Consider the following 72,089-nt stretch of genomic DNA (forward strand, 5'->3'; position numbering starts at 1 on the left):
GTTATTTGTTTAAAATATTTATATATATTTTTTTAGGTTTTAATTTTATTTATTGTAAGAGAGCTAATAATATACTTAGAGTTTGATGATGAAAGAATTTCAAAAATAAATGAGATGTTATAACTCGGTTTAAAAGTTATCTGTTGGTGAGACCCATGGCCCGTTTATTATTTTTTTTACTATAAAGTTGTTTATAATTACAATAATATCTTTTTTTAAAAAGTTATATATTAATTTTTAGTATATCCCTATTTTATAAGATTTTTATATCAAACATTTGGTGAGATTAATTTTTAGTTTAATGAGATGTTATATCCCATTTAAGGGCTATCTGGGATTGGTAAGACCCATACTTGTGAATTTTGATCAAATGCATAGAAATCCATCATTTACAAATAAAACAATCTGATGGTTTGAGAAAATAGAGGGAACTTTTAAAGATTTTGTTTATTTATTTTACTTCTAACCACAACTATTAAGTTAGTTGACGAAGGTGCTGTTTGTTTTTGCAGACATAAACTGTCTGCAAGCTGATTTCATCTGTTTTCATGTCTGCAACTGAAGATGTGGTCTGAAGATCTGCAAGCTGAAAATATAAGACTGTTTGTTTTTATAAGCTGATACTGTCTGCATAATTGTCAAACTTATCTCACAAGATAGAAGTCATTTATTCAAGTTACATAGAAAATATAATAATAAAATTGTGGCGGCGGACGGTGGGTAGTGGCGATGGATAGTGGTGGTGGACAGTGGGTGGTGGTAATGGACGGTTTTGGTGGGTGGTGGACGGTGGTAGTTGACGGTGATGGCGTCCGACAGTGGGTGGTGGTGGTGATGAACGGTTGTGGTGGGTGGTGGACGGTGGTGATTGGTGGTGGCTGTGATGGATGGTGGTGGTGGTGGTGGTGGCGGACGATGGGTAGTGGTGGTGGATGCTGGTAGTGGCGGCGGACGGTGGGTAGTGGCGGTGGATGGTGGTGGACGGTGGCAGTGGGGGATGGTGGTGGTGGCGTACGGTGGGTGGTGGTGGCGGACGGTGGTGGGAGGAGTGGATGAGAGGTTGGCTTCAAAGGGATAAGAGTATGATTTTTTTGCGAAGATGTTTTAAGCAAGATTTATTTGCTTTTCTTTTAAGATGAAAGAAGATAACTTAAGATCTGTTTTAAGAAAAAAAACAAACAGTCTTCAAGGGTAATGTCTGCGCGCGTGCAGACATTAGCTCCCTTGAAGATGTTTGAAGAAAAAACAAACACCCCCGAAGAGTCAACAACAGCAGAAGATTGCTATTGACCACATTTGAATGTCAATGCTAGAGAGTTTTTGAGTTTTGAAACTTTTTCAAATGGTGCTATTAAACAAACACATTCAATACCTATATATACTAACAAATGAGGGATAAAGGTGTCATTTGGGCAAGAAAAATGCTATAGACAGCTATATTACTATTTTTAGAAAATAAAAAGGCTTGTTATTTAAACCGGATCCAACCCGAATTTAACGGCTAGGATTCCAGATTTAACCGGTTTAGAGCATTCTCAGCCCGTTTCCTATCCTATATCCATATATATCATATAATTATACTAAAAAAACTGTATTTTACCTCATGTTTAATTAAATAATATTTTTTTATACCTTTATCATCTTATTTTCTCTCTTTCACTTACAAATTTAACTTTGAAAATATTAAAAAAATTATACATCTACAGTGAAACCCCAAATTTAACTTTCCCATATAAATTTACTCTCTCTTTTACTCACAACCACTCATAACCATATTACATATTTACAAATTCATTTTACATAATTTTAAAAAACGGATTAAGAATGCTCTTACAAATCGGTTTCGGATCATGTGGCAATTTTTTTCATCTCTACTTAACATTTTTAAGATTTTATTTTCTATGGCCTATAGGCTTTAGGCGTCTACTAGGAACATGAACCCTAGCCCAAAAATACTAGGAACATGAACCCTAGCCCAAAAACCTAATGTGTGTGCCGTGTGGGATTTGATTATTATTTTTTTAATTTTCTAAATTGAAAATGTCAATGTGAGGACGTGACGAAAATTTTCTAACGTCTTCCCCGACATTGCAGGATTTTGACTTCATGTGCAAGTCAAAATATTTGAAATCTTAAAAACTTAAAATTATTAAATTTAGCGTTAACAATCTTATCTTACCATACTAATAAAAGAAAATGTTAGAAGCATATGTGTCAAGCCTATATTTTTTCTAATTCTTAATCTCTCATCTCATTCATTCTAGCTATCCACGGGTCATGGGTCAAAACTCTTTAGTCATTTGGGTTATAGGATAGTATGGATTTTATTCATTATTAATTTAAATGTCATTTTCATACGTGAGTTTTAACCAACTACGCAACTTTAGTACTTTTTTTAAATTTCTTGCAAATCAATACATGCCATTTCCAAAATATGCAATTTTAGTACTTTCGTTAACCACGTTTGTTTTTTCCATTATATCAGGGATAAAATAGTAATTTTTTCATTTCTCATTTACTTAACCCTGTGGTAAAAAATAAATGAGTTGAACTATTTTTTTAACAAAAATAAATGAACCGAACAACTTTTTTTAACAAAAGTAAATGATCTGAATCAGTTTTTTAACAAAAATAAACGGATCAAACTACTTTTTTAACAAAAATAAACAAACCGAAACACATTTTTTAACAAAAATAAACGAACCAAACTACTTTAAAGAAAAACAAACAAATTGAACCACTTTTTTTAACAAAAATAAATGAACCCAACCACTTTTTTTAGCAAAAATAAATGAACCGAGACATTTTTTTTAAAGAAAAAGATAAACAAACTGAATTACCATTAAGTTCATATTTTCCATCATGTATAGTACAGGGGTGAAACATGGAAAAGATGCATTTCATAAGTCGTAAACTGTAAAAAAATATAATTCATAAGTTTTACTTTGTACATTAAATTAAGGGAAAATCCCATATAATAGTAACAAACTTTTAAAAGTGTGATAATTAGGTCACTGATGCATATTTTTCCCAAATTGGGTTACTAAATCTTCAAATCAAGTCTCACCGATTTTTTTATGCGTTAAGAAAGAAATTGAGGATAAGATGTGGGGGTCGGAATTTGCAATATATGTAGTTAAATTTAAAAACTTTTAAAAACGTTAATTATATTAAAATTTAAAAATAAAAAATAAAATTCACGTCGCCACTTAATGTCAACTTCAAAAAAAGATAAAAGGATTTCCTATGCGAAACAAAAAAAGAAAAAGACTAAAAAAATATGTTAAAACATTTAATTTAATCAAACATGAAAGTTGAGTGACTTAATTAAAATACTTTTTAAAGTTGAGTGACCTAATTGTAACACTTTTGAAAGTTGGTTACTATTTTATGAAGTTACCCCTTAAATTAATTCATAAGTATTTTGAGAATCACAATTGAAATAACAAATCTAATTTATTTTTATCATTTAACAAATTCTGTGTAATACACAAGTTCAAAAACTACTAGTAAGTTATAAGAAAATGAGGCTGGGTGGTGTACATCAATTGCATGGATGTGAATTATGTAAATAGCTCGAAATAGCATGGGCTACGTAAGGGTTTAAATTTAAATTAAAAAATTAAGGAGTTGTACCATTCGTACACAGCTTGCATTGGGTATTTAAAAAACAAGGTTTATAACCCCGCGCGTGGGTTATTTGTTGTTTACCTAAGCTTCAACATTGTCATAGATGCAGCTTTTATTAGCGATTTTCATTAGTCAACTACTAACTATATGATTTTCATTAGTTTACTTAAGAAATTTCATCAGTCATATACAAACGGCTCACATGTATCGATGTAGTTTAAATTTGCAGCACCATTAGATTGTTAAAGAGTATGAAATGGTAAACTGCATATGCTTATGTACAATTTAAATTCTAAATGTTACAGTTGACTTTTTAAAGTCCGTCAACCAATATGCATTTTAGGTAGGTTAGTAGCTTCATAGTTTGTAAGCACTTTGCAGCACAATCATCATTTTATAAAGACAGGTGCACTACTTGCATCATTTGACTTTAAAAAGTAAGCTGCACAACTTAAAACTAAATTGCACAAAATTTCTAGAATTTCTAAAATAGTGTACTCAAAATGGCTAAAATAATTCTCAAGTATTTAGTGATGGTAAATAAAAGTGCACCATTTCATAGCCATATCAATTTGCACAACTTGTGGTTTTCTACTACTGCCAATAATGAGGATTATACAACTTAGACATAGTAACGCACAACTTAATCAAAAATAAATTGGAAAAAAATCGCTATGCGGGTTTTTTTTTTTTTTTTTTTTTTGTGTATAGGTAAGGATCAAATCTTCGTTACGGTTGCAATGTACGCCGCCATTCCAAATAACAAAGCGTCAATGTTTCGTGTAAACAACTGATACGAAAACCGCTGCCACCACACCATTTAAAGCAATAGTAGGTCAAGCACGTTGTGTATTACCAAGCAAAACCAAATGGCATATTTACCATAAAAGCAAATTTTTTTAGTTTCTTGATCCAACTTTGAAACATATGTATAACAGAGTTGATAATTTTCATTCATATAAAATCAACTGAAGTTACAACCAAATATATAAAATATCAAAACACAAAATATACTCTACAAATATTACCATCTAAATTAGGAGGTAAATAAAGTCCAAAATACGTATTATGTGGAAGCAGTGAATATATGAGTCATAATTAAGCCAATCATTTATACTCCCTCGCAAATTGGAGCGTGTAAATCACGAACACCTAACTTGGCAAGAAGATGTTGCAATTGTTGAGAACCGAGGGCCTTGGTGAATAAGTCAGCTATTTGGTGTTTGTGTCAACTACTCTTGGTTGAATGTCTTTTGAATCTACTTGTTCGCGAACGAAAAAACAATCCATTTCGACATGTTTTGTGCGTTCATGGTAAACCGGATTATTGGCAATATGTCTCGTGGCTTGGTTGTCACAAAAGAGCGGGGTTGGTTGATCTTGTGGTAAGCCAAGTTCTTTCAAGAGCCAACGAAACCACAAAACCTCACTAACTGTCGTCGCCATAGCACGGTATTCTGCCTCCTCCGAGGAACGAGACACAACCGATTGCTTTTTAGATTTCCATGAGATAGGGCTCCCCCAAATAGGAGCAAGTAACCAGCTCTTGATCTTCTCGAGTAGGGATATCCAAGCCAATCTAAGTCACTATATGCAGTGAGGGTGGTTCCACCGTCCTTTGGCAACAAAATTCCTTGTCCCGGGGTCATTTTTAAGTACCTTTGGACTCTTGTGGCTGCCTCCATGTGACTTTGGTGTGGGTCGGAGACAAATTGGCTTAGTATTTTTACTGAGTAAACGTTATCCGGCCGCGCTGCATGCAAATAAAGTAACCTTCTTACGAGGTGCCTATATTGACTGGCATCCACTCGAGCCCCTTCATCATCTTTTCCAAATTTTAGATTTTGTTCCATGGGAAAAGCACTAGGACGAGACCCTATAACACCACAATTCTTTAGGATGTCAAGAGTGTATTTCCGTTGGCTAAGGACTAATCCCTCCTTTGTTCGAGCCACCTCAATGTCTAGGAAATATTTCAAGTTCCCTAGATCTTTAATGCTAAACTTCTTGTTGAGGTAGCCTTTTGTGGCATGAATTTTTGAGGGGTTACCACCAACAATGATGACATCGTCAACGCGCAACGAATGAGCTTCCTTCTTTGCATATGAAAAGAGAATGATCCGCCTTTGATTGTTTGAAATTGAGTATCAAGAGAGCCGAAGTGAATTTTTGGTACCAATTTCGGGAGGCTTGTTTCAATCCATATAACGACATTCTTAACCGGCAAACTTTGTTGTCTTTTCCTTTATCGAATCCTTCGGGAATTTTCATGTAGACTTCTTCATAAAGGTCTCCATGTAAAATGGTGATGTTGACATCTAGTTGATGAATGATCCATTCCTTCTTTGCGGCGATGGCAAGAAGAGTCCGAACTGTAACAAGTTTGGCGACCGGAGCAAACATATTATAAAAATCGACTCCTTCCAATTGAGTGAATCCTTTTGCAACAAGCCTTGCCTTGTATCTATCAAACTCACCATTGGGTTTATATTTTATTTTATAGACCCACTTTGATTCTATAGCTCGTTTCCCTTTCGATAATTCTTCAAGTGTCCATGTTCCATTTTTCCTCCAAGGCTTGTATTTCATTCTCCATTGCTTTCCTCCAATGTTCGTCCTGCACAGCTTGTTTGAAAATTTTTGGCTCATCTTTCGAACTGATCGCCGCTAAAAAATCTTTATGAGTTTTAGTAAATTTTTTATAAGAAATATAGTTGGCTATAGGGTATACCGTACTTGACGAGGGAGTTTGATTGGACGTGGATAAAACTTGATCAAGGAATGGTGGTAGATCAACGATGAAATCATCAAATCTTTTGGGTCGACTTCTGGTTCTTTGTTGTTTGAGTGGTTCACTATTTTCATTAATAATGCCATTATTTGTTTCATTTCTTTGGATCTCGGTTTCAGCAACTGCCTCATCACCTTGAGATCCATTGTTATTAATAGGTTTGGAATGGACCTCATGGTTAGGAACATAACATTCATGTTGTCACTCAGTTTGGGCTTTAGTGGTTGTAGGCCCATTGTTGACCATTGATTGAGCTTAAGTGTTGATGTTTATCATTTCATCAACATTTGATTCAATAGTTTGGTCTACTATTTGAGGGGTGTTATCAACATTCTCATAATACCATGGGGAAAAACTAAAAAGTTTTCATTTTCTTGCTTATCGATGGGTTGAGCGTTGTCATAAGGAAATAAGTTTTCAACGAATTGAACATCTCTTGACAATACAACTTTGTTATGTTCCATGCAATAAACTTTGTACCCCTTTGTTCCCGGTGGGTAACCCAAAAACACCCCAGGCCTCCCCCTTGGTTTGAATTTGTCCCCCTTTGTGTCGGTATTTCTGTAATAAGCCAAGCACCCAAAAACTCTCATATGCTCATATTCTAGTTTTCGGCCAAAAATAATTTCAAACGGTGTTTTGTTGTCAATGGTTTTTGAGGGAAGGTGATTAATTATGTAGGCGACTATCATAACACACTCGCCCCAGAACCTTTTTGGCAAATTTGCTTCAAATCGAAGGGCTTGTCAGTTTCGAGAAGGTGCCTATGCTTGCGCTCAACAACACTATTTTGTTGAGGTGTGTGTGGGCAAGTAGTTTCAAGAATAATGCCATGTTCTGTAACATCCAACTTTTGTTAAATAAATAACAGAAAGTTTTGTTAATAGTGTGTGTCGTTAAAGTAGTCTTGTGTTAAGTGTTTGGGAAGTAGGAATTGGGAATGGGTGGTGGGACCCATGAAACCCCCTCTATATATAACCCAACCACTACTTCCTTTTCTTTTCCTTTCTCATCCAAACACACAAACACACACACACTCAAGAAACACACACATACTTTCTCTCTAGCACTCGGATTTAAAATCCAAGCTAAAGAAGGGAAGAATCTCCTGTGTAGACATCATCAAACAACAAGAATCACGTCCAGATCTGCGTATTGTCCGGATCTGAACTCGAACCCGAAGCAAAAGGTAGGTTTTGGTTTAAATGGTTAAGTTTTATGGTTAGAATTGTCATGCAAACAGATATAATGATAGATCGGGTTGTAAAATGTAAGAAAAAAAATAAACTTGGTAAGTTATAACCTCTCGGGTGCACTTTGTGATAAAAAAATGGTGTTTAGACTTTGAGAGATGGGTTCGGGATTAGGTGCATGGGGTCAGAATGTGTCAAAAGTTGGGAAAGAGTAAAAATCAGGTCCTGAGGAAGAGCCACGAAGTAAAATGGCTTAAAAATGGTAAAAGTGAAGAAAGGCAGGCATTTCGCTTCGCTTAGCCATGCGAAGCGAAACATTTTTCATGCGAAGCGAAACGCTTCCATGCGAAGCGAAATTCTTCCATGCGAAATTTTATAAAATTCATTTTCTGATGAATTTTTGTTAAAGGACTGTTAATGAAAATAAATTTTTTCCGAGCTGACCTGGCAGCTCAACCCCAGCCAGGGGCGCTGCCCCTTGGACCTTGCTAGGGGCTGCCGCCCCTAGACCCCGTTACCAGGGGCGCTGCCCCCGGACCCCCGTTAGTTGAGGGTGTCATTGACCTAGATATAAGAAGTAGTAGTAATTGATATTTGACACTCGTAATGCATTATACAGTTAGCCGTGCACAGCTAAAGAAGGGCATAACTATTAACGGCGAGAGAAACCGACTCAGGTGAGTTTCTAGCCCCTTTATCCGTTATGTTTTTGGGACTGTGTGCATACTCCTTTGTGATAAGTTGTTAATACACTTAACTTAAATGGTAAGTGTATGATATGTGTATGTTATATGTACGACTAAGTATTGAATGTTATTATGGAATGTTTATACGAATGAATATGTACATATACGTATATCCATGACCGGAAGATATGTAAAGTATTGAATGAAAATGAATGTATGATCGAGTGACGTGACATGTATGGTTATTGGGACAAAGGGACCAGACCCTGATAATATATGAGACAGAAGGGACCAGACCCTGATAATATCTGAGACAGAAGGGACCAGACCCTGATAATATCTGAGACAGAAGGGACCAGACCCTAATAATATCTGTGATAGTAGAGATAGAATAGCCTATGGTAAGCCATAAGGCCTTATGAAAGAAAGTATGTAAGCGCGTGTGCATGTATATAAAGTTTGTATGAAAGAAGTAAGAGTAAGTAAGGTATGAATACGTATCTTCGGATGCATATGGGTAAGGATATGAATGTATTGTATGTTAATTGATTAACTAGAACTCATTCAGCGTAGCTGACTTTTAGTATGCACGCAGGCAAATAGGTTGAGGCAGCTGGACTTAAGGAGGGACACAGGGCATGGACTGAAGAGATTGGCATCCATGATGAAGTGTTATAACTATTTTAATTAATTACTTATAAAAAGACAATTGTATGTTAAGACAAGAATGAATGTTTTGTAATGTGATGTTTGAAGTTTTTAATTATTCCGCGAAGTTTTCAATTAACTCTGATTTTAGAATTGTGTTTATGAGTAAATCCAACACCAAAGTGGGGTTACCGGGAACTGGGCCTTACATGTTCATTATAAAAATCTTGCATTCGATTTGAGACAAATTCCCCACCGTCGTCACAGCGAATTCTTTTAATCAATTTACCAAATTGTGTCCTTACCATTTAAAAAAAATAAATTATATGGTTTGAAGCTTCAAACTTATGTTTTAGGAGAAAAACCCATACGGTACGACTATAATCGTCCACGATAGTTAAAAAATAACTTGTCCTAAATAGTGAAGGTGATCTATACCTTCCCCATATGTCACAATGTACCAATTCTAAACATTCTTGGGTATTTATGGAACTAATAGGAAAGGGTAGACGCGTGTGCTTGGCCTTTGCACACGAGTCGCAATCCATTGTTTTAAAGGAAACGGAGTTGACAAAATTAAAATGAGAAAGCTTGCCACTAGAAGTATGACCTAGGCTTTTGTGCCATACATCCACCATTGACATCATAGCCTTTCTTTTGTTCTCCACTATCTCATTCCGATATAGCCCGCTCTTGCATTTACCCACTCCAATCAATTCTCTCATATGCAATTCTTGCATCAAACAAAATTCTGGATAAAAGGTTATTGAATTTTGAAGGTCTCTTGATAAACGGCTAACGGACAAGAGATTGCATTTAAATCTTGGAACATATAAAACCCTTTTAATAGGAATTCCATTTGGCAGTCAACAATTCCTCTACCCTCTATGGGTATCTTCTTGCCATTTGGTATCATAACTGGGTATTCATATTTAGAAACCACTTTACTTTCTATCCATTCGACTTGATGTGTTATGTGTTCGGTACAACCCAAATCAATAACCCATTCATTATCTTGGTTTACCTTTCCCGCCATGTTGGCAAGATGGTACAGAAGTGCATGGTATTGTTCCATATTTAAACCTAGAATGGGATTTGCACTTGGTTCGGGCTCGACATAAGCAGTCTTAGGCGTGGCTTTGCTTACCTTCCCGGGCCACCAATCAGGGTACCCGATCCTTTTAAAACATCCGTCTTGGTTGTGCCCATCTCTTCCACAGAAATCACAATATTCCTGTTTCTCACTTTGGTTTACTTTCATAGTTTTGTGGTATGGTTTGCTATTTAAATAGCTGGAAGGGTCGTCTAATTTTGGAGTGTTGGCTTGAAAAGCTGCAGCCTCTGTGTTATTCATGGTTGGCGACTGGTAGAAAATTTTACGGTTTATCGAGCAGTATAGAAACTTGCTCTGATACCATATCCAAGTTGCTAATTTTCATTAATACAAAATCAATTGAAGTTAGAACCAAATATATAAAATATCAAAACACAAAATATACTCCACAAATATTGCCATCTAAATTAGGAGGTAAATAAAGACCAATGCGTGTGATGTGGAAGCAGTGAATATATGAGCCATATTAAGCCAATCATTTATAATGTAGATAGTCATCACCACCTCATGTCTAGTAGCAACTAATTTAGGGTTTGTGTTGGGAGCTTTTTTAGTAGGCAAAAACTCCAAGATTAAGAAGAGAATGCACTAAATTGAGAGAGACAATTGGGACAAATTTTCTTAATAATTCTCAAATGAGAGTACAAGGAAATTAAATATGCATGGCTATGAACACATGATTTCCACATTCCTTATTTGTTGGAGACATGCATGCAACTACTAAACTATCATGCTCCATTAGCTACATGTGATACTAAAATAATGCAACTGCAATTGAACAACTAAGCTAACAAACTTGATATCTAATCTAGTAAATGACCGGGCCTTTGTATCACACGCGTGGGCCTTTGTGGTGTAACATGCTGGGCCGATTGGGCCATATCATCCTCTCCCTCTCGAGATGATTCATTGTCCTCAATGTCTTTGAATTCCGGAAAGTGCGTTGTGAACGCGAATTTATCTTCCCACATTGCTTCCGATGTTGATTTGTGCATCCACTTAACCAATAGTTGAGGTTGTTGGTTCTGATTCAAACGTTGATCCATGACGTATTCGGGTAATTCGGCGATATCCACATTTGCATAAGCTTTGTTGATATCCCACGGCTGCGTTTGAGGTGGCCTAAAACTTTTTTTTAATAAGGAAACGTGGAATACCGGATGTATTCTCGAACCAGCAGGTAGCTCTAGCTTGTATGCAACTTTTCCCACACGTTCAATGATCTTAAATGGCCCATAAAACATTCTGGAAAGTTTCTGGTTTGACCTGTGGTGTAATGAAGCTTGTCGATACTTGTGTAGGCGTAAATAGACCAAGTCGCCAACTGCAAATTCTTTATCCGATCGACTCTTGTTTGCTTGTTTAACCATGCGCGATTTGGCAACCTCAATTGATGATGTAAGAGAGCTCAGAATCTGTTGGTGTTGAAGCAAGGCTGTTTCGATTGATCCAGTGTTGGTAGACCCTGGTATATAATCATGAATGGTCATAACCTCACGACTATAAAGCGCTTTAAAAGGAGTCATGTTAATCACCGAATGAGGATGAGTATTGTAGGCAAACTCGACAAGATACACAAAGGGTTCCCATGTTTTTGGAGCATTCAACACGAATGCACGGAGATACATTTCAAGGCATCGGTTAACCACTTCCGTCTGGCCATCCGTTTGAGAATGGTAGGCACTCGAATGAAGTAATTTCGTCCCCATTTGCTTGAAAAGTTCTTTCCAAAATTGGCTTACAAACAATGGATCACGATCGGAGACGATGGTCTTGGGTAAACCATGGAGGTGATAAATTTCTCTCATAAAGATCGATGCCAACGATACGGCTGTGTATGAAGTGGGTAACGGTATGAAGTGGGCGAACTTGGAGAGACTGTCTACCACGACCCAAATAGTGGTCTTGCCCTTTGATGTGAGTAATCCTGTAACAAATCCATTGAGATGTCTACCCATGGGTATTTCGTGGTCGGAAGTGGCTGCAACAACCTGTAGGGTTTTCGGTTCGGGGTTTTGATACATTGGCAATCATGGCAAGATTTAATAATATGGGTGAAATCACGTTTAAGACCCAGCCAAGTAACGACCGCCGAAAGGCATTTAGTTGTTGCGTGGATGTCGGAATAACCACCCAAGAAAGACGAGTGAAATTCTTCCATTAACCGCTGCCTTAGGTCGGTGATAGGTGGAACTAGAATTTTACCATTGATGATTAACCCAACACGATAAGCATGGTTTGGAAAACTGGATGGGTCGGCCTTAATCGTTTCGACGAAGGTTTTGTGATTGGAATTGTATAGGAAGTAAGAACGAAGTTCAGCCAACCAATTGCGGTAGGGTAAGAAATGGAGAGCAATGGCGGAATGTCGATTCGACTCAACGCATCGGCCACATTATTATCTTTTCCCGGTTTAAAGTGTATCTCGAAGTCAAAACCCATGAGCTTTGTTATCCATTTATGTTATTCTGGGGTGTGGATTTATTGTCTTAGAAGGTGTTTTAGGCTGTGATGATCGATGAAGATTCGAAAGGGGCGGTCGAGTAAATATTGACGCCATTTTTTGATTGCTTCGGTAATGGCGTAGAATTCTTGTGTGTATGTGGATTGGTGTTTCATTGTATCACACAGTTTCTTACTAAAGAAGGCAATGGGTTGGTTGTATTGGGATAGAACTGCTCCAATTGCAAGGCCCGATGGATCCGTGGTAACATCAAAAGGCTCTGAAAAATTAGGTAGGGCAAGAGTGATGAGGTGTTGCATTTATTGTTTGACTTTGATGAATGCTACTGTTGCATTTTGGTTCCAAATAAATTATTTTCCTTTCAACAGATTGGTTAGTGGTGTGGCGATTTGTGCATAATCTTTTACAAAATGGAGGTAATAGCCGGTGATTCCAAGAAAGGCACGGAGGGTGGTGAAGGAAGTCAGTGTCGGCCACTTTTGTATAGCCGATATTTTGTCCGGATCCGGAGCGACACCATGGGATGAGATATGGTGGCCTAGAAACGAGATTTCGGACACACCAAAGGTGCATTTGGAAGCTTTGGCATAAAATGTGTGGTTATAGAGTTGTTGGAAGACATAGTGAAGGTGGACATAGTGTTGTTCACAGGAATGGCTATAGATAAGGATATCGTCAAAAAATACGAGGACAAATTGACGAAGCACAGAGCAGAAAAGGTCGTTCATGGCGGATTGAAAGGTGGACGGTGTGTTTGATAAACCAAATGGCACAATAAGGAATTCATTATGGCCATCTATGGTACGGAAAGCGGTTTTGTGAATGTCTTCGGGTGCGACATAGATTTGGTGGTAACGTGATCGTAAGTCTATCTTAGAGAATATAGTTGCACCATGGAGTTTGTCAAGGATTTCATCGATGGTGAGAATTGGGAATCGGTGACGGGCTATAACCGCGTTTAAGGCGCGATAGTCGACGCAAAAACGTCATGTACCGTCCTTCTTTTTGACCAAAAGGACCGGTGATGAGAAAGGGCTTTGGTTAGGGCGGATAATGCCGTTACTGAGCATCTCGGAGATCAGTTGGGTCATGATTTGTTTTTAGAAATGTGGGTACCAATAGGGTCTAATGCTGATTGGTTGGTTATTGTTGGTAAGGGGTATGTGATGATCATGGGGTCTCGAAGGTGGCAGGGAGTAAGGTTCTTGAAATAGGGATTGAAACATATCGAGCAAGGCGGTGATATGTGGGTCATTAGGGATGGAGGGTGGTGCATTCATAGGTGCCGATTGCATGGTAAAGGCATGTAGGGAGGCAATTGAGTCGTGTTTAAGGAGGGTGGATAAGGAGGATGGTGAGACGGGTTTGACCAGTGGGTCTCCACAAAGTGTGTTGTTTTGACCGAGGTGGTTAAAGGCTATTTTGGGGACTGAGAAATCAGCGGTGATGCATCCCAATGTACTTAGCCATGAGATACCAAGTACAATATCCGCACCTTGAATTGGGAAGATGAAAAATGGAATAATGAAGCTGGATTTTTGGAGGTGTAAATCAACACCGGGGCAATAACCTTGGCAGTGGATGAATTGTCTGTTACCGACCATGATGGCGAATGGATATAAGGGTTGGACCGGTAAGGCAAGGATCGAGGCTATTCTTGGCTGAATGATGTTATGTGTGCTGCCATAATCAATTAGAACTGTGACGGGTAGCCGTTCGATATAACCGGTAATGCGTAGGGTTTGGAATGAGCTTACACCAAAAAAAGCGGCATCGGACAGCGACATGAATTTTGGACCGTTGGTTTGATTGTCTTGATTGGTGGGGTCGGTGTGATCATCCATGTTTGTGTGCTCGTCGTTGTCGACGATTAGTAAAAATTGGGGCGGTGAGCACTTGTGACACGGGAAATATTTTTCCGGGCACCTGAAACATAAGCCTTCCTTTCGACATAACTGGATGGCTTTAGGCGAGAGTTTGGTTATTGGCAATGGTTTGGGAGGGGCTGGTAACAGGGGTGTTATTGTGGTGGTCGTGGGTTTAGTTTTGGAAGAGGATGGCATGGATGTAGGGGTGGTGGTTGGAGTATTGTTGGAGAAATGGGAGGAATACGGCTTATTAGGAGTATATGGTTTGGGTTTGTAAGAGTGGTGGATTTTATCTTCAACTGCACGTTCTAATCTTCAGGCATCGTGGAATGAGTTAGGTTTTAAAATTGTGAGCTCGGTTTGGATCTCTAGTTTAAGCCCGGAAATGAAATAGTTTTTTGGTTTTTGCGAGGAGAGACCCGTGACGTGGTTGCTAATCTGTTCAAAGGCGGTTTGGTATTCGGTTACCGAGCCTGTTTGTTGAAGTTTAAATAGCGTGACTTCGTGGTTCTCATAAGAGGATGGCCTGAAACGGATTTCGAGTTCTCGTTTGAAGTCCGTCTAAAACCCCAGTTGGTCGTTGCTGGATTGACTTTGGTACCAGGCTAAGGCATCACCGGTGACATGAAATGCCGAGAGGTATACTCGATCTGGTGGTGGGATGTTGTAATACGAGAAAAATTGTTCTGCTTGGAAGATCCAACCCAAGGGGTTCGATACATCAAAGGCTAGTAGGGTGATTTTAGGGTGGCGTGGGTTTTGTTCTTGACGATTCCGGTGGTTACGAGCTGGGTTATCGGGTGGATCATTTTGGTGATCCCCTTCGAGGTTGTCAGTTAGCTGCATAACGTGATTGACCAAGAGGCCCATGGTTTTGGTTTGGGTATCTAATTTGGTGTTTAAGTTTGCAGTTGCTTGAACAAGGGCGGCGAATTGTGTACGGATGCTGGTTTTGGTTTCTGCTGCGGCTTGAGTGATTTGGATAAGTTAGTTCAGTTGGTCGGAGATAGCCGGAGGAAGGTCGTTATTCCTCGGCGGTTCATGGCGTGAGGGCATGTTGAAGGAGGTGAGGACGTGAATGAAAGCACCAAAATGTTGGGAGCCTTTTTTAGTAGGCAAACACTCTAAGATTAAGAAGAGAATACAGTAAATTGAGAGAGACAATTGGGTCAAATTTTCTGAATAATTCTCAAAGGAAAGTACAAGGAAATTAAATATACATGGCTATGAACACATGATGTCCATATTCCTTCTTTGTTGGAGACATACATGCAACTACTAAACTATCATGCTCCATTAACTACATGTGATCCTAAAATAATGCAACTGCAATTGACAACTAAACTGACAAACTTGACATCTAATCTAGTAAACGACTGGGCCTTTATATCACACGAGTGGGCCTTTGTGGTATAACATGCTGGGCCGGTTGAGCCATATTAGTTTGATATCATAAACCAAAACAAAGGTAAATAATGTAAAGCAAATAGTGCACATCAACCTCAAACAAATTGAAGCATTAATGAATGCGTATGATAACAAATCGAAGCATGTCTCCCATAAGCGTACAATATAGTCATCGTCATCGAACCAACAACGTAAACCAAATACGAAGCACAAATAAACTAAAAATCTATGTAAAAAAATATCACAAAAGGAGGTTCAGATAAGAAACTATCATCATAGCTCTAAAACATACAAAAACGTATCATCATAAAAGACACCTTCAAAACAACGGTGATCAATAGGTGTCGGTCTCACCACCCAATCACCCGTTTTCTGTGTTTCTTTCAGTCGCCATAGGCAACCACAACGACATGCATTTGATAAGAGAGAGACACGATGAAGACGAAGAGAGAAACCAAACCTGAAAAATGAAGATTGACTTAGAATCGCCAGCCGCCACCGCCGCCGCCTTAGACAGCAATAAAGGACGCTAGCAACAACTGGACAATACCTCATTTTCTCTCCCTACAAAACAATGAAGAACGACGGGTGTGTCGTACCAGAGACGGAGTCGTCGCGGTGACTAAAGGTAGATTTGTGAGGAGCCACCGAGTCAGAATCGTCATCTGTCGCCGCCATAGACGGCCGAAAGGGCCGCCTACGTGGTGTCGTACCGAAGCCGGAGACGTCGCCGGTGGGTAAAGGGCTGAAGGGAGAGAGAGAGAGAGGGATTTTACCTGCTTTTGAACTTGGTTGTTGTGGGATACATCACAGAAACAAACCGACCATCACATAGAACGTGTTGACAGACGACTGAAGAGATTATTCAGTGAAACATATCAAGTAACAGGTGTATGGTCATAATTTCAAGTTGCATGAATAGTAAAATTAGTGAAAAACAGCAATTTGATTTTTAATATATATATATATAATGTAACAATGGGTGGTGATAAGTGGGTCTAACATGTATATATAATTTATAAATTTCTTTCTTTAAAGGATATCTACGTTCAAGAAATAGTTTACTCACATGCTATGTTTTGAACCATGGTGTTTACTCCTAGAGACAAAAGTCTTTATCAATCTGGAATAACTAGGTATAAATTTTTTATATAAATATCTTGATATAAAAGTTCCTTTTGGGCTATTTTTTTAACTTGCGTATATAAAACGATTTGTAATACTTTTAACATCATAACAAATATAAAAAACAAGAACAAAAGAAATCCGAATACGAAACTTTATCATAATAATGAACATATGGTTTAGTTGAACCATCCTTTCTTCTTCACCCAATTATATGGAAATGTATAGTTAGTACCAGAGATATAAAAACCATCGGAAATGAAACGACAAGTATGAAACATGATTATAACATAAAATTATTTGTTTTATGTTAAAACCTATTCTTGACTGGAGTAACGTTTCTAACAACACTTACAAGAATGGTGATCGGGTGTGTGAGTGTAGTGATATGAATAATTTGTTTTTGTATCCTGTATTGATTTCTTTATGTGTGATCCTCCTTTCCCTTATATAGAGGGTAAAGGTTATACAATATATAATGGGTATATTGATATTATACATATCCTTTAGTTCTTCCTTTCTTCCTTCGGTCTGATTACTCCTTGGCTCTTTATCCCTCGGATCATGCTTCTTGTCTTGAGACAATATGTCTTGGGCCACCAATCGGATCATGTGAACAGGAGACCATTTCCCTCCCAAATCTCTTTCCCTCCAAGCATCCTTCTAGGATTATCTTCTTGTTGGGATTTCCTTATTGGGCTCCTTTTCATTCTGATGGGTCAGAGCCTACCTGTGAGGCCCATTTCATAGGTAGGCTCTTCAAGTCCCCCTAGTCTATTATCCTTGTTATTTATGACGAGGGTAATAAACTCAATCGATAAATGCTTTTTTCCGTCCATACGTTCAAGCTTCCTTTCTCTTTGGTGTTTTTGGGCCTTAGCCTTTGGCATGTTCGGCTATTCCTCTTTTTCCTTAGCTCATTTGACTCCTATTTTAAATGTTGAAGCCCAATGCCTCGGCCCACTTGCCTTTTGTATCTTCCCTTTATTTGAAATGACGGTTTCCCCAATTCCCCATGAAACCATCATTTCACTTCTCCTATTGTCCTTTCAACATTACTCGCTCTTCATCATTATTTTCATCCTCTTCCAGCGCTCATTTATTCTGACGATTCCACCGCCTCTCCTTTCCCTCACAGGTTTATCACTCTTCTTTTTGTTTCATCATGACTCGCGACGGCATGTCGACTATTACTTCCTCTATGACTTCCACTAGAATGGCTTCCTTGTGTTCGAGGTATCACATTCCCCTCTCCTTGTCACCCACTTTGCATGGGCCCTCTGGGCGGTTAGCCGCCCCGGCTTCATAGCCTTATATGCTAAAAATTTTGAATTTTCCAACATCCGTTATCCTTTAACCGGATTCTAGTTGGCTCTTTTAAAACATCATCGCCTGTGTTTTTCTCAAGTTCACCTATTGGGTTTCTTACGGGTTACACATTTTGAAGTTGCTTTCCAAGGCTTGGATGGTTTTGCTACAGTTCCCTTGTTTCGTCGATTTTACCAGTTAAAGGGCCGATGGTAATTGGTTTACTTTTGAGCGCCGATCAGGTGACAAATAACATTCTCGTGTTTCCAAAATTCCCACTGGTTTTTATCCTCTAGAGTGGAAAGACAGTTTTTTCTGTATGTCAGCTTCGTTTGCTCCCGGTCTTAACCGTCGTCGTCTCATTTCTTTGAAGATCGATGGCCCTGCCTCCGATCTCCCACGAACCAAGACTGGCTTTACGATTTGTTGGTTCAGAATAAGACAAAGGCCATGACTTACCCTAAGCTGTTGTTGTACTTGGAAGGGCTTAGCCAGATATGGCCTGACTCTTTAACACGTCTGGCTATGCTCGAGGGGGATCGAGGTGGGTGGTTCTGCATGTTCCTTTCCTGCTTTTCTCAAGTTAATCTTGTTTTCTTTTAACTGTGTTTGCTTCTTTTAGAAATGGATTTGATGGCGATTTTACAAAAGCGTCCCATGAAGAGTGCTGAGTTTGTCAAGCTTTCTGTTTCTGTTGATACCTCCTCACGAGTTGCAACTCCATCTGCTACTGTTTCCCCAGATTCCGAGGCTCCTGGGTTTTCAGCTGCCGCCGATGTTCAAGATACTTCCAACCGCAAGAACCCTACCTCTGCGTTGTTTGATGCTTCCCTAAAAGGCCAGTTAAGGAATTCCAAACGTTTGTACTTGGGACCATCCACTGCTCAGGGTCCTTCATCTACCACCTTACCTGAGGTTGTTAATGTGGATGTTGAATTTTCATTTCCTACTTCCAAAGTTGTTCAAGAGTCTGATCCTTATGTTACTACAAAGGCTGATCTAAAAGGCGAAAACCCCGTTGTGCCAGAGACCCCCGTTGCTCCCTCCTCGGGTGACCCCCTTCCCAGTGATGTCTTTGCTCCGAAATGGACCGTAATCGTTAGTTCCTCTATTAATACTTTTCAACTTGCCCATGAGTTCTTGGCCCATGTTGTGCTACATTTAATTACGCTCACTTGCAATCCTTGGATCCCGATAGTCTTGTCGCTGAGTTTGGTACTTACCTGTACCGAACTTTGGTCTTAGGAGCCTCCATCTGGCAGGCTTTTATCGACACTAACCTTCTTTAGCAAGAGGGGCAAACCAAAATTGTTGGTTAAAAGAAGTCTTTGGAAGGTTACGGTAAAAGGATCCTTGAGTTGAGAAAAAAGGTTACATTGGCCAAAGAGAAGAGTTTGGAGGTACCCGGGTTGGAAGCTGCTTTAGAATCTTCAAAGAAGCAGGCATCTCTCTTAACTACCGAACTTGCTGTTACCCAGGAGAAGGTTGTGGAGCTGGATGCTGTTCATTCCTCTCTTTTAGAGGCTTAAGTGAAACTTACTGAGGTTAGTTTTTTCTTTATTTAGTTTCTTTTGTTGACTTTCTATTGTTTCTATTGATTGATTGCTTTGTTTGGTCTAGCTTGAGGGGATTCCTTCTCTTATAAAGATTCATGAGTTAGAAACCTCTTTGGATCGAGAACGGGCTGAACATGAGTTGCTGGTGCAGCAGATGGGGGTGGTCAAGGAACAAGAGAAGCAGAAGGTGAATGAACTTTCCCAAGAAAACGATTGGTTAAAGAGGGAGTGTGCCAAACTCAGTGAGGAGAAGGGTTGGATCATCTTTGCGTGTTTTCGTCAGCTTTACGAGAGGGCCTTGGATTGTCAGGAAACTCTGGAGGCTAGGGATACCTTGAATCAAGCCATCTTTTCATCCGACTTCCAGCATGGACTTCGGGCTGGCTATGAGCACTGCTCTCAGGGGACTCCTTTATAGGAGGTTCCCTCTTTTTTAGCCTCTGCTGAGGCTGAAGCTCAGGAAGCCTTCATGGCTTTCACTGCTTATGTGCCGCCCATACTGCTTCAGATATCTTCCAATCCAGGAGTGTCCGTTGAAGAGATTCAAGCCCTATCTTCGATCGTGGATCCCCCCACTCCACTCCCCTAATGTGCCTTCGTTATGGTTTGGCTATTTCTTATCTTTATTGCTTATCGTTGTGGTCTGTTGAAAAATTTCAAACTTATTCTGCTATTTTCCCCGATGTGGGTTATGACTTGTATGGAATATGTTTCCTTTGGATGTTTTTTATGAATGTTTGGTGATGCCTGTAGTATTTGCAATTACTTTTGGTAGTTATAGTTCATGAACGTTTTGAGGTGATATTTGGTTAACCATTGAGCCTATCGGTGAGGCCTTCCTTTTGTCTTTTGTGACGAAAAGGGGATTTGGATGAGTTTTTACGAGGCGACTCGTGTGTAGAACTCATTGGGATTTATGCAAAATTGTTTATTGGACTTTATCCTGTCCGGGTGGCCCCCGTTATTTGTTTTCTTTTACGTTCTCCCGGAGAGATAAGTGTTTAGTGTTTTTCTTAAAACCCCTATGATACCTTTGGATACAAAAACTTTTACCATGCATTTCCATTTGAACCATGTTTACATTAAATTTTACATAAAGAGATGGTTACATCTTTCTGTCATGATTTCCCTCTCGGAGAGGTCTTGCTTTATTCATCCAGCCCATGTGAACTTTCCAAAAATAATCTTCCCTGCTTGCCCCTTATATCTTCTTTGCCCAACTCATGCGTAGTACCTTTCTGAGTTGCATTGAGTTCCATGTTCTTGGTATCTCTCCTTGTGAAAGGTGTGCTAGTTTGTAGGCACCCTTTCCCCCAGCCCATGTAACCTGGTAAGGTCCTTCCCATTTGGGCCCCAGTTTTCCCTGGTCTTCCTTCCGACTTGCTTCATTTTCTCTTAGAACCAAATCTCTCCTTTTAAACCTGGTTTCCCGGACCCGGGAATTATAGTACTTTTCCACCTTTTCTTGTATTCCACTTCTCTTCTTGCTGCCGCTTCCCTCATTTCTTCGACTTAATCCAGGTTTAACCACAAATCCTCTTCGTTCTCTTCTCCCCTTTTAAGAGTTCGGCTTGTGGGAGATCCGACCTCAGCTGGTATTATTGCCTCTGTCCCATATGTCAATCTAAATGGTGTTTCCCCATTGCTGGTCTTGGGCATAGTCCTGTGGGCCCATAAGACCTAGGGCACTTCCTCAATCCATGAATTTCTTTGCCTTCCCAACCTTCCTTTAATCCCTTCTACTATGCTTTGATTAGCCCGTTCTACTAGGTCATTGGCCTCGGGATGGGCTACTGAAGTGAATACTTGTTTTATCTTCAATTGATCGCACCAATCACAGAAGGGATTATTGGCAAATTGCTTCCTATTATCACTAACAATGGAGTGTGGTAACCCAAATCGGCACACAATGTTCTCCCATATAAACCTCTTTACCTGTTGTCCGGTGATGGTGGTGAGTGGTTTGGCTTCCACCCACTTAGTGAAATAGTCTATCGCTACCACCAGAAATCTGGCCTTTCCTGCCCTCTCAGGAAAAGGGCCCACTATATCTATCCCCCATTTCTGGAAGGGATAGGAAGAACTTACCACAAATTTTACTTAGGCTTCCCCCATACTGGAGCATGTATCTGGCAGTGGTTACATTTCTATATTTCTTAAACAACGCTTAAGAACATGGCCGACCAATAGTACCCTGCTCTCATGGCCCTGGCTACCACCATTTTTGCCCCCATATGCATCCCGCATATTCCTTCATGTATCTCCCGGATTACATACTCGGTTTCCCTTGAGTTGATACATCTAAGGGAAGGTCCTGAATAGGACTTTCTATATAGAGCCCCGTTAATAACTTCATATTGTAAAGCCCGGATCTTCAATTTTCGTGCGTCTCTTTATCATCTGGAATTATCTCTTCTTGGAAGTATAAGAGGAAGGGGGTCATCCAGTTGCCTTTTGAGACCTCTGTACTGGCAACCACGATTTCTGCTATCGACAGATGCCGAAGGACTTCCACTTTTACTTCTCTGGCCAAGTGGTTAAAAGCCACGGCAACCAATTTGCATAGAGCATCTAACTTTTTGTTGAGGCTTCTGGGAATGTGTAAGACTTCTGACCCCTCAAATTTTTGCAATAGTTCTTGCGCCTTTATCAGGGTTTCCACCATCTTAGGGTCTTTGGTTTCGTAACTTCCTTTGACTTGATTCACTACCAATAAGGAATCAACATGAGCCTTAATCCTTTTAGCCTTCACCCTTTGTGCCATTCTGAGGCCAGCTAACAATGCTTCATATTCAGCCTCATTATTGGTGCTGGGAAAATCCAATCGCACCGCATAAGTGAGCTCAATACTTTCAAGGCTAACTAAAATAACTCCTGCTCCACTTCCCTCTTCATTAGAGGCCTCGTCAGTGTGCAAGTTCCATAGGGGTTCTTCCGAGGCGGCTTCTTTCATTTTAATTATTTCCGGGGCAATTACCTTTTCCCTCTCCTTTTCTTCCTCTCCTTCTTCCGTCCCCGTTTCTGTTAAAAAATCAGCCACCACTTGTCCCTTAAAAGCAACTCGAGGTTTATATTCAATGGTGTGATCTCCTAGCTCAATCGCCCACTTGGCCAACCTTCCCAACACCTTTGGTTTCGATGATACCAGCTGCAAAGGCTGATTAGTTAGGACATGTATGACATGTGCTTGGAAATACCGTCGTAACTTCCTGGCTGTGTAAATAAGAGCTAAAACCAATTTTTCCATCGAGAGGTATATTTCATATGGCCCATTCAGTGTGCGAGTATTTGTGCCTCCCCTCTTTCGACCATCAGAACGGAACTGATAGTTTTGGCCGTATGAGAGAGATATAAGATGAGCACCTCTCCGGGCTGGGGGGTTGCTTTGGTTGGAAGGTCGCACATGTGAACTTTTAAATCCTGGAAGGCTTTTCCGCTTCACTATCCCAGCAAAACTTACTTTTCTTGGTGCTTCTTCTCAGTACTGCCATGAACGGAAGAGTTCTTTCTGCAATCTTGGAAAGGAATCGATTAAGAGCTACCAGCCTCCCATTTAGCCTTTGTACTTCCTTGATATTCCTTGGGGGTTTCATTTGGAGAAAAGCCTCTACCTTCTCCGGGTTGGCTTTGATCCCCTCCTTTGTCATTAACACCCGCAAGAATTTTCCTTCTTCCACCCTGAAAGAGCACCTCCCCGTGTTTAGTTTCATGTTAGCCCTTCTTAAAGTTTGAAATGTTTCTTTGATATCATTCAACATCCCCTTTTCATTTTTACTTTTGATGACCAGGTCGTCAACATAGATTTCCACATTCCTTCCTCTCTGCTCCTCGAAGAGCTCGTCCATGAACCACTGGTATGTGGCCCTAGCATTCTTTAGCCCAAAATGCATCTTTGTGTAACAAAAGGTCCCCTCATTACTTTTCACTAGTGTAAAATGCCTTCTTTTCTTCATCTTTGGGATTCATTTGCACTTGATGGTATCCCTTATATACATCCAAAAAACCCCTTATGGGAAATTGGGCTAAAGACTCAATTTTCTTCTTTACCTCCAGTAAAGGGCAGGAGTTTTTGGGACATGCCTTGTTCAAGTCTGTAAAATCAATACCCATAAGCTAGCTGTGATCCGACTTGGCTATCATCACAGGGTTTGATATCCATTAAGGAAACCTCACCTCCCGTACTATTCCCGCTTGTAACAATTTCCAAGTTTCCTCCAAGACAGCTTGGCTTTCCAGGCTCCTCTTCTTTTACTTAACGGGTTCCATCCAATGGAATTCCTTAAGGTTATGTTGCACTTGGTCTCGGGGTATTCTCGTCATGTCTTCATGTTTCCATGCAAAAACATCAGTGTTTCTCAATGTCTTTTGTGCCCCTATCTTTGTTGTCTGCTCCGGGTGTTCCCCGTTGAGGACCCATTATTCTATCCCTTTCTGTCCTTTCTTAGGCTTATCTCCCGTCCCACACTGGCTATTATCTCGGCTGAGGAACGGATGGTGGCTACCCCCTTGGAGTGGGGAACTTTATACAACAGTGTGTTGTGGAGGCTATAGCTCTTAGGGCCCTCATCCCTGGTCGACCAAGTATGATGTTGTACTTAGACGGGGCTCCCACTACAGAGAATCGTAGGCGTACCGTCCTGGTCTTCTCCCCGTCTTTGAGACTAAAGGGGAGAGTCAAGGAGCCTAGAGGTTTTACAACTTCTCCCTGAGGGTTAGGTTTCACAACTTTTCGGTGGCATACCCTTGGCTATTGTGGTAGTTGCAATATCCTTGAGGGTTAGGTTTATAAGGCTGCTCGGAAGGCCGGCAGACCTTGGAGGATACTTAGTTTTGTCCGCTACTGATGTGCTAAAAGTAGTTATATAAAAACACGCTAATCTAGACACTAAGTAATAAATTCTAGACTCTTAACTAAACTAAAACTACTAACCGGCAAGTGAACCGGTCGACTCTAGTATAGCTAAGTAAGTCCGGATATCGAACCCACAATACTCTTTTAATTACGTAAACTAGCTAAATTAGACTCAACTACAAACACGACTATTTATTTATTATTTGTTTAAGGGGAGGGGGGTTTTACTAATAAACTAATTTAAACTTAATTAAGAAAATTAAAGACGACTAATCGTAGAACTTGGACTTAATTCAGATGAGGATGAGATAACTACCTAGGCTATAATCCCCTAAATTTCAGTTGTTAATTAATCGGGAAAATATTTAGTTATAGACTGGGATCGTAAAATAGACACCTAAGAGAAAACCCGAGCAGGACCCCTGACCCTTCTCAAGAGACACCTATGGGTTTCTAATAAGTTTTAACGCACACTAGTATTAAAAATCAAGTTTCCTTACGGTCCCCTAATTATTTATGACTTAGTTACTTTATACGAAATCCTACCTTACAGCACGGAAATCAAAGGCAGTTTAGTATATTTAATTGATTCAATAGACAATAATTAAATAATCAAACCTAGATGGACTCCTTACGAAGAACTAAATCTAGCAAGATCAAATAATAAAGATATATCAATAACCTACCACTTTACAGATTTAGGTTAGCAGTACACTTAGGTTTATTTAATTAATAATTATTATTCCTATGATCTAATCACGAATCAATCATAAAATAGTCAAAAACGCAAAGTAGATGACCTAATAGCAACCTATCATAATGACAAACAATAATCAAGGCAACTATGAAATAATAAAAATTAATCAAACAATCCTAAATATCCATACGCATCAATTTAATATAATTAAACCATTTACTAAATCATAAAACCATAATGATAAATAAATCCCAAATCAAAACACAACGTCAAAGTAGGTTCATCATAAGCCTAGGCAGTCTATAATGTTTAGTCTAACATCATAAAATAAAACAAAACAAAACAAAACAATGATAAACGAAATCATGGCGAAAATAAATAAGAACAGAAGATTAAAGGCGATAAAACCCAGAGTCTTCATCCTTGAATAATAAGCACTTCGCCGGCTGATTCGTAGCCTTCAAACCCTCGGAAATATCCTCTCTTGAGCTCCCAAATTCAACCAAAACGACCAGGGTATTCAGGTTATGTTTAAGGTTAAGTTTGGAGGTGCTTAAATAGGTTTTCTGGGCCCAAAAGAGGTAAAAAATCGAAGTTTCTGGACTCTGATAGCCGCTGCGCCGCGCAGCGGGGAAGCTTTTTGTGGCCACGCAGCGCTCGGGCAAAGTGAGAGGGGCCGGTCTGACCGGTCCGGTCCGGTTCAATTCTGATGTGGTCCAGTTCGTTTCCTGATGCTCCAGTTCAATTCTGATGCTCCGGTTCACCGGTTTAGCTTGTTTTAGCTCGTTTTTGGCCCATTTTAACCACGATCAACCTCCGAAACCTACATTATTCAAATATGTCAGTAATATACAAATTCTAATAAAAAACGAACAAAAACTAATAAAATATACAAGGTATTTATATATATTAAGCATTATATCAGCTACCAATACTTCCCCCATCCCCGGAGCCTGCCTTTCACTCATAAGGGGTCTGTATCATGGGGCCTCCTGCCGGAAGTGCGAGGGAAAGCGTGGGGGATAGTATGGAGATTTAGGAGATAGGGGATGTGGGGGGTGGTCTGTAGGGAGCAAATTGTGCCCCTTCTAAAGAAGACCCCCCTTGAGTGGTCACCCCCCACCCCTGATGTGCTTCCCCCATTTCCTGCTTTAAAGACTCCCTTCTTTCCTTCCCATTCCCTTAGTTTGGAGCATGTGTCCTTTCCCCTGACAAAAGCCTTAACTCGGTCCATGAGTTGGTTAAACGTGGTAGGGAAATCTTCCCCCAGTTTCTCCGTGAGCTGGGAGAATCTTACCCCGTTAATGAACCCACTTATTTTCATCACCTTTGGTACCCCCTTAATGTTCATACTTTCGACCACGTACCGTTCCATAAACTGTTCCACTTTCTCGCCATCCCTTCTTCGAATGTGCAGGATCTCATTGGGATTCTTCATGGCTTTTCGTTGCTGGCTGAAGTTCTGGAACAACTTCTCCCGCAACTCTTTGGAGCCATCGATGCTTCCTAGCTCTAAACTGTCAAATCAAACCCTAGCTCCCCCTGTGAGGGCCTATGGAACATAAGACACCAAAAAGGCATGGACCAACCACTTACAAGTCCTGCCCCTCTAAAGGCGTGCAGGTGATCCTCTGGGTCTTTCGTTCCGCCGTACTTATCCACCGTGGATGGGTATCGCAACTTCGGGGGCAGTGTGGCCTCAGCTATACGTTTAGTGAACTTGGAAATATCAGAGGTGTCTTCGGGTCTGTACGGGACTTCCAGGAGGTCCCTAGGAGCCTTCTCTTTTCCTTTAGCTGCAGAGAGGAGGGCCGCTAAGGATTCTAACAACGAGTTAGGATCTTTGTCTGTGGCGTCCCGGCTATCCTCGCTCCTCTCAGGTCCCGGAATTTCAAAGAGAGTCGAGCTCGAAGAGCTTCCGGCCTCTCTTTTTTCTCTTGCTCCTCAAGGAACGTTTTCAAAGCGTCCTTGTGGGCTCTTATGAACTCGGGGGGTGACCTTCCACCCTTCTTTTCCGTTTTCCCAGTCTTCAAGGTTGTTCTTTTCAGCCTTGTCTCTTTCAGTTTTGTCTTCAATCAGCACCGAGCCGTCTGTGTCTTGCTGATTCCCTGTGTCTTGACGCACCATGCTTGCTTCTCCTGGCTTGGTGACTATGTTGCTTTTCCCTAAAATTGAAGGGAACATCAACGAAGTTTCATCGAGGTTTTGATCAACCATTCTTTTTAAAGGTTTAAGTGTGACCCGTTATCAAAAGGTCCCACGGGTGGCATCAGTGTCAAAACCTATTCCCGAATGGGGTAACGTTTCTAACAACACTTACAAGAATGGTGATCGGGTGCGTGACATGAATAATGCGTTTTTGTATCTTGTATTGATTTCTTTATGTGTGATCTTCCTTTCCCTTATATAGAGGGTAAAGGTTATACAATATATACAATGTGTATATTGATATTATACATTTCCTTTAGTTCTTCCTTTCTTCCTTCGGTTCGATTACTCCTTGGCTCTTTATCTCCCGGATCATGCTTCTTGTCTTGAGACAATATGTCTTGGGCCACCAACCGGATCAGGTGAACAGAAGACCATTTCCCTCCCAAATCTCTGTCCCTCCAAGCATCCTTCTAGAATTATCTTCTTGTTAGGCTTTCCTTATTGGGCTCATTTTCATTCTGTAGGCTCTTCATTTTATTATTATCCAATGATTTGAAAGCCAAAAAGGATCGAATTTACAATACAAAAACAAGTACAAATGCGAACCGAAAAATAAGACAAATCATTTCACAACTTCTTTTATTCAAAAGTAAAGTGCCAAAATCGTCCTTGTGGTTTGTTCATTTTTGCGATTTTAGTCCAAAAAGTTTATTTTTTGCAATTGGACCATTGAGGTTTCCCAATTGTTGCTAGTATTGTCCAAATCGTTAACTCCGTTACCTTTTGACGTTTGATGGGGGGCAAATTTGTCTTTTTATATAGTTATTTAAAAAAATTAAAATCAATAAAATACAGTAGTAATACATAATGAGCCGATTAGCATCCTCAAAATTCGATACTGGTAGACGAAATCAAGTATCACGGCAACTAGTTTGAAACCTCCATTTTCAAAAATTCATTCTTTCTAGTCTCTACTCCACTATTTGAACCTAGCTACGATTACCTTCAAATGGTGGTTGAGTCACAGGTCACCGGAATGGAGCTTACCAGGCACCAGCCCTCCTTCCGACGGCGGAGATAGGACACCTCGGTACCGGTTGTAAATCAGTCACCTCTTTTGCAATCTAGAAATCGATGGTTTGTTCAGTTCTATTTCGTCGTCCCGAACACCTGTCTCGTTTTTCCGGTGATGGGCTATTCATCGTCATCATCTATGTCTTCGTGCTCAGATTCGCCACTCTTTGCTCAGCTCTTCTTTATCTCCGATTTTGTCGAGTTAACAAGGGTGGCGGTGGTGGCCGGCGATGGTTGTTGTGGTTGGCAGATGAAGATGATGGCCGGAAATGGTTGCGTTGTTGGCGATGATTGCAACGGATAGGGAAGATGGTGGCCGACATGGTGGTGGCAACTATATTAGTGTGTATTGGTGTGGGTGTAGAGTGTATTAGGGTTTGGTAGTTGAACTTGAAGAAGATGAAGTTGGTTGGTCCTACTAATATCAAATATTCAATTTCTTTTAAATATTTGTTTAAAACAATAAACCATATAAAAGGACAATTTTGTTTTTAACTTAACGATTAAATTAAACGAAGTTAGCGATTTGGACGATATTGGCAACAATTGGAAAACCTCAATGGTTCTGTCGCAAAAAATAAACTTTTTGAACCAAAATCGCAAAACCGACCAAACCAAAGGGACGATTTTGACACTTTACTCGTTATTCAAATTTATTGTTTATTTTCTACACGCCTTTTAAATATTTGTGGTGCACACCTAAGCCAAAAAACTTAAATCAATTCATCTTCCCAGGCATTGTTCCTAGGATCCATGAATAAGAACAACATGATCAATTACTTAAAAAATTGCACAAATTTGACACAACTAGAGTCTATTTATGCTTGCATTGTCAAGAGCAGTTACAATCAAGATTGCTTCATAATAAACCAGTTTATCTCAGCCTGTTCCACCTTTTATAACGCACATTATGCAATCCAAGCATTTACCCAGTTGGATTACCCGAATGCATTCGTGTATAATGCGGTGATCCGGGCATGCGTTTGTTGTTCATACCCAATTCGTGTTCTTGAATTTTATTCAAAAATGTTGAGTGATCGAATTAGTCCGACTAGCTATACATTTTCATCGGTCATTAAAGGGTGTTGTTTACTTAAGCAATCAAGAACCGGAGAAGCGGTTAACGGGCATATATGGAAGTTTGGATTCAAATCTCATGTCTATGTTCAGACAGCATTGGTTGATTATTATGCAAGTGTCGAGAAGACCGTTGTCGCGCGTCAAGTGTTTGATGAAATGCCTGAGAGAGATGTGTTTGCCTGGACTTCGATGGTTTCGGTTCTCGCCCGAGCAGGAGACTTAGCGTCTGCGCGCATACTGTTTGATGAAATGCCTGAAAGAACTTTTGCTTCGTGGAACTCGTTGATCGACGGGTACGCGAGAATAAAGGATGTGGAGGCTGCAGAGGGTTTGTTCAGCAAGATGCCCCAAAAAGACTTGATTTCATGGACCACTATGATTAACTGTTACTCTCAAAACACGTTATACCAGCAAGCATTAACAACTTTTGATGATATGACATCACATAATATTATTCCGGATGAAGTAACCATGGCTTCGGTTATCTCCGCCTGTGCTCATCTTGGGGCATTTGAAATAGGGAAAAGGTTACATTTTTATATGAAAAGATATAATTTTAATCTCGATGTTTATGTCGGGTCGTCACTGATTGACATGTATGCAAAATGTGGAAACTTAGATCAATCTTTGTTAGTGTTTTATAAACTACCCGAAAAGAATCTTTTCTGTTGGAATGCAATAATCGAGGGGCTTGCGGTACATGGGTACGCCAACGAGGCACTGAGAATGTTTAACCGTATGGTGAAAGACGGAGTTAAGCCAAACGGGGTTTCGTTTATTAGCGTGCTTAGTGCGTGTACGCATGCGGGCTTGGTCAACGAGGGTCAAAGGTGTTTTTCAAGCATGGCTCAAGATTTTCATATTGTTCCTGAAATCGAGCATTATGGATGTATAGTTGACTTGTTATGCAAGGCGGGTTTGTTGGAAGACGCACTGCGAGTGATAAACGAAATGAGAATGGAACCGAATGCGGTTATTTGGGGTGCTTTGTTAGGTGGGTGTAAACTTCAAAAGAATCTTGAAATAGCAATGATTGCAGTTGATAAGTTAGTGATTCTGGAACCGGGTAATAGCGGATATTATACGCTTTTGGTTAACATGTTTGCTGAAGCGAATAGGTGGGGTGAGGTGGCGAGAATACGGGCTGCTATGAAAGATCTTCGGGTGGAAAAAACTAGCCCGGGATCGAGTTGGATTGAGTTGAACGGGAAGATTCATCGGTTTTCTGCTTCGGATAAGTATCATGAATGCTGTGAGGAAATATATTTCTTGTTGGATAGATTATATGGTAAGCCAGTTCTTGATTTAAGTGTAAATGAGCTTGTTTTTTGGTTGTAAAGATTTGATTTTTTTTGGTCTGAAATGTGATTTGATGGAAAAATGTGAGTTGGTTAATGGTTTTGTTTGGTCATGCGTTAATGGCATGTATTACTTGAACTAAATTTATATTTTTAATGTCGTTTGCTTTGTTTGACCCGAACTAATTTGATAATTCTTCAAAGCGACATGCTAAGACCCAAACTAAATTGATTCTATTCTAAAGCGGTCTGCTTTGACCCTAGTTTGACCCGAACCAAATTGGTACTTTTTTTATAGTGGTGCTTTGATCAAAACCAATTTGACCCGAAGCTTATTTTTTTTTAAAGCAGGAGGTTTGGCCCGAATCAAATTGATTTTTTTTTTTTCAAACAGCCTGTTACCTGAAGTTCCAAATTCTTGGCTGACTAAAGTAAGAGTTGTTGAGACTGTGAAATTCAGTATTGCAAAAAAGAAGAAATTAATACCAAAACTAGAAAAAAAAAAAAGGAAATCATATTGCAAGGTCATAAATGGCTTGAGAACAAGGGTGGTTTCTATTGGGGTACAGCAGGTTCTTTGTTCCTATCAGAAAAGACATATTATATGGTGATACAACTTGCAAATTCAGTGCATTATTTCTGTCATGCAAAGTAATGGTAATTGACAAATCATATTGTCAACTACTATCACTTGGCTTCATTCCTAGGGGTTAACTGCCATGTTTCATTACTTAAGGAGTGGTATTTGTAAAGAAAATCACGAAAATGATAATTTTGACCGACCTAATAAAAAATGCCACGTGGACTAGGGATGCCGAACGAACTCGAACTCTAAATATTCGGGATGGTATTCGTGTATGGGATTAGTTTTAAGAAAACGGGTATTGTATTAGGTGCGGCCAAGCAGCCAATCTGGTGACAGCACGTCAACCCCATATACTGAAAAAGACATGGTTTCACCAGAAAAGTGAAAATGGCATCACTATCTTATTTACACAATGAGATTTTGACACATAATAATACCTAAAAGGATAAACTGCTTTTATTTTTGTTCAGATGTGACCATTTGACCCTCTGCTAATCCTCCACCCAATCAAGTATTTTAAAATGTTGGTCAAAATTGTTATTTAGGTAAATATATATATAACCATCTAGGCTAGCTCAGATGGCCAGACACATGATAGGATGACCAGGGTGTCTCGGGTTCGAGGCTTGATGTCGACCGGATTTTTCCTAATGCATAAAAAACCTGTCGTGCCTTTGGGCGGGGTGAGCAGGAGTTTTACCGGGAACACCAAATGATCCCCAAGGTCCAGCGTGGACCCATTGACAACACGTCCCCTACTAAGGGGTGATGGGACGTACATTGCGACGTCGCATACGACTTGACTGTTAATTTGCTGTTCAAAAAAAAAAAAGGTAAATATATATATATTTTTTAAATTGTGATTTTATGATTTTTCTAGTGTTTTAATTGGTGAACTAAGACAGCAGTTAAGAGTAGGAGAAAAGGACATGAGAGATTAGACAACGCACATATCCCATAAGGTTGCAGCAGTAGGAATGTCGGATCATGTCTTGTCATAGATAACTTCCATCAACTAAAAGACATGGACCCCTAAAACAAGCATGACCAAGTCAAAGGTCAAACTGGTTTCCGAAGTTGGTCGGATCAGTCTGTGTGGGTGTGTGTTCTCAAGAGTAAATATGGATTTTTATGTATTGGGTGGTGTCTAAACTTATTTTATTAGACAAAACAAGTAATTTCTTTTTGTTGCATTTTCACAAGTATTTTGACTGTTTAGAGTCAAATAGTAAGATTAATAACTCCTGGTAGGAATTATAGGTATTTAATTAAGGGATTTGTCACAAAATTTGCCTTGTCAAAGTCTTTTCATAACTTTAAAAACTATGATATGCCTCATTATATGATTCCAGCTAAAGTGGCTGAACCTAATAAAATAGCAATTACAACCCAAGAAGTAATAAGTATTTAGTTGTGGACTTACAAACTTTACACGTGACAACAAAGTTTTTAAATATCTTAATTTACCGAATGAAATGAAGAGATTGAGGATCATTTTTATGGATATGAAAATATATTGATTAAAATGAGAAGAGAGGTGGGAAGATAATTTTATAATTATTCATTTCATTACACGATAATATGGAATGCATTTGTTATGTTTTGCTATGTCATTGATATCTGCATAAACTATTCAAGAAGATAGCATGGAAAACACAACCCAGTAGATAATTTATATTTTTTTTTGTTCGATTAAATAATTGAAAGTAATTACTAAAGGGAGAAAAGTTATTTAAAATATATATTCATGGGATTTAAGTGACAGGGGAATCAATTTTGCTTTAAAGAGAACACATGATAGGCATTACAAGAACATAAAAAATTGAATGACTTTGGACTCTATGTCATGTGATCTGGATTGGTCAAAAATATATGCAGTTGGTAAGCTTGATATAATGAATAAAAAAAATGTATGTTATCACCAGTTAGAAATATACAACCAATTTAAAAGTATGATCTTTGTTAGTTATATCCATTAATTTATATTTTCGTTTTATTTTTTCAAATTACTATGTACCAAACGATATTAGTTCAATAACCTAATGCATATGATAACAATTAACAAAATATAATAGCAATAATAATAATAATAATATCGTATATTATTAACTTATTTGTTACATTATGCTACAATAAATCAGTTTATTGTGCCTTTTCAACCCACAAGATAAACTACTATTTCTTTTTTTCTTTTAACAATTACAATTGACATCTTTTAGGGGGTGTGTTGGCTGAGCTTTTTAAATTGTTTTTTCGCTTATTTGCTTTCTGAAAAGCAAAAACAATTTTTGAAAAGCTCCAATTTGTAGCTTTTTGAGGATCTTTGCCAAGCACGTTTTGCTTTTCAAAAAGCAAATAAGCAAGTTTTAAAAGCTCACCCAAACACCTACTTAGTACTAAATGAGGCAAAATCCCTATTTTCGCAAAGAAAGGTGACTTTAAGCTTTTCAAACTAGCAAGTAGCTTTTCAAACTAATCAATGAGGCAAAACTCCTATCTTCTTTTAACCATTAAAAAGACACAAGATCTATCATCACGAGAATAAAACACATATACGTTATGATGTTCGTGTAGACATACTGATCATCTGGTTATGTATCTTTATAAAAAATGATACCTTAAAATGATAATTAATATATATACAAAGACGATACGAAGATAAACTACTCAAATTTGACCCGCGATTACAATTCTAAACGTCGCCATCATCGCTTCTAACAAACCTTTACCTAAAATGGTTACCTAACCGTCAAACAACACTCAATCATCACAACTCGTGTAATTTGCTTACTCCAACTTGGTAAGAGTGAAGATCTTAAACTTAATCACATGCCTAACTCCCTTATCTTTATAAAGAATCTTTTGATTTTTTAAACACCATGGGTTTTGTTCTTATTCTCTTAAAATTATTTTAAAATCATTAAATAAGTTAAATATACATGCATTTTATTTTGATGACTGCATCATACAAAAATAATTCTTGAAATACACAAAAACTTGTGCTCATTAGATACACGCCTTTTTAACAAACAATAATAGATAATACAACCAATATACCCTCACCCATAAAGTTAAAAAGGTATGCCACAGTCACACAAGCCCCAAACCTAAAATCTTACTTCAAGAATCAAATCAAATCAAATCAAATCAAAACCATTACTTTACTAAACATCCCATCTCAATCTCAACACCACTTCATGTTTCGATCCACTCACAAACCATAATCAACAATGCATTCAATATCACCCACAAGACCCATTTCCCACATGACCCCATTGATCTTGTTCTTGATGCTCATCACACCACTTGCCACATCCGCACCAGATAACACCAACTTGGTCTACAAAGGCTGTGCACAGCAAACCCTCCAGGACCCAAATGGGGTATACTCATCTGCACTCTCTGCCATATTTGGAACCTTAATCCAGCAATCTTCAAAAGCAAAGTTTTTCAAGACTGTTAGTGGAAGTGGGCAAGCCACAATTTCAGGTCTTTTCCAATGCAGAGGTGATCTAAGCAATCTTGAGTGCTACAACTATGTCAGCAGGCTGCCAATACTAATGGACAAGCTTTGTGGGAAGACAGTGGCTGCAAGGCTGCAGCTTTTGGGGTGTTACATGCTGTATGAGGTTGCAAGGTTTACTCAGATATCTGGGATGGAGTTGCTGTACAAGACTTGTGGGTCAAGTAATAGTAATGGTAGGGGTGGGTTTGAGGAGAGAAGGGATGCTGCATTTGCTAGTTTGGAAAGTGGGATTGAAAGTGGAAGTGGTAATGGGGGGTTTTATAGTACTAATTATGAATCTTTGTATGTTTTGGGACAGTGTCAAGGGGATTTGGGGGCTTCTGATTGTGGGGAGTGTGTCAAGAGTGCTGTTCAGAGGGCTGGAGTGGAATGTGGGACTTCAGTTTCTGGCCAGATTTATCTTCATAAGTGTTTTATGAGTTATAATGGGATACTGAAGAAACACTAACCGGACCCCGAGCAGATTACTGGTAACCTGGGGGTTAGAGAGATGTTTCCCACGAGGGGTTAGACCCTTGGAAGATGGTTCTTCTGATAACCTGCAAAACAGACACCGTGAGCTCGTCACTGAGAAGGGGGGTTCCTCCTTGTGACCACCCTCCGGCGTGAGAATCAGACTAGATTGCTCTTTAAATATAAAAGTATATTAAGAGATTGCTAGAGCAGATATCAGGTATAATATGATGATAATGTGATAAGATATGATAGGATGAGATGGTCATACCATTTGTGGTATTTATAGCCGAAGGTAGGTTTCCAAGGAGGTATAGCCGGCTGCAACAGTGTTCCTGTTCCACCAACAGTAGCCTACGCACGTGCCCTGCTGGTAGTTGGTGGGTAGGTAGCGGCTGATAGCGACCAGGCCTGCTGTATACTATTCCTTTTCTACCAACTGCCGGCTACGCACGTGGTATGACAATAGTTGGTGAGTAGGCAGCGGCTAATAGTGACATACAGTGTAGGAGCATGCTGCTCGCCATACTGTTGTCCATAAGCTGTCGTATCTTTAGTCAGATCTTTTTCCCATACCTCGTCAGGTACAGTACAGAAGATCTTCCCGTATCGTACGGACTGGCTTATTTGGGCGGGAGTATTCCCCCTCCCGCCCTTATGCGGGATTGTTCCCGGCTTCGCTCATTCCTTCAGGTGACACTGAATGAGAGCTAAGTGCCTTGTGCGTGTAGCCTTGCTGCGCGGGTGGCCTTCCCTAATGGCTTGTATCCGAGGCTGCGGGGACAGGCGGAGTCCTTCACCATTGGGAGGCATTTCCTGCGGGACCAGCTTGCGTACTGCGCGTAAGAACGTCACGTCTGAGCATGGTTGGTCCTGCGGATCCAGTTGGTTTATGCGCAGACGTTCCTGTTTAAGGTGAGTCTTGTGGGTCCAACTGGGCTCTGCTGGGACCTACCTCTTCAAGTCCCCCCAGTCCAATGTTCTTCTCATGCGTGTTTAATAAAGTGAGGTGAACTTTTGGACTTAAGCAAAGGGTTTTGAAAAGGGTTTTTTAAGGTTTTCCATGGGTATTCTTCCCGCGGAAGTCCTTGTCACTTTGCAGAAATTCCTGAGTTTCCTGCTTGGTCTTTGGGTATGATGCGGGTAGGTCTGTAACCTCCTCGCAAGTCAGGAGCGTTGAGTCCCACTTGTGTGGACTCTCCATGAGGTTTTGGTAGTTTTGAACATAGTGATCAATTATGTTAAAACCACCAATTCCATCCTGGAGCTTCAAACAACGTAGTTCTCGACGTTCCCGCTATGCGGGGATGTTATTTCCGTTTCCGCAAGCATTGCCCAGAAGATCCTTCTTGGTTTCAATTCCCAGCGGAACGCTAGGTATGTGAAGGGTTTTGCCTTAACACTGTACCAGCGCTCGTCTTACGGTTACTTTACTTCCAAGGTATTCCTGGCGTCAATTCCCTGCGGGTGCTAGGTATGTGAAGGGTTTTGCCTTTACACTGTACCCGCATCCGTCTTACAGTTACTTGGTTGCCGAGGAATATTTGGCTTCAATTCCCTACGGGTGCTAGGTATGTGAAGGGTTTTGCCTTTACACTGTACCCGCATCCGTCTTATGGTTACTTGTTTGCCAAAGTTTACTTGGCTTCAATTCCCTGCGGGTGCTAGGTATGTGAAGGGTTTTGCCTTAACACTGTACCCGCATCCGTCTTACGGTTACTTGTTTGCCAAGGTTTTACTTGGCTTCAATTCCCTGCGGGTGCTAGGTATGTGAAGGGTTTTGCCTTTACACTGTACCCGCATCCGTCTTACGGTTACTTGTTTGCCAAGGAATATTTGGCTTCAATTCCCTGCGGGTGCTAGGTATGTGAAGGGTTTTGCCTTTACACTGTACCCGCATCCGTCTTATGGTTACTTGTTCGCCAAAGTTTACTTGGCTTCAATTCCCTGCGGGTGCTAGGTATGTGAAGGGTTTTGCCTTAACACTGTACCCGCATCCGTCTTACGGTTACTTGTTTGCCAAGGTTTTACTTGGCTTCAATTCCCTGCGGGTGCTAGGTATGTGAAGGGTTTTGCCTTTACACTGTACCCGCATCCGTCTTACGGTTACTTGTTTGCCAAGGTAAGGGGTATTTTCCCGCTTACTTTTTAATATTTTTAAATTTTGAGTTTTGAAATTCGAAAGGTTGGTGGAAAGATAGGAACAGTCCAAACCTCTGAAACGTCGTGCGACGGTTTCTTCTGACTGTGTCAGGACGTGCAGGAAGTTATGGTGACGTGACATTATATGGTCATTCCAGACGCTTTTTCAGGCGCGTGGGCCCGATTTTTCGGGCGCGTGGCCGCGAAATTACTGGCACACGTCCTTTCAACAGCTGTTTCCAGCTTGCTTTTTGCCACGTGTCATAGTTTCATTGCACCTTCGATTTCTCTCTCCTCCGCATTAAATTCACCGCATTAATTGCGATTACTATATAAAGGGGGAGAGGGTTCTTTGTAATCCACACTTTCACCTCTCTTCTTCTTAGCGATTTCCGGCAAATACTCCCCTTTTCAGGCAAGCATTTTCCCGAAATCGCTTTCTTCTTTCTGCAAAATGTCTTCCCATGATGCTGAAGCTGTAGCCGACGATAGGAGTACTGCTGGCGAGTGTCAGTGTGCTCTACCTGTCGATCAGTACCAGTATGTCGTCAGGAAATTCATGCTTGAGTCTCTTGAGCCTGAGTTTCCTGAACCCCACCAGACTGTGTACGATGCCCCCAGTGGCAAGATCGGGGTATATGCTGCATTCTTTGTTTATGGGAACCTTAGGTTCCCATTGACAAAGTTTGTGTACCGTGTCCTGGAGAGGCACGGTGTGCACCTAACCGAGTTGCATCCGATGGCGATTGCCAAGATCCGGCACTTCGAGTGGGTGTGCCGGATTCTGGGTATTGAGCCCTATGTGGACCGCCTGATGACCTTCTATACTTGGAGGTGCATCCAGGGGTGGTACACCCTGACAACCCGTATTAAGGGTTTGAAGATCTGCGTGACCGAGCGCAGTCTCCGATCGTGGAAGCGGGAGTTCTTCTACGTTTCTGCCCGCGCCATCCCCATTGCCATGAAGTTTAAGAAGGGGCAAGCGCTTCCGAGCCTTCATGCTTCCAGCTACCAGGAGGCGGAATGGTTCGCGAAGATATCCCGGGTCCAATCTCCGGTTTACCGGTTTGCGGAGTCCGGGATGGTGATGCTGGGGATGAGCCGGGTATGGAAGGATGCGTCCCGGTTTCCCATCCTTCTCGAATACGGTTTGAACTCTATTCCTTATGGTATGTCTTGTCTTTCTTGCTGATATGAGTTTGTCTTCTAACCGTTTCTTTTCTTTCAGAGGGGAACGATTTGGAGTCGCTCCTGTACCCGCGGGAAGCTGACGGTCCCGTGCGGGTGGGCACTCGTGCTCTAGACGAGAACGAGTTGCCCATCCTGGAGCAAACGGCGGATCGGTTTGTGGAGGTCTACCCGCTGGGCCACGAGATCCTGAGCCAACGGCGGCCAGGTAAGGCGATACTCTATCCTCAACCCCTCAATGCTGTACCCGCTGCTGGAATTCCTGACATCCTGTCTTCTTCTGAGGAATCCGCAGATGGTCCTCCGCTGGTGCGGAAGAGGAAGGCTGCCGGTGGGAAAGGGAAGGAGAAGGTGGCCTCCACAGCTGATCCGGTGCTCCTATCTGACACCGAGTCAGATAGTGAAGAGGTGGCGGGGAACCCCGGTGGTGAGAAGACCACTGTTCCGGAGGCTACGACTGTTACCTCCGGAGAACCATTGACGACGACGGTGACCGGCATCAAGAGACCGGCTCCATCGGGCTCGTCCCCGCCCGTCCGTACGTTCAGGCTCAAGAAAACCCGTAAGTACAAACATCCTTGTTTTTGTAGATTTATCATACTTCATAAATTTATTGTTAACACTTATCTTCTTGTGCAGGCGTGGATGTTGACGCATTCCAGGGTGGAGCGCAGAGGAGTACCTCTCCGCCGATGACGGTAGGCTCGGTCAGCCTACCTGAGGCGACGACCCAGGCGCCTGCGCCTGCTTCCGCTGGATCAGTTGCTCAGTCCCTTGAGCCGACTGTTCCAGCCGAGATGACGTCACCGCCGGTGGTAAGTGCGATTTTTACAGCATCTTTCACCGAGCCGGCGGTTACGATTGCTGCGGATTCTGCGGCAGCGACTGCGGCGGCTGCCACCATGCCCCCGCCACCGGCACCGACGGCCGGCCCATCAGGTACGCATGGGAGTACTCGCCAATCTTTGCCACCTTCCCATCTGCCTGACCTTTTGGATGGGTTTCCTTTGGGTTCAGGTGATGGGTTCGGCGGCTATCGGCCTGTTATAGAACCTACAGGTGCGTAGGGTTCCTTTGGCCCTTTCTCACTTTTATTTTTTATCATCTTTTCCTAACTGCTTTTTTGTTTTTTGCAGTGTCGGATTCCAATGAAGTGTATGTTCCGCGATGGAACATACGCCGAGGAACAACCCTTCGTACCCCTGTGGAGTGCGTGGAATGGGCTCGCCACGCTGCTCCCCATGGTGCGTTGGGGGAAGCCATGGCTAGCTACCAGGAGGGTAGGCTAACCAATGAGCTTCGGGTTCTCCAGGCCCGGATGCAGCCGCGCGTCGAGCTGCTTTGTCGTGAAAACGACAAGTTAAAAGCAGCTCGCGCCAAGGAAGTATCCCAAGCGCGGGCTCTTCGGGAGGAGAACCAAAAGTTGGCCGCAGCTGCTGCGGAGAAGGAGAAGGCCTTCAAGGCCCTCGAGGTTGAGGTTCAAGTGCGACTCGAGGCCCGCTCCAAGGCTGCCCAAGCTGTTAACGAACAGCTTCGGCTGGCTAAGGAGACTGCGAGGAACGCAACCGAGAGGGCCACCAAGGCTGAAGCCGTTGCTGAGCTTTTACGCGTGGAGAACGAGGAGCTCAAGGCCAAATTGGAGGCTCTCCAACGTGCCAAATTGGAGGCTCTCCAACCAGAAGAAGTCGTCTTCGTCTGGTTCTTCGTATTCGTCTTCGGGTTCTTCGTATTATTCGCCGTCTTCTTCTTCATCAGGTATGGTTATAAGTGATTCATGACTATCTTTATGTCTTTTTAAATGACTGATTTTGGTTGGGGTTTAGGCTATAACTAAATGCACCTCATTGTATGAAAAAAAAAAAAAAGAAAACGAAAACCGAACTCTATCTGTACCGAGAGAAAAGAAACCGAATTGGGAACAGCTATCGGTTCCACAATTTTTGCTTATTTGGATAATTGAACTACAAAATAATCGGTTTATTCGGATATTGAAAAAATCTATTGAATTCGGTTTGGTCACATTTCTATGTTGGATCGATTTGGTTAGGCCAAAAAGAATTAAAAATGAATAAACCGATGACCGAACCGATGAGCACCTCTTAAAAGTAGAGACATTCAACCACTGAATTAGAAGAGGAGGGGTACTTTCGTAAAAGTAAATAAGTTTGCTAAATGTACGCTTGCTAAGTAAAAGGTAGAGAGATGAAATGACATCCAACGGATATTGGAGAATCATTCAACCATCCACGGGTTTTCTGGCATGTTGGGAATTATTGATTGTATGCATTGGGCATGGAAAAATTGTCCTGTAGCATGGCACGGGCAATATACGCGAGGTGACCACAAATATCCAACCATAATGCTCGAGGCAGTTGCATCACACGATCTTTGGATTTGGCATGCCTATTTTGGCATTGCCGGATCGAATAATGACATCAACGTTTTAAACCAGTCACCACTGTTCAACGACGTGGTTGAGGGTTATGCACCACCATGTCATTTCACTGTAAACGATACACAATACAATCAAGGATATTATCTTGCAGATGGAATCTATCCTGAATGGTCGATACTTATGAAAAGCTTCAAGTATCCACACACTGACAAAGCGAAAGCTTTCAAAAAACGTCACGAGTCAGCAAGAAAGGATGTGGAGTGGGCGTTTGGGGTCCTCCAAGGTCGATGGCATATTATAAAAGCCCCTGCAAGGATTTGGAGCATAAAAACAATTTTTGATATTATGTATGCATGCATTATATTGCACAACATGATTGTGCAGGATGAGGGGGAATTTGTAACCGACTGGACCGATGAGGTAGAAGTGGATGTGCAGCTGCCAATACCTGGACCGTCTGAAGCTTTTGCACAACGTATGGAGAGGTACAAACATTTGCGTAATAAGGATGCCCACCATATCCTCCGACAAGATTTAGTACAACATATCTGGGCTAATATGCAGTTACCATAGTTAGGGTTAGCTTTTCTTTTAGTTTTATCCATGTAATGCTTTAGTTTTATTCATGTAATCTTTTTATTTTATCCAAGTAATGTTTTTAATTTTATAATCACACAACATAAAACATAACTTAATAATTAGACCGTTCGGGAAAAAAATAAGACCGTTGGGAAAAAAATTATGACCGTTGGTTACAAATATGACCGTTGGTTACAAATATGACTGTCGGGAAAAAAATATGACCGTTGGTTACAAAAATGACCGCTGGTTACAAAAATTACCGTTGGGAAAAAAATTATGACCGTTGGTTACAAAAATGACTGTTGGTTACAAAAATGACCGTTGGGAAAAAAAATATGACTGTTGGTTACAAAAGTGACCGTTGGTTACAAAAATGGCCGTTAGTAACAAATATGACCGTTGGTTACCACTTTAAATACCCCTACTCTATCTCATTCAATTACACCAACACTTTCAACTCCTCATCTCTTTCAACCTTCATATTATTCTTACTAATCAAGTATGGAAAACCAATTCCCATTTTCAAATTTGCTAAGTGGCTCTAACCGAAACCCCGAGCGAGTCATCCAATGTCCCAGCACTCGGGTTTTCTCAGCACCAACACTCAACATTTGCCCAATCAAACAACCCAAACCTAGTACACTTCAAGGTGGTTACCCTCCACAATACATGAATCTTCCTCCTCAACAAATGGCTTATCATCCTCAACAATTTTCTTATCCACCTCAACAAATGTCTTATCCGCCTCAACAAATGTCTTACCCACCTCAATACATGTCTTATCCACCATCTCAAGACAAACAATCACCTGGGGCGTCGACCCAAGAACCATGTGCACCATCGTTATATTCAAAGAAAAAAGTGGAAGGGTCATATTTTACGCCTATACTTGCCATTCAAAGTTGGACTCATAGGGAAGAAATCATTTTACTTCAAGGCTATATTCACACTTTTGATGATGCAATTGTCGAAAAAAACAAAAGGGACGTGATTTCTGGGCTCGCGTTCACGGTTATTTCTGTCATGAAACCGGTATGTCAAGCCGTACAGCGCAACAAGTAAAATCACACTATCACCTGTTTGCTCATGGGCTGACAAGGTTTTGTGAAATTTACAACCGTGAGTATAAACAGTGGGGGAGCGGTATGTTAGATGAGCAAATCATGAATCTTGCAAAAGAAGATTACCACCAAGAAATGAAGAGCTCGTTTAAGTACGAGCATTTGTTTCCAATCTCTAAGGACAACCCAAAATGGTATCAAGGGGTACAAGTGATAACAAAACGAACGAAAACATCAGCTTCCGGGGACTATACAACATCGGCTTCCAACATTGATGACACTCCTATTTCCCTTGATGATTTTACATTGAACATGGAAAGTCCTAATTCGTTTCCAGAGTATGAAGAGTTGCCTCGTCCAACCGGCCATAAGAAAGTTAAGGCAAGGATGAAAGCGAAGGCGAAAGAGGCAAAGGAGAAACCCGAAGAACAAGAGATTAAACTAATGCAAACTTTGGTGGGTGGGAAGATTGAAGCTATGAACTCCTTCAATGAAAACTTGACTATATAATATACACTAACGACATGAACGTTGTTACACCTCAACCTAAGGCGAAAATGCCGGGGCGTGATCCGATTGCTCACAGCTCGAAGATACTATCATATATAAAACGTGACAATATCTAATTAATTATTTAATTAAAATAATACAAAATATTCAAATACAACAATGCAATTCAAATAAATAAATACAATCAATTAAAATTTAAGTTTGTCTTCAATATAACCCTATGGTCTTTCTAAGTGTCCATCCTTCAACTCGGGCAACCTGCATATGCGTAGAAAATGGATTTTGGTCAACAACACATGTTGAGTGAGTTTACAACCAGTTTTGCAATAAAATAAGGATACTATAATAAAGAAGCAAAACGTAATAAAAGCGGTAATGAAATCAAACCATAAGCAAGTAAGTTGTCGACTAAACCATTGCCAAGCGAATCGGGCGCCGGTAAATCAACTATAAGCAAATAAGAGTAAGACCGTTGCCAAGCGAATCGGGCGGTGGTCAATAGAATGAGAACCCTCTCCAAGGGGATATGTCAAACGAATCAATACAATAACACATAAGCACATAACAAGTAGATTTGATTAATCACACACAATTACACGTTTGCTATTTTTTATGTGTATGTATATATAGATATGTATGTGTAGTATTATATACGCATATGTCCCCAAAAAGTTTATGAAAATCGAGTAAAATAGGGGAATGATAAAACTCACCTGATTGAATAAGCCAAACGAGAATGAATACGACAAGAAAGTGAAATTCACGATCTTCGAGTATTACCGACAAGAATCCTAATTAAATAATATTATGAGTGAATTACAAATGATATGATACATATAACGAATTTAGGATTTCGATGTGGATTGAGTTACAATTATGATTGGTACATTATGAATTGAACGATTGATCTCTATGGATTTATTGTTATCGTTTAATTATAAAAATCGTTGTTTATCGTATAATCAAACTTATAAATGATTAGTTTGAATAAATGGTAAACACTTAATTATATAATTATTGTAAAATTTATATTTTGTGAAATCTTAACAAATTTGATAGTAAAAATATAATTAGCACTTTTAATACATTTATTATAGTTTTGATTTAAAAATTATACATATCTATATTATCTTATAAAACATATAGGCGCCTTTTCACCTGTCTCATCAGACGCCGTAGAATTTATTAGCTCTTACGGCCGGCGACTTAAATACTGTTTTTCCGGCGACAATTCACTAAGAAGACCGTCCCTCTTCTCTACGAATTAACGGTGTAATCCTTCAATTGAATGCGAAATCAATGTTATCCCTTAATTGAATGCTTTACCTTTCCATATTGAATCTCCCAGCCGTTTCAATTAAACCCTACTTTAAGCCCTTCCCAAGTCGATTGCCAATCCTGGAAACGCCTTCGTCGTCCTCTTCAGTGGCTGCTACGATGGATCCAATCAGGCTTTATTTATTCTCTACTGGTAAGATAATACCTGCAAATTTTTATGCTAGACAGTAAATAATAATAATAATAATTGTGATGATAATGTAGATTATAAATGATATAGTTCTGTGTTGCACTTGCAAGAATGTCTTCAAATGATTGGATATCTAAGAACAATTGCAGTATATACAGATTATGAAATGTGCCTACAGGTAACCTTATTTAAATAATCCATTGACTTAATCAAGGTGTCTATTTTGCATCATTTTAACCAAAGAGAATCTGATTGATGCTGGCAATTTCTAAGGTGCAGAAAATCCTGGTTAACTAGGATTCTTGATGAGCTAGATCAATTAAATGCTTATGAATACTTAAAAGGGATAGTAAACTGTCACGTGATACATCAGTTTGTTCCTGTTAACCAGTACCATGCCATATTTACTGATGATACGTAAGGTTTTAATTCTTTTTGAAAGAGCAATAATCTGCATTTTGATAATTTATACAACTTTTTTAGGTTTAATATTATCTAATGCGCTTTGAAACAAGACTAAGTTTGACTCCTAATCCTATTGAGGCTTAAATTGCTATTTATAACAAATCATGTTGTCGCACTTTTAGGTATGAAATTTGTTTTTTAGGATAATGTTCTCGTTTTCTTTTATTTATATCTGGTCAACGAATCGAGCCACAGTGGGAAGATGAAGACTCCAAATGGAGTGGGTTTCTTCTTTCTTTTTCCCCAATCTCTTGTTAGGATTTTTAATAATTTGTTTTTATTTTGTGAATACTTATTATTGCAATTTCATAACATGATTAACAATATCCAATTTTCTTGGAAGTGGGTTGTGTCAACGTTAATTATGAAGGCTCCAACGACTAGGATTTAAGAACTTAGGTTATTACTTTTATATAGTTTTTATGCAAAGACGTCATATATTTTCTTTTGACAAAAAGATGAAGACTCAATCCACATACTTTGATTGAATTATACCATTTTGTTTTTGCAAATATTCATCGTAAATGGATACTGTTTTTCCAGATATATCCTATTTGCAGGAGGCAATATTTGTTGACTTTGGCCTTGCAAAACATAGGGGTGTTGGCTGCTATTTTAGGTAGAACTGTTTTTTAATTTACAAAATATTTGTTGTCTTAATTTAATTTAACTTATACATTTGAGATCGAATTACTTGTAGGTTTGATGATACTAATCTCGAAGCAGATAAATAGGAATATATTGATCTTTTAAGGTATAATAAATTCTTTAATCTAGCATAAAACAAGCGAATTTGGCAAATAATTGGCTGATTTTTATCTTAAAGCATCTATGGAGGTTGAAGTGACTATAAAGTTTGAATTTTTCATTGACCAAAAAACAACCCAATTTGGCAAATAATTGGCTGAGTTTTCATTCATGAAAGAAGAATTTCTTTTTTCTTTCATTTTTGCTTACTTGAAAAAATGTATGTTACAGGACAGCAAATTTCGCATGTGCTGATATGAGAGAATCCGGGTCAACATTCAATGGTGCGTCTCTGGAGAAAACAATAGCCTACAAAGCAAATTTCACATGTAGCAAAAGCTTCATCCTTCTAAAACAGTTTGGTACATCCATCATTTCATCAAAAAGCCAATTTCAATATGCTTTTATGGTATGAAATTTGCTTTTTTAATTAATAATATGCTATACATTTGTTTGTTTCATCATTATTAGTACTGGTGAAGTTCATAAAGATATTAAACTTAAATATCAGACTAATATGGTTGTTACAAAGAATTAAGTGTTGAGGATAACGCGAGATATGTGAAAAAAAAGCATGATACCTTCAGATTCGGGTTCCATCTTAAACGGGTTAGGGTTGTTCGGGTTCCGTTTTAGTTAGTTTGGGCTTAGGTCTTTGGGTTTGGCTAAAAACAACACCCCTAAATGGAGCTGCAACAACTTCTTTTTGATAAGAAACAACAAAAAAACGCAATGCTAGAGATTTAAATATTAATACTCTTTTTGTGTGTTTTACCATAATTTATATACAAACATTAGATAACTATAAATTTCGTATTACCACAATGGATATCATATGATACCATTTGTATTTGATGTAGGGGCTAATGAGAGTGGAGCAAGAGCAGAACGCAATTAAGGCCAAGGTCCCGTTTTGCTTTTGATCACAAACCAATTCTTGTTATATTTGTAATGGATAACAGTATTGGTCAAGCTGCATTTGACCAAGTTCGAACCTTTAAGCAAAGAGTTGCTGTTGGAACTACTATTGCTACTTACATGGATGCTCATGCCAAGGGTGGTGAAGCCCTTAGTGTGTAACTGTCACTGTCCTTGTGTTAAAATTAAGTTTATGCAATCCCTATATCCAAAATTGCAGCAATAAAAACCCCTGTCCTATTTATTGGAACGGGTGAACATATAGATGTATTCGAAGCTTTTTTATATTAAACCGTTTGCCAGCCGTCTTTTAGGTTTGCACCACTTCATCTACTATAGTTTTCTTGATTCTCTTTATATATATATATATATATATATATATATATATATATATATATATATATATGTTACTTTTTTCTTACAATTTTAATACATTAGACAACCCAAAACCACGAGCTACATAAAATTTAATGTATGATTTTTTATATTTACGTTTCGTTTGTTACCGTGTTTACTTTGTCTTCTATGGTCGTTTTCTTTTGTATATTCAGTTTTGCGGTAGGCGTGAATGTTTGCTACTAATGGGGACACCAGATATCCAGGTAAGCTGACAAAAAATCTAGGTGTTAGGTAATGTTCACTGTCCAAGCAATTTTGATGTTAGTTTTTGTTTTAGGGTACTGTTTTAACGTGCTCGACTACACATTCTCAAAATTAACCTTTATTATTATATCTTGTGAAAAATTGTTTAGTATAAAGAGTTAGTTATTAGTTTTATGTAACTTAATGCTATAAATAAAGAGAGCTTAAAAATGGGCGGCTCATATTGGGTCAGGATGAATTCTGCTCAAGCTGGGCTTGGCTCAGAACGAACTCATGTTAAATTGACTATTGGCTAAAGCGAGTAGTACTTTAAAAAACATCATATTGGTCGGGTCATAATTAAATAGGAACATCAATTTGGGTTTGTCAAAAACAAGCCTTTTTAAATAATTAATTTTGCTCGTATTTAATATTCATGTAAAAACATCAACCCTAAACCAGCTACACTTAAAATCATGTAACTCGAACATGGCCTATTTAATCTGTTTATTAAATGGGTCAAACGGGTTGACGGGCCAAGTTGCAGATGTGTTAATCAGGTTGTTCATAATGGGTTAAATGGGTTAGTGGGTCAACTTGTTTAATTAAACGAGTAAAAAAAAGTCAACCTGAACATGGCCCGTTTGATTAAAAAATGGGTTAAATGGGTTAACAGGTCGACATGTTTAACTAGCGGGTTAAGCTGGTTAGTGGGTCGATAATCAGACGAGTTTAACAATCGACCTATTTAGTTAGAACGGGTTACATGTCCCATTTAATTAAACAGGCCAATCTGAATGCTACTTGGTGGCCTGTAAATAAAAAGGGTTAAACATGTTAGCTGGTTGACCTGTTTAATTAAACAAAACCTGACCACGACCTTTTTTTTTAAAAACAATTGGTTAAGGGGTTAGCAGGTCGGCCTGCTTAATTAAACAGTTAACCTGAACACCACTCATTTATTAAGCGGGTTAGATATGAATATATCACAACTCAAAACCTTAATATTTTCGTGCCGTATCAAATATTGCCACCTGTACATATACTCATCAAAAACCTCATTACAGTCACGTGGAAGGAACACTTACGCTCCTGCTAAAGTTAAGCCGGACTCCACTTTTAGCAATATGTTTGCAAAGGGTGTTGTTTTGGGTAAAGATGCAGTCACTAAAGCCATCCCCTTTGACCAGAAACATAGACTTACTCAAAAAGTCAGCATGGGCACGTCTTTGGTCACCGAAAAAGTCAAAACATATCAACCATAATCTTCAGATTTCCAAGAACATCAAGTCAACATTTGCAGCCACTAAACAAACAGTTAGTAAAGCCGGTTATGCTATTATGTGTTTGGAATCTGGATAACCAAGTTGGTATCACAAGCCTTCTAGAATTCAAGTTAGGGTGCCAAATAAATAATATAATAAACAACAATACATGTTCATTGCTTGTTTTTTGACATTTAAGACGACGGTCTTTTGGTTAATAATCACGCATAAATTATGCATATAAATTGGGAATATGTACTTGTATTTTTGATCTGCAATAGTAAAATCCATATTTTTGTGTTTATTTGTTTGGTGAATGTTACACTTATAGGTGATCAAATCGGGTTGGTCAAAGGAACCGGAACCGGTTCAGAACCGGTTCCATTAGTCAACATCACTGTTTAAACCGGTTCCATGGTCGAACCGGTTAGGGAACCGAACCGGTTCCCCAACCCTCGGACCCGGAACCGGTGGAACCGGTTCTGACCGGTTCCTAAACCGGTTCTTACACTGTAACCGGTTCCAACCGGTTACAGTGTAAAATATTATTTTTTTTTCGTTTTTCGTTTCCGCTGCTTGTGTAGGTGATGATTTTTGTTCTTCTGATTTCTGAAGAGGCTCATGCTACTTTTGTTGTTCACCCACAGAGCAATGGTAAACAACATATTGAACTTAATGCTATGAGTGTCAGCGTGTTTGAATTGATTAGTCTGTATCGTGTATCGTGTAATGGTGAACTTAAATCTGTATCGTGTTACATTTGTTGAGTTTGCTATGTATTATAGTCTTTTGGCTTACGCAAGTCAAATGCTGAATTATAATCAAGAGCGGTGTTATACGATTCGTATTTGTATAACATGTTAAATAAAAAAAACAATTAACATAAAATTCATTTTATTTACTTTAAGAAGTTCAAAAAAAAAAGGTTACATGTTTTAAAATATTCAAAAACAAACTAACAAAACATTAAACTTATAAATATAAAGTTGTGACATATTATTTCTAGAAAAGCCTTCTTGTTCGTCGTAATTATTGAGTGGCGACTTATTCATCAGAATTACTTGTAGAAACGCCTTCTTGTTCGTCGTGCACTCGAACATCAAGTGGTGTTTCGTCTTCCAGAGTGGTTACGTGTTGAACACGATCGATTGAGTCCAAGTGATCCTTCAAGCAAATGCACATCTCCACCGACTCCGAATTCAGTCTTGTTCTTCTCACCGATATTACCCTGCCACTAAGAGAAAAAGCAGATTCCGAAGCTACCGTAGAAGCTTGGGCGGTTAGTAAATCACGGGCCATGGTGGCAAGAATCGGAAACTCGGTTTCCTTTACCTTCCACCAAGCCAAAACATCAAAAGTGCCATATTCCTCTTCGGATAAGCCGGTAGAGAAATCATATGCACTATACCTTCCTAGTTCGCTTGAAGGGGTGTTACCCCTTTGTTTTTTAGCCGTTACGTTGAGAACGGTGTTCATAAGGCTAATCATGGGGTCTCGTACTCTAGTAGCACTTGAACTTGATGAAGACCCCCCCGGCGTAGGCATGTGTATGTTTGACCCATATTTATTTATATAAAAGTCATACATAAATTTAAAATTCAAGTTAAAATCATTTTGTGCCTCTGTTGAAAAGTTTGGGTCAACTTCATGCATATCTAAGGCTGAAAAAATTTCGTCTATCACACATTCAACCCCCGTAACATATAACATTGGGTTTAAAGCGGCGGCGCAAGTAAAAATCGGTGGCAATTCAAGAAAGTATTTTTTTAATTTAAACTTCATTGGTAATATGATGTTTGAAAACATTGGACTTTTATTTTCAAATTCTTTAAGATTGTTAACGATTAAAAATAACTCCGAAAGAACCAAGGGACTTGTCGAATAATACGTTCCCGATAGTTTCGTAGTTGATGTTTTAAAAACTTCAAGAAAAGTCGATAAGTCATTGATAATTTCCCATTTCTCATTTGAAAAGGGGATTGCCAAATCATTCTCGGCAAGACTAGAATGAAACATTTGTAAAGTTTCTCTTTGTTTCAAAGCACTTTGAAACATTATACAAGTGGAATTCCATCGATGAGGTACATCCCAATTAGCTCCCAAAGCTTTTCTTCCCGTATCTTTACAAAATTTTCTATAATCCATTTGTCTTTTTTTTACTTTTCTTAAAAACTTCATGTAGCATTACTCTAAAATCGTTTATAACCGATGTAACCTCATCCGAAGCAAGTCCGTCTTGCACGATTACATTAATGATATGTGCAACACACCTTGAGTGAAAAAATACACCATTGCAAATCGGCGTATATTTTAATTTTAATTTATCAACCGCCGATGTATTATTCGACGCGTTATCAAATGCAATTGAAAATATTTTATTTTATAGTTTATAAGTTTTTATAACATAATCTAAAATTTCAAACAAATTATCTCCCGTATGTGGATACTCAAAGAGTTCGAAAGCAATGGTGCGTTTCATCATTTCCCACGATGACGGGTCTACCCAATGAGCGGTGACACAAAGATAAGATTCGGGTAGACCATGTGGAGCCGACCAAACATCACTAGTTAAGTTTATTCCCGTATTTATATTTTCAAAATATGCAATTAGTACCTCTTTGGCCTTCTTCCACAATTTTAAACAATAACGTTTAAGAGTATGACGACTTACGTGAGTTTATTGTGGTTGAAGCGTATCTCGAATCATGGCGGTTAAGCGAGGGTTGTCGAAGTGGTAAACGGCAAAGCTTCTTGAATCACAAACTTCGCCATACGATCTTGAACTCGATCAATTTGGTATGTAAATATTCCGCCTTCACTATCCATTTGCGTTTGTTGCGACTCGACGTTCTGTTTCAACGCCCTGCAATACGGTCTTTCGATGTGTTTCTTCAAATTTGAATTCGAAAGTGGGTTTAAATAAATCCCACAAAACTTGCACCGAGCCTTCAATGAATGGTCACTCAATTCAACCAAATCCCAATTGCACCAAATCTCTTGATTACGATTATGAGGTACAATACGAACGAAACTTGGTCCGGCGGTGGAACCTTGACCAACCGATGATTGTGAGGCAGCCATAACAACAAATATGAATATAGAAGAAGAGAAAACAAGAGATTAGAGAACTCAGAACGTTGTAATAGCGTTTTTTTGTATTTTTTTGCGTTCGGGTTTGCGTTTTGAGTGTTGTGATGAACCCATTACACCAAATACCTATTTATACTAGTAGTGGGGTGTTTGGGGAGCCAAAAAACGGCCATTTTTGACCCCAACGGTCAAAAAACGGCCATAAAACCGTTTCCCAACGGCTAGAACTACTCCAACGGCTAGAACCGGTTCCGGTTCGGTTCCGGTTCCTACCCGGTCCACCTCCAAAAATGTCAAACCGGTCCCGGATCGTCGGGTTGAAACGGAACCGAACCGGTTCCTACGAAAAACGGGTAGGAACCGGTTCGGTTTCACCGAACCGGTTCCAGGAACCGGTTTTGTTGTCCACCTACACTTGCTTTCTTTTGTTGTGTAGATATTGGCTATCAGTTGGTGCACAACCATCAGATCCGGTTCAACGTCTTTTATTTAGAGAAGGGCTACTACCACCACCACCACCACCACCACCCATGGTTGCAATGGGTCGAAAAGTTGGGCCCCATGACAACCGCACAGTTGACCCGTTGAGTGGACTGGTCTTGATGCCTGAGCAACCAACTAAAACAACTAATGAATGAGTGGATGCTTAAGAAAGTACAATGTTAACTTCCCAACTGTTGCCTTCATTTTAGTTGAATTTGGAAGTTATGTTTTAATATTAGTACCATCAGCTTTACGGATCTTGTTAATTGAATATTTTCTCGGTTAATAAGTTCCTTGAAATTTCAGAAATTCGTGTATGTTATTATTCGCGTATGAAAATTTTGATAAAACAATGACTAGACGTATGAGAAAATGTATTTAGCTATGGTAACACAACTCGGAACTTCAAACATTAAAAGTTAGGAAAATGGTGATAATTAGACCATACACAAATCCTGCATTTTGACTTTTGAATACCAAGCTATTATACAATGTACCAATATAAGGCTGTCCAGAAAACTTGTGGCTCAAAGCCGAGCTTGCTTGGTTTGTAAACGAGCATAGCTCCAGCCATGGTTGCCTCACTCGTTTTACTCACTTAAATTAACCTCAACCTTTAACAATTGCATCCAAGTAGAAAACATTTAAGTCCAGCCACACATTATTCGCTCTAAACCGAGCAAAATCTGAGTTGAGCCTTATTTATGGTAGTTGTTTTTACCATTACAAGTGTTACAAAAGATGATCCAGCTAGAAAATTATGTAGTTGGTCAGCATGGTCGGCTCAAGCATGTTACGCATACAGATTGTATAATGATTACGAGGGTCAAGCATGTAACATTCATAATACGGGTATATTAGTAATTCAAACCGAACTTCAAACTAAGCTAAACAACATAAATGACCTTTTAGTTATACCTCAGTTTATAGTTTACATCGTGGGTTATATGTTTTACATGGTACAATATGACTTTTAAACGTCAAATTTTAGTTCGTTATATTTTAAATTGGTCATGTATTTTGAATGCTGCAGTTTGACCATGTAAAATCGACCACGGGAATCATGAACCAAACAATACTGACGGAATTCCCGTTGCATCCCCGCTGCAATGCGCGGGCTCTCCTACTAGTATATATATATATACATATATATATATATACGGGAGATTTCAAATGAGAACCCCTTTGAGTTTTAAGAACTCGAAAGAACTCAGTGTAATGATTTTTTTTTTCGAATTTTTTTACAAATGCGTAATATATGTAGGTTACATACACGTAAAAAAATTACAGAATTTTTTACGCACCGAGTCGACATTTTACACATGTGTAACGGACGTAAAAGTTAGTGTAATCAGTTACATATTTACTCTCTTTCCTATTTTGACTTTTTTGCCAGATTTAATCTCAACCACATATTCCAATTCATTTAATTAAATGTGTGGTCTAGAATGAGAGTTCTTAAGTTCTTACAACTTAACATGGTTCTCAAAATATCCTTCCCCTATATATATATATATATATATATATATATATATATATATATATATATATATATATATATATATATATATATATATATATATATTTAAAATATATATCTAATAAATTCGAGCAAATTTATAAAGACATTTTAACAACGATAAGCCTCAATATTGGTATCGGTTTTTAATAAAAAAATGATTTATTATTAAGAAGATATATATATATATATATATATATATATATATATACGAAAACTTGTAACGAAACTAGTTAACACGAAACATTTAACGTTATGGTGTCGGTTTGAATAAAACATTGTTTATTTTATATTTCATATTAATTATAATATAATTTATATCAATTAAAACAACTTAAAAACAATCAAATAAAAAGAAACCCAAAAATATGCACTGGCCGGGACTCGAACTCGCGTAGATGGCCGGTCCAAAGTTTTAACAAACACACAACCAAGCCAGCTGTGCTAGGGTGTCAGTTGGTTATGGTTCGTGAACGCATGTTTATATACAAAAAATAATTAAACCAATTTTGATATAAGAACCCTAATCTGCAATCGTTCAATTCGCTTATCGTTCGTTTGAATTGATTTAGGGTTTCTATAAAGCTTTCAAAACGAACTTAACCATGTAATTTACTTACCTATCAGATGATTAAACACGAGTCAATTGCGAGTTAACAGTGCCGGCTTGTGAGGATGATGAACAGGGTATGACGGACTTAGAAAACTCAATTAACCTTGGGGTTTCAGTAGGCGATGGTATTATAGAGGTGCAAATGCGAGGAATTGAATTATGATTAAGCCTAAGTTATATAATAGATTTTAGGTCGAGACGGTTTGGTTTATAAATCAATTCGTATCGTATGTGATCTTGTTTCTTAATTAATTAGGACGGTTAAGCCGTATGTGGTAAGGGAAATCACAACCAAGATTCAATTCCGTGTTTAGAATGAAGATTGTGGTTCAAGCAAGGTAAACGGGTCGCGGCTTCGGGTTAACGGATCATGGGTTACCGGATTTTGGATTTGGTTAACTGGATTATAAAGAGGATATGTGTATTTTGCATTTCAGTCCCTGAAGATTGATGGTGGAAACAATAAGGAATCAAACTTTGTATTTTGGGTTACATATGTACATTTTCCAAAGTTTAGTATATATATTAAATAATTATAATAAATAAATATAAATAATAATAAAATTTCTTGATAAACGTGGTTACTTTCAGTGATAAATTTTCCCGAATATAAAACAGGTCGAGTAACAGATTTGTATGTGGAAAACCCGAGTTGTTACAAACGTGCTAAAGATGCCTACTACAGGTATGGATTGGAAGGCACTTAAGGTGCATCTTCGTCAGTGTGAAGCGATCAGGAAGAAGTGGGATATGCCAGATGATGATGATATTGAGTAGGTTTTTAATTTATTTATGTCTAATATATGAGTGTGTATTTTTTATGTTATGTTCATTTTATTTTATAATGTGATGTGTGTTTAATTTATGTTTCATGTAACCTGTAGATTTCAGTTAATGGATAGTTTTAATTAAATATTTTAGTTTTTTTTTTAATATTTTAGTCTTTTCTTTTCAAAAAAAAAGTAATGCGCGAAAAATATATAAAATTTTTAAACATTAATTTTATTATTTTTTCTGGTAATATTAAATATTTTAAAAGTAATTTTAAATAATAATATTATAAAATTAATGTATTGTAAAAGTAATTTATTATATATTAAATAATAGTAAAAGTAAGTAATGATGTAGAAGATGAGGTGGAGGTTTTTATTGGTTTATGGGTGGAGTAAAAAGTAGGGGTTTTTTTTGAAAAAATGATTAGAGTATAATGTGACGATAATGTGAAGGTTTGAATTGGTTTATGAGTGTGGATGCTCTAAGACATGAAATACTATTACATGCTGAATGAGATAATAATTTACACAAATCGAAAACCAATATTAGTCAAGACAATGTGTATTCCTGTCATAAACACTTTATTTATTTTAATAACTGATTTACTTTTCAATATCGTCATATGTATAAATATTATATAACTCAGGAACAATATTAAAATTTGAGAAATACATTTAACTGTCACATGTAATTTGGAAAGGTAGCAATTGTTGGTAATTAGCGAACAAATCACACAATTGATTGAATAAGAACAAGATGATACACAAACACAAATCTTGAATAACAATACTGAATATCGAATATATTTAATTGAATACGCTAACCTAATTTGTCTCACATCATTCCCTATTTATAGACCAAATAATTACACATTAACCCTATTAAATACAATAATTACAAACAGACCCCTATACTTAATATAAATATTAATAAGTTTAGTTTATACACTAATACTCCACATTAAACTAAACTTCGTTTAAGTGAGGTCTTCGTTTCTTCAAGATCAGGTTGCCATCACGATAGCGTTGGTTCGTCATATTCCTCCCGGATCAGGTTTGCTTCCACTCTTTTCTCCCTTTTTGGACATTCATGTTTGAAATGTCCAAGTTCATTACAACCGAAGCATCTTATGTGGTCTTTGTTTTGATGGCCGTGCTTCCCACCTTTATTTTTCCATGACTTCCAATTTTTGCCTTGACCACGTTCTTTGTTTTCCTGCTTTGAACTTTCGTAACCGCATGTCACTCCCCGTTAAGCGAATTGCGGAAGCGTAAAACGGAAATGCAACAGATGCAACTGGTATCAAATACATTGTTCATAAAGAAACATTACTAACTAATTTACACTATATTACATCACTCTAACATCTTTTACAAACTAGGTGATACAATCAAACCGGTCCTTCAATTACTTTACTTCTAACTCAAATGCCCATGACATCAATCACCAATCAGACACGTAACGCACAAGAAATTACTTCTCATATCTGATTACCTGAAAAGCATGTTAAAACAGGTCAACTATGAATAGTTGGTGAGTTTCATAAGTTTTAACAAAATCAGTTCTGCGCACCATACAGTCATAGTTTGTATGTACACGCGTATATAAGAAAATGTATTTACATTTTATATATGTATATCTACGTCTTTGTATACTGATATGTATGTGTATAAGTTTATGATAGAGTTTGAAACTACGATAAAATCATGACTGCTCATTCATACTTCGTGTCTTCATTTTTCAAATAAAATCAACCCCTGTGGCCCCCTTTCCGCCAACAACGGTTCCACGTAAAATCACCACTATGGTCCCTCTTTTGACCATAATGGTTTCACGTAAACTCAAACATTACACGTTGTATACACAAACAATTATTATTTTCTACACATAGAATTTCCTACACCTATCTACATAGTATGTATATATATATGTACACAATACACACACACATATATATAGTATTTAGCACGTATTACTAATCACTGTGGCCCCCTTTCCGCCCACAACATATATAATCATAATATTTTCTTAACACTCATGTCATAATCAAGTTATTTCGTTTAGTAAGTTGCAGCAGAACTTGGCTCATAGGCCATACTCAACTTTAGTTTATACGTTGCAGCAGAACTTGTCTCATAGGCCATACTCAACTTTAGTTTATTAAGTTGCAGCAGAACGTGGCTCATATGTCATACTCAACTTTAGTTTATAAATTGCAGCAGAATTTGGCTCATAGGTCATACTCAACTTTAGTATATAAGTTGCAGCAGAACTTGGCTCATAGGCCATACTCAACTTTAGTTTATAAGTTGCAGCAGAACTTGGCTCATAGGCCATACTCAACTTTAGTTTATTAAGTTGCAGTAGAACTTGGCTCATAGGCCATACTCAACTTTAGTTTATAAGTTGTAGCAGAACTTGGCTCATAGGCCATACTCAACTTTAGTTTAGTAAGTTGCAGCAGAACTTGAACTTGGCTTATAGGCCATACTCAACTTTAGTTTATAAGTTGCAGCAGAACTTGGCTCATAGGCCATACTCAACTTTAGTTTGTTACTATTGTGGCCCCCCTTCCGCCCACAATAGCCGTATAATCATCACAGACCACGTTATCCCCATGGCCATTACAGACCACGTTGTCTCCCAAATTAGTTATGTTTAACATTACATAAAGTGTTTGTATAAACATGCTGTCACGTGTAATTTTATTATGTTTTGCGATTCGTATTATCTCCACTCAATATATCAATCAACGATAATAATCATTTTTCATCAGAGTCAATCATTATGTTTGTATGGACTTTTCATATATAAATGTTCAGATATTTTATATCCTGATCCGTTTTCAGATAGATAACGTGTATAAACATGCTTTCCACCCCAAAAGTTCGTAAAATAGTTTAAAGAGTGGGGTCATGAAACTCACAGTTTTGCAGGCACTCAGTGCGAGGTCAGCTCGGGGTTCGTTTCCCTTGCTATCACTTAGTCCCTATAGTCCATATTATAATAATATTAATATTTTAATATTATTATAATCTCAGTACTAAACTGGGCTGTATAACTAATCTGGGTATAGCTGGAACGCCCAGAAAGTGGCAATAGGCTTAGGTTGTGATGTTGTTCAATGTCTAATACTTAAAACCGAACTTGGCTCAGATTTCCGTTTTCCCAGCTGGGCCAAGTTGTTCGTTTACGCGTTCAGAAAACAGTTATTGGAAAATAAGCTTGGGTAAATGTATTGGTTAATAAAATGATTAAGTTATAAAGAAGGATCACATACTGGGGTCCCGGATTAGCCACGGGGCCCGTTTCCGTTTATTCAGTTTGATTTGAGAAGAAACGCGCACAATCCACCCGGATTGTCTAGGTTTCTCATAGAAAAGTTCGTTTTTACTTAATTAATCTGAAAATATGATTTTTGATCACTCTTGGTGTTTTGATATTCCCGCAGGTTCGCTAGTCGCGAACTTGCCAGTGTTTATAAAAACTGAATTTGTTTAATCTTTAAATTAACATAATTAATTAACCGTTAATCATTAAATTATGAAAATTTAATCACTTATCAATTAAAATATGTATATTTTAATAAAAATATTTCTGGAATTATTTACTGATTTATTAATTTATAAAAATTCATTTTGTCAGCTATATTTCGCCTGAAAATCGTCCGTTTACCCCAAACAATTTCCAAAAATTGCACAAAAATTCCTGAATGCTCAAATCATGTCCCAAATCAACCTGTATCAATTCCATAATGTAAAAAGCTCATGCGATATTCTTATCGACCCAAATTCGGCTATAAAAATTCACACAAACGCATATACACAAAACACCTTTAGACTTCTCCAAATGGTCTCAAAATTCATATGTGATCAAAATACATTAAATCTGAGTTCCCAGAAAAGTTTCATTATTTTTAGAGCATTTTAACTATTTTTCCCCATTAAACGTCCCAATTCGGTAATAAATTCGCCAAATATTCTCGGATGGTCGAAAAATTACTAAATTTGAACAGGGACTTAATGACATGGTTCCTGATGTCTCTACAAAATTTCAAAGCCTAATAATATGCACATCACAACCTTAACCTAAACAGCCCATAATCGAGTAAATCGGTATTACCTTTGCGGTTTTGGTTCGTTTTCGCTCTCTTAATCCAATTTTCGGGTTCTTGTGATTCTATATAAGCTAGGTACAGGTCCTATATCACAAACCAAGCAATTTTTCATCAACATAACAGCCATTAACTTAGGGTTTCGGCTAGTGCACAAAAACAAACTTTTGAACCGTAAAAACGCCGTTTCAACCCTTCAATCCATGTTTATGGCAAAAAAAACTATCAAACCAGGTTCCTTACCATGTGTATGATCAAAACATGTTTATGGATCATTTTTAGGGTTTTTACATGGTTAGGAATGATTTTTGGCAATCAAGACATGTTTATATGTTGTTAAACGAGTTTAAACGAGCCGAAAATCAATTTTTTAAGACATTCTTACATAATTTTCTTGCTGGTTATGACTGGAGAACAGCTTGTGTCCAGAAATTTCAGGAAAGTGATGTTGTAAAATATCTCAAAACTAGTTTATATGTGAAAGGAAAAGAAAAGGGGTAAAAGTCTTATTTGGCGGGCTGGGCTCGTTGGGTCCCCTTTTGGGCCAATTTGGCCCACTTTTCTTGATTTACGTGCCCGAACGTGAAATGCCGAGGCCAATATTTCGGGTTCGGTTTTTGGCACGAAAAACTTATCGGGTGCGACAAACAGCGCGAAAACAAGTGTTTTTCGGCTAGTTTTGAGTAAAATTATAAAAACATACTATATGTTTGTAAAAATCAAAAATATTTTCACATATCGCTTAAAACATTTCAAATAAGCGTTTGGTAAGTCTTTTTCGGCTTAACGGATGATACAATGCTTGGTTTGTAACTATCTTTCGCGTTTAAATCTATAGCGGGTAGTTAAACGAGCATGTTTTCGTTTAACTTGTTTGCTATCGAACTAAGGCCATATTACTAATATTTTAGCTTGCATAGATCGTATATCACTTATAGATGGCACCGCGGGATATCCGGACCATAACCAGACCCGTTTGGTTATTCGTTTTTTCGTTACGCAATAAGCGGTTAAACGCTTATTCGAGTTTGTAAGTACTAAGGTGTATCAGGTTTTGTCACGGATGTCACACCGCAACATTCACATTTATGGTCATTGGCTTTTTTCTTTCCATCTTCTTTTGAGAATAAGAGCTTGTCATGCATGTCTTCATCCTTGATTTTCTTCTTGGTGTGTTCCTCGAAAGCCTTCAATCTTCCATTAGCTTCTTCAAATGGCATTGCACCAAGATCAACAAACTGCTCGATCGCAGCAACAATTTGAATGAACTTTTCTGGCACCTAACTGAGTAGTTTTCGGACCAGTTTCTTGTCATTCATAGTATGCCCAAGATTGCTTGCTTGTGATGCAATCTCACTAATTTTTCCGGCATACACATCAAGCGACTCGTCAACACCCATTTTTAGAGACTCAAAATCTGACTCGAGTGTTTCTAAACGCGCTTCTTTAATTCTGTCAACTCCAACATGTCGAATCTTTAATGCGTCCCAAATTTCTTTGGCCGAAGTAAATTAGCAATTTGCAATACCATGTTTTCTAGAATCGCTTGGTACAGTAATGCAATTGCGGTATTATTCTTTTTCTCATCAACTTCGGTGCCTTCTTTTGGTTCAATGGCTTCCCAAATTCCATGGACATTAAAGATCGATCTAATTTTTATAGCCCAAATGGTGTAATTAGTGGAGTTTAACACAGGGCATTGAAAACTCATGGGTGTCCTCCTTCCTTTGAAGTTACAACTTCTTTATCCTTGGACCCAACCATTTTCTGACTTTTTTTCCTAATCTTAACAATTTGACTATCACCGGCTTCGGATCGACTTTGATTTCAACTTTACTAGTATTGGTCAAATCGATATCAAACTTTACCAATAACAGTTCACTGGTTTTTCAGTTGCCTTACAACTTAAGACAAATTAAAATTAACTGTTAATTCTATAAACAGTATCTGGCTTATAAAACCAACTGTTTCAACAACAATGGTTTACGGGTTTTTCAGTCACAAAATGAATCAAAACCAACCGTTTAATACCGAGAGTAGTATACCGGTTTCCCAAAGGCAAATCAAAACCAATTGCTCGTCTCAACCGACAACAATACACGGGTTTTTCGGTTGCCTAAATAACTCAAACCAACTACTCTAAAACACAACGGTGTTCGGGTTTATCGGTCACCAAGTGAATCAAAACCAACCATTTTGACCAAAAATAGTATCCGGGTTTTCGGTTGCAAAGCAAATCAAAACCAATTGTTCGTTTCCACCGACAACAATACACGGGTTTTTCGGTTGCCTAAATAACTCAAACCAACTACTCTAAAACACAACGGTGTTCGGGTTTATCGGTCACCAAGTGAATCAAAACCAACCATTTTGACCAAAAATAGTATCCGGGTTTTCGGTTGCAAAGCAAATCAAAACCAATTGTTCGTTTCCACCGACAACAATACACGGGTATTTCGGGTGCCAAACAAATCAAACCAACTATTTTTTTTAACTTTTCTTACTTGTTTTGTTTTTCTAAAACAAAACCAACCCTTCTTGAGAAAAATTAAAGAACCTCTATTTCCTTTAAATACTAATTCGTATTATGTCCGAATACAACAAACACTATTTTGTATTAACAAATCATCATCATCGTACTCAGTATATCCCACCAATAGCAAAGCTATGGTAGGGTCTGAGGAGGGTAAGATGTAGACAGCCTTACCTCTACCCTATAAGGATAGAGAGGCTGCTTTCGGTGAGACCCCCGGCTCGATAGTAGTTTTGCATCAAGCGTTGGACATAAGGCACATAGCACTCAATCATCGGGACACCGGCTGATCGGTGCATGTACCCTTGTCTTTCGGCTATCAACGCCACTACATGATGCCTAATTAACCGTCCGTCACTTTTAACGTTATTTTCACGAGATTAGTAAAATAACGTCAAAATTAGTGCAATTTCACTTTTGCCCACCCGAGGGTTCACACATATATACACATATATACGTCACTTTTGTATTAACCATTGATATCCCAAATCAATAATGTAGTGGGTTTTCAATTTTCAATTATGATTTCTTAAAAATCAAGAAAAAACACGCAACGTAACAGGAACCAAAACACAACTTTGGTTCTTAATTAAATAGCATAGCCAGTCAAATTGTCATCCACTTGATAAATATGACGATCAGTAATTGATTTTTTTAGTCCTTTTGTTGGATCAATTAGAAAAAGAACAGTCCTTTCTTTTTCTCTTTTGTTCTGAACCAACAACATTCAACGATTAATCAATAATTACTTTCCATTTGATCGACATTTTGATCAATTACTCAATTAGAAATTGATTAAACACAACCCTTGATCTAATTTAATCAATTTCACAGCCCTCGTCCACTTTCCCTTAATCGGTGGATTTACACAGATTCCCAATTGATCGATTAAAACTTGGGAAATCGTTTAAAAAAACCTTGGCTCTGATGCCACTGTTGGTAATTAGCGAACAAATCACACAATTGATTGAATAAGAACAAGATGATGATACACAGACACAAACATTGAATATATTGAATACGCTAACCTAATTTGTTTGACATAATTCCCTATTTATAGAGCAAATAATTACACATTAACCCTAGTAAATACAATAATTACAAACAGACCTCTATACTTAATATAAATATTAATGAATTTAGTTTATACACTAATAGCAATAACTATTTTGGAGTGGAGGGGTTGTTAATGTTGCTATAAGCTGATTAATGAAGGAAGTTAAAGTACAGTCCAAAAAGAGCATGAAAATTCAGCCCAAAAATCGTTATGAATAAGGTGGGAACAAAAAGTTTGTCTCATTCATTTGACACTCCTTGAATGTCATTGGTAGGGGTGTTTAAAAGAATCCGAATCCGAATCCGACTATTCGTATCCGAATTATTCGACTATCCGTATCCGAACTATCCGAAATTTCGGATATCCGAATCCCGAATATCCAAAAATTCGGATTCGGATTCGGATAGTATTTTTGGGATTTTTCGGATAGTTCGAATATCCGAACTATCCAAAATATTAAAATTAATATTTTTTATTTTATTTTATATACCATAATAAGCCTAATTTTGTAAAGAGTCAAGACACATTTACACTTAGGCAGATCTACATCTTCATTCTCCAACTCTTCTTCATCTTTGCTCTCTCTTTCTACATTTCCAGACTCCCACCAGCCACCACAATACACCGACGCTGAGACACCACCACCGCAAGGCACTGTCTGCCGGACCACATCTAGGCTCTGGCCCTCATCTAACGGCGTTTGTGGTATCTCCACGATCTTCGTTCGTGCCGTTTCCATTACTATCGTCCGTCACCATAAGTTGTTTTTAATTCTCAAGATGTTTGTTTGAGAAGATTGTTTAGTTTGAAACAATGGGCTGTGTTTATCTTGAACAATTTGTGGTTAGTTAGTTGGATTGGAATCCTATGGTTCTTGAGATGTAAATTAAAACAGGTTTTCTGTTTTTTTTTTTTGGTTTTTCTTTTTTTGTTTCAGATTTTCGGATATTCGATTCACTATCCAATCGGATATCCGAAATTTCGGATTCGGATAGTGAAATCTACTATCCGAAAGGTCCGGATATCCGAAGTTCGGATACCCGAAACTTCGGATATCCGGTTTTGAACACCCCTAGTCATTGGTCCACTGCATCATAGGTAGGTGAAGAGTAAAAACTTAAAAAACACATGTAATTTAACTTTAGTTTTCTTTCGCAAGTCGCAAAGTTTAATAGCCGGTATTTTACTCATACCTAATTTGATTTAAAATGGTCTAACTGGTTAAACCGGAATATAATAAGAGGTTCAACTAGGTTAAATAGTTCACCCCTGTAATTAACACAACTCCAACTCAAAAAATAACTCTAAAGTATATTAATAAACATCATAAATGAACCAAACATCACACTTGAACGATGATGAGTCAAATAAAAAGTTTGTACTTTGTGTATAAAATTAACCAATTACAAAATATGTAAAGAACCCAACATTGGATTTGTAAGATACAATATTGTTCAATTAACGAATCGTTGTTTACAATGTTTACTCGTTTTGATTTTATTCGTTAGGTAAAAGTCATTTAAAAAAAAAATATGGGCGGAAAAAGATATAAAAAATCTCTTGGTTTTAAAACCGGTATTTTTTTAAAAACCGACGATACAGTATTCTAGCAAACCTCCTATAAATACTGGGCTCTAAATACCGTTAATCTCCAATTAAGTGGGTTCCCAAAACATTGGTCTTTAGGGACTCTTCCATTATAAACCACAGGAACCGGTCTTTTACTTTTATTTTTTACTTTTAGAATATTCAGTTAGCCTTTCTCGTATGAAAGCTATTCATAACTAGGGAAAGTTTCGAAAATAGGTAAACTAAGTTTTAATTTTTAGTTATCATTTGTAAAGAATTCTAGAAAATAAGTATTTTAAATTAGTCGTGCCGACTGGATTTTTGGTGTGAACTGGTCGGGACAACTAGTAGTTTACAAAATTGGTCGTGACGACTAGTAGTTTACAAAATTGGTTGGGATGACTATTTTAGGCTAAAAATATTTCAGGGGCGAGTAATTTGAAGCAATAAACTTGTCGGGGCGACTATTTTAGGTAAAAAATAGTTTGGCGAGTTTATATAATATTTTTTTTACTTTTCTTAATATTATATTATTATTTTAATTTTACTCATAATTAACTTTTCTTTTACAACTTTTAAAATATAAAGTTTTTACTAAAATCTAAATATACGTTGAGACGTACTTTTTTTATCTACGTGCCGACATAATTTTTTTTAAAACCGAGCCGGTAAAAAAACCCTTGATATAAATTTGACTCGCTCGGTTTTGAATAAATCTTATATCCGCGCGTAGATCAAAAACACGTCTCAACGGTGTGTTTGGATTTTAGTAAAACTTTATATTTTAGAAGTTATAAAAGAAAAAATAATTATGTGTAAAATTAAATATAATAATATAATATTAAGAAAAGTACAAAAAAATTCATATAAACTCGCCAAAACTATTTTTTTTACCTAAAATAGTCTTCCCAACAAGTTTAGTGCTTCAAAATACTCGTCCTGACAAGTTTATGGTTTCAAAATACTTGTCCCTGAAATTTTCTTAGCCTATAATAGTCGTCGCGACCAGATTTGTAAACTACTCGTTAACACCAAAAATCTAGTCGTCACGAATAGTTTAAAATATCTATTTCAGGAATTCTTCGCAAATGATATCTAAAACTTGAAATATGTTTTTGAAAATACCCATTTTAGGAATTTTCCCAAATAACTATCTTTATTATTTATTTGATTAAACAGAAGTTAACACTTTGGAAACTAAAAAAAATATAAACCATAAAGCCTTAGGGCGCGTTCGTTTCAGAGAATGGAATGAAATTGAAATAAAATTTGCATAGGATTTGAAATTGGAAGAAATTTGATTTGGAATCTGAGCATTCCATTAGGAATTGGAATTGGAAGGAATTAAAATTCAATTTCATTATTGATGTGTTCGTTTAACAAATGAATTGTAATCTATCACCACAAATGAATTGGAATCGATTTTTTTACGAGGATAATGGCGGAAACATTTTATTTATATTTTGCATATGATTTTTTTATTATTTTGTTGAATTTTTTAGTGGTTTTCTGTTAAGATAAAAAATCTTTCAAAAAAATATTCAAAAATAATAATAAAAAGTTCATAACTCAAAATATAAATCAAAAACAAAAAAAAAAGCTAAAATGTTTTATTCATTGTCCTCGTAAAAAAAAACTCGAGAATTGATTCCAATGAATTTACTTGAAATCCTCTATATTTTGGAGGGATTTGAAATCCTTTATTTAAAGGAATTTGAAGAAATTGAATTCCAATTCCAATTATTTGACAACCGAACACACTAAAATGGAATTAAGATTTCAATTCCAACGAAACATATATGCCATGTCATGGGATTTTAATTCCAATCCCTTTGAATTCTCATGAATTCTGTGAAACGAACGCGCCTAAGAGTTTGATACTTTGGTTTACCGTTTGTAAAGGTTTATGACGCTAATGTTTGTAAAACTTTGTGGCGCTAATGTAACCGTTTGTAAAAGTTTGTTGTTTAGATACTCTTAGTGGTTCATGATATTCTATTTTTCTTTCGTTAAATCAGTCTAACCAAAACGTGAATACCATTGCAAATAAGAATAACTCAAAATTTCACCTAAATGATTTTTTTTCAATTTATAATATAATTACTATTATAATTTTTTTAAACGGTGACTTTCTTGTATTTAGGCTACTGCATTCCCTAAATTTGGAGAGCCCCGATGCCCCACTCTGGCCAGACTATGTTGTCTTAACCGGGCCCACACTGGCTTCAGAGTTTGGCTTGGGTGTTCCCCCGGGAAACCATACCGCCGACTGCCACTTGACAATCGGTGTGCCGCCACAAGAGCAGAACTCTCTGACGTAACACACGGTGGGACGAAAACCCGAGTGAGCTCAGAGTTCGAACTGACAACCTTTGCACAAGGGCTAGCTCAAATTCTTCATTGCCAATATCCACCCAAAAGTAACACTAGTGAGATTCGAACTTGAGTCTCCACTGGAGAACCCAAGCCTCCCACCACTAGGCCATAAGTAGGGGATAATTACTATTATAATTATGGATGTTTTGAAATCATAGTTAATATAATTAATTAATTAATTAATTAATGGCTGTAAGAAATCAAAACCAATTGGTCTAGCGATAGCTTTATCACTTTCCTTATATAACAAGTCATAAGTTGGAGTCTCACATGTAGCATTTTGTTTCGGGTTATGTTTCCCAATTGTGGGTTCCTTCTGAGCCTTTGTTGATCATAAAAGAAAAAAAATGTTCAAAAAGAAAGTGTTTTAACTAATATTTACATGTTTCATCAATTCAAACCCATTTTGAACTGTTATCAAGAGAGTTTCGTTATTCTTTAAAGAAATATGGTGGTAGAACACTAGAACGATAACAAGTACTAAAGTAGTTTTTTTTCCCAGCAAGCCATAACTTGTGCTTGTGCCAAATGAAAGTGATAAAACAAGAAACCGAAAGATGATATTTCTTAGGCCCTGAGTCACAACTGTTAGAATAAATATATTTTATATATATTTATATATGGCCCTTATAATTATTTATCTTATTATTGATCATTGACCTAAATAACCTTATGTTTATAACTGGTAAATCCTTGATGGACGGAATTACCCTTACTAACATTAATAGGGTTTCCCCTTGGGTGTATATATAGAGAGCTTATTAGAGAGGTTAATAACTAATGATGAATAATAACACCATAAGAATCAACCCCTACCTCTCTCTCTCAAATCGTGTTCATCAAGAACACCTAATCTCCATCCTAACCATACACCCTAAAGGGGAACTCGATCAGATTAAGAAGATGTCAATCTCAAACATCACTGGATTATCAGGTATTACATATTTCCTTGTTTCCATTATATCATCGATTATAGAAACTGATCAACATGTGGTATCAGAGCATGATGTTGATTAATCAGTTTCTTCGATGTCCATAAAAAACTGGAATTAAAATAGAAACTGATCATTAAAACCCTTATGTTTACGGTTTTGATCATCATCATAAAACTGATTGGATCTGATGTTCGTATTACTTCTAACGAATTGTTAGGTCTGATTAAAACCTGTTCATTATAAAAACCTGATTATTTTCGAAATCTGTTTTACAAAACTTTCAGATTTCGATTCCAGTATTAAATCTGATATTATAATCGAAAACAGTTTCGTAAAATTCTTGAAACTGTTCTTGTTTTTTTCGAAGATGTTCTTGAAGAACATCATAATTTTCGAAAACTAACCTTAATTAGGATTAACTTAGGAAAATGAAATCTGTTAAAGAGATAATATTATCTCTAAGTTTAATTTCAAAATCTTTTAAATAAAATAAAAGATATAATTTTGAAATCTTATTAAAATTAGAGATAATCTAAAACTTTAAAGAAATAATATTATCTCTAAGTTTAATTTCAAAATCTTTAATATAAAATAAAAGATATAATTTTGAAATCTTATTAAAATTAGAGATAATCTAAAACTTTAAAGAGATAATATTATCTCTAAGTTTAATTTCAAAATCTTTTAAATAAGATAAAAGATATAATTTTGAAATCTTATTAAATTTTGAGATAATCTAAAACTTTATAACAGAATCTCCCAAATCCCTTAAAATTAGGAAAAGGTTATCAGGTTGATTATTCTTTTCGAATTCTGCTAATGTTGCGAATCAAGGCATCTATTCACAACAACTGGACTCTAATCGCAACAAATGAAATGTTGCGAAATCGCATGATGTTGCGAGAATTACATATTATCTTGCGAGTAACATGTTGCGAATGTCCACTAATTATGTTGCGATCAGAACCTAGCATCACAGAATGTTGCGAAGGGACATATGTTGCGAAAAGTCACTAATGTTGCGAACCTTAAGATGTTGCGAGTATTACTTAAGATGTTGCGACGAGCTAATTTTGCAAGATGTTGCGAGTATTACCTATTGATGTTGCGATCAGCCCATAAAATCACAGGATGTTGCGAGTACTCTTAATCGCAACAATTATGTTGCGAGTGCTTTAAATCGCAACAATGCTGATTACATCACAACAACTCCATTCGCAACATCTCTCATAACAACATCATTCGCAACATCTCTTATAAAACATCAATCGCAACATTACTTATGACTGCACTGTTCGCAACATCTAAAATCCCCTAACCAAATTCGCAACATCACTTCGAAGAAATCGCAACTTTACTTATATCTTACATGTTGCGAAATGATCAGAAACCCTTATATATAACCTAACTGATTAAGGGGCCCTGCTCCGTTAAATTACTTAACTTAAATAACACTTATAGTTCACTTCTGCCCAACGGTGATGTGTAACCTAATATTGTTATTTAAGTCTAATTAAGTATGTCACTTAAAAGTGTATGTCCTAACATTATCAGACATTCGCATGACTTTAGTTTTGCTTAACTTAAACAACACTTCATGAGTTCACTTCTGCCCAATGGTGATGTGGTAGCTTAACAAAGTTGTTTTAGTCTAATTAAGCATAGTCATCTAAAAGATGAGTATCCTAAAATTGCTAGATACTCAAATGACATTAACTTTGCCTTAAATACCTTAAATGTCTCAATTCTGCCCAACGGTGATTTGTTACATTTATGTATTGCAAACTTACCTTGTGCATAACAACTTGATTGTTCCAATTCTGCCCAACGGTGATTTGTTACAATTATTTTCGCACAAGAATTTTATACTTAAATAATACATTTTCTGCCAAACGGTGATCTATTTTATTTAAGTATAATAAAATTAATTTTGGTGTTATACTTAAAATTATCACATCTTCATAATGATCCTTACATTAATGATCCTTCATTAATGATCCTAATTTCAGTCTGCCTTATTAGATTACCCATAACATAAATCACTCTAAAATTCTTCTATAAAGTTTGAATCTCAAACCTAAATCATCCACTCTTATTACAAAACCTAAGAAGAGTTTTGCTTCTAAAAGGGTCTTATAAAATTTGCCCTTTTGAGTCTTGATTATCCTTAAAGACTTGAAATTCTTATTGCTCATTCTGATAAAAGTATTACAGAAAAACACTTGAGCATAATCAGTGGGATAAATAAATATGTCTCTTATGATAATCAAGAACTTCTTACATGATTCCTATCAGGTGAGCAATTACGGATTCTAAAATTCCTAAGACTAACGTTTTTTTTTTCTATGGAAATAATAGAATCAAAACAATTCCTAAGATGCATGCAAAACACTCTAATTCTAAATAAAAAGGTTAATTGGCATTTGTGAATACATCCTAATATTTAATTCCATGACCCATAAACTGAGAGCTTATACATGGAACTTAATGAAGTCTTTTCAGTGTATTACTTTTCCACCAGTACAATTAAATGCCTTAAGAATCAACTATAACACTCAGAAGTACTAAAGGAAACTGAGTGTGTTGCTAGCAATATATGTACAGGAAAAGGAATGCCTAAAATTGAAAATCAAATGTTATTCACCTTATTACCACTAAACCTTAAAAGAGGATAGTTCTAAAGTCTTGAAACAAAATACAAGTACTGCTTCCAGCTCTAAGTTCTCAAAGGGAAAGTCTCACTGCAAAATCATGCCATTAGACTAGGCACGAGCAAAGAGACTATCCATACCTCAAGGGAACAGTTGGCTAAGAAAGGTAGTTACCAATTAATGATATTTAACTCCACTAATATTAATATCCCTATTAACACATGTTAGTTGAGTTTAGTTTTATACGTTTCCTTATCAGAAATCGATAATAATTAAGATGAGAGTCAGTGACTCATTTAATGTTAAGGTTGTAAGAACCATAAAAGCTGTTTTGTATTAAGCTTTATGATACCTTAAACATTCTAGAGTTTACTCAGAATTTAGTATCAATACTAAAGCTACATTTTGACAGTTATAAGGTTTTAAATGACCAAAACAAAGTCACTACTAACTAAAACTATCATATTATCGGTCGTTATTATCTGAATAGAAACCTTATAAGATAAAACTAAGCGATGCTACAAATTTCACAACCTTTTGTTATCATAGAAATGAGAATTTAACAAAAGATAAATGAGACTTACGTACTTCATCCATTAAGACCAAAATTTTCATGAGAAATCATGACTCGGTTGACAAAGGATGAATTGCCATTAAATCTCATTCTTAGTGATTTGAAAGCATGTGTTAAATGCCCTAAATATAAACTGGATAAAGGGAGTAAGTGAGGTCCACCATAAGTTAAAATTCACTGCTATTAGTGGAGCTTAGAAGAATATCAACTTGTATCTAATCTGTTTCCTACTGGACAAGTTCTTTAAAGAAATCAATTCATATATACTTATCAGTATTCCTTCTAAATATGTCCTTAAAATTTCTTATGAAATATGGACAATAAGGAAATCAAGTCTAAACTGTATGAAAGTTTCCTATGACATGAATCGCCAAAACTTGTATGGAGTTTTAGAGGCCTAAAAGATCAGTGGGAGCACTGAGTGTCCTCATATGCAAGAGATGGGGGAGAAACAACTTAATCTACCTCATAAAACATCCCTTGTATAAGACACTGCTCCATTATATCTTGTCTCCTTAACATTTAATGCTACTCCTAACAAATTTTGTTGGATACCTAAATATGGGAAAACTTAGATTTCTTACCAAGACTAATTAATATAATCCTCAATTAGAATTTATTGGTCTTCTGATGTTGACCCTAAGCATGCTGAATTCTTACATATTTCTAAGGTCAGTAGGAGCAGTAAAAGTCCTTATCATAACTTGGCTAAGTACAAGACGCGGGGGGAGAGATTGTCGCGTACTTTAACTCCGATTACACCTCTTGTACACCATACTGCACCAACTCTTACATACTTAGAAACTAATATTGCTCCTAATATACCTGAAAATATGAAACTCCTTATAAACCCAATAATCAACTCAGGAGGTCATCTAGGTCTCAAAGGCCTACTAACTTTGATGATTATGTACCCTACCTGACTAAAGATTAAATGGATTTTGGAAGGTTTAATGATCCTACATCTTCTA

General features: G+C 37.8%; 1 protein-coding gene and 2 pseudogenes across 1 annotated transcript; 2 read left to right on the forward strand and 1 right to left on the reverse strand.

Annotated features, from left to right (window-relative positions):
- Positions 1-22,164: 22,164 nt before the first annotated feature.
- LOC143550388 (uncharacterized) lies at positions 22,165-23,037 on the reverse strand. The gene has a single exon (XM_077041044.1). The coding sequence runs from the start codon at positions 23,035-23,037 to the stop codon at positions 22,165-22,167; it is 873 nt and encodes a 290-aa protein (XP_076897159.1).
- A 6,280-nt stretch (positions 23,038-29,317) lies between these two features.
- LOC143550396 (pentatricopeptide repeat-containing protein At1g06143 pseudogene) lies at positions 29,318-31,090 on the forward strand (annotated as a pseudogene).
- Positions 31,091-34,730: 3,640 nt separating this feature from the next.
- On the forward strand, positions 34,731-40,671 carry LOC143550389 (plasmodesmata-located protein 3 pseudogene; annotated as a pseudogene).
- Positions 40,672-72,089: the final 31,418 nt, after the last annotated feature.

Source organism: Bidens hawaiensis, unplaced genomic scaffold (genome assembly GCF_021521415.1).
Source record: "Bidens hawaiensis isolate Kalapana, Puna unplaced genomic scaffold, B.hawaiensis_p1.1 tig00016036_1, whole genome shotgun sequence".
Classification (NCBI taxonomy): domain Eukaryota; kingdom Viridiplantae; phylum Streptophyta; class Magnoliopsida; order Asterales; family Asteraceae; genus Bidens; species Bidens hawaiensis.

Coding starts and splice junctions, on each gene's coding strand:
- LOC143550388 (XM_077041044.1), bottom strand. CDS start 23,037: ATGGAAAAATTGGTTTTAGCTCTTATTTACACAGCCAGGAAGTTACGA.